The sequence below is a fragment of the Oryx dammah genome, unplaced genomic scaffold (assembly GCF_014754425.2).
Source record: "Oryx dammah isolate SB20612 unplaced genomic scaffold, SCBI_Odam_1.1 HiC_scaffold_28, whole genome shotgun sequence".
NCBI classification, from domain to species: Eukaryota; Metazoa; Chordata; class Mammalia; order Artiodactyla; family Bovidae; genus Oryx; species Oryx dammah.
The window spans coordinates 30,656,933-30,714,749 of record NW_024070212.1 but is presented as its reverse complement, the minus strand read 5'-3'; the positions used below and the strand labels follow the sequence as shown (position 1 = coordinate 30,714,749).

At 40.8% G+C, this 57,817-nt stretch overlaps 2 protein-coding genes across 3 annotated transcripts; one reads left to right on the top strand and one right to left on the bottom strand.

Annotated features, from left to right (window-relative positions):
- Positions 1-6,359: 6,359 nt before the first annotated feature.
- Positions 6,360-11,630, top strand: PIFO (primary cilia formation). Of its 2 annotated transcripts, none has more exons than XM_040232057.1 (6): positions 6,360-6,412; positions 6,671-6,813; positions 7,407-7,505; positions 8,277-8,407; positions 9,850-9,967; positions 11,376-11,630. In XM_040232057.1, exons 1-6 carry the CDS (start codon positions 6,394-6,396, stop codon positions 11,442-11,444), a joined length of 579 nt encoding a protein of 192 aa, XP_040087991.1. In that variant the 5' UTR covers positions 6,360-6,393; the 3' UTR covers positions 11,445-11,630. The 2 variants fall into 2 exon arrangements, with proteins under 2 accessions (XP_040087991.1, XP_040087992.1); XM_040232058.1 differs by having other exon boundaries at positions 6,369-6,412; positions 7,410-7,505.
- A 2,659-nt stretch (positions 11,631-14,289) lies between these two features.
- LOC120856517 (acidic mammalian chitinase-like) lies at positions 14,290-29,873 on the bottom strand. The gene is made up of 11 exons (XM_040231908.1): positions 29,849-29,873; positions 27,629-27,658; positions 26,355-26,559; positions 25,969-26,025; positions 24,092-24,257; positions 19,972-20,096; positions 19,222-19,345; positions 18,882-19,064; positions 17,803-17,919; positions 16,146-16,329; positions 14,290-14,582 (listed from the first exon to the last, which is right to left on the bottom strand). Exons 1-11 carry the CDS (start codon positions 29,871-29,873, stop codon positions 14,290-14,292), a joined length of 1,509 nt encoding a protein of 502 aa, XP_040087842.1.
- Positions 29,874-57,817: the final 27,944 nt, after the last annotated feature.

The following is a 57,817-nucleotide window of genomic DNA, read 5'->3' as shown; positions in this document are numbered from 1 at the left end:
GCAACAACATGGATGGAGAAGATGGGGTATTATTATATTAAGTGAAATAAGTCAGATAGAGAAAGACAAATACTGTATGACCTCACTTAGATGTGGAATCTAAGACATAAAATAATGAAATAACAAAAAAAGAAAGACTGAGATACAGAGAACAAACTAGTGGTTATTGGTGGGGAGAGGGAAGAGGGTGGGGTAAAATAGGGGTAGGGGATTGGGAGATACAAATTACTACGTATAAAATAAATAAGATACAAATATATGTCATACAGCATAGGGAATACAGTCAACATTTTATAATAACTATAACTGGTGTATAATCAATAAAACTTGAATCTATGTTGTATACATTAAACCAATATAATATTAGAAATCTACTATACCTCAATTAAAAAAGAAATGGAACATTGCTTTCACTCCAAGTGTTCCTCAAGTTCCCTGTTAGTTATTCCTTCCACTCTCTTTTACAAAGCTATCCTGACTTCCAACATATAGATTCGCTTTGCCTATTTTTGAACAAGTAAATTTGCTCATACAGTGTGTAAATACTCATGTCTGAATCATTTAATTCAACTCTGTGAGATTAATCTACATTATTAAATGTGCAGGATTTTATTCATTTTCATTCCTGCATAGTGTTAATTTACATGAGTATAGCACAACATATTTTTCCATTCTAATGTTAATGGACACTCAGTTGTTCTAGTTTGGGGAGTATTATTGGTAATTTGCTTTTAATGTTCTTGTAATGTCTTTGGAACACAACTGTATGCATTTCTGCTGAGAACATACTAAGGAGTAGAAATTATTAGATCACAGAGATGTCTATGTTCAGTTTCAGTAAATACTATCTATTTTTCAAAGTGAATGTATCAATTTATACTTATACTAAAAGTGTATTAAAGGTTTTTAGCTATTTCACATCCTTAGCACTCTTCTCCATCTTTATAATTTTAGCCATCAGGTGGGTATGTCATTGTGGTTTTAATTTGCATTTCCTTTTTAACTGTTGAAATTGAGCAGTTTTTAATACGTTTACTAGTCATTTGGATATTCTTTTCGTCTATAGTATGCATTCAAGCATTTTACAATTTCAAAAAAATTAGGTTGTTTTTCCTTATTGATCTGTAAGTGCTTTTATTTCTAGAGATCAGCATTATCCAGTGGAAATACAATTCAAACAATGTGTTTAAATTTTCTAACAGTTACACTTAAAAGAGCAAAAAGTAGAATATGAAGTTAACTTAAATATATGTTTATTTAACCAAATATATCTCACTATTATCATTTCAACATGTAACCAATATAACACTTAACATAGTTTGTACACTTTGTTTTCATTCTAAGCTTTTAAAATCTAGTGTGCATTTTATACTTACATACATCTCAATTTGGACTAACCACATTTCAAGTGCTCAGTAGGTACATATGGGTAGTAGATATTTTATTGTACATTGCAGATTGGCAACCCACTTTGATATTCTTGCCTGGAGAATTCCATAGACAGTAACCTGGTGGGCTAGAGTCCATGGGGTTGCAAAGAGTCAGACACAACTGAGCGGCTAACACTTTCACTTGCTTATATTTTCTCTTATATCTTGGCTTCCTTTCTCACCCATAATTATACATACATATTTTAAATTATTATTTTGAAAGTTTCAAATCTAAAGAAAAGCTTCAAAACAGTACAAAGAATTCCCTCAGCTCCATTCACCCAAATTCCTCAGTTGTTAAATTTTGCTTCTATTTCTTTCCACATATATATATATATATATTTTTTTTTTTTTTCTGCAATGATTCCCCATACCCTCTAAAAACTCTACTGTTACCCTCCCTGAGAGTCTCATAAATCATGATCAGAACAGCTCTTTCAATTTGAAAATCAGATTGATACACTATTCTTTTTTATTGTTTGTTTGTTTTTATTTTTTTTCCTCTTTATTATTATTATTTTACTTTACAACATTGTACTGATTTTGCCACACATCAACATGAAAATCCACACGCCCTATTGAAATTTGTTGTCCCAACAACATATCTTTCTATCTCATCCAGGATCCTATCCAGGATTAAATGTTGTATTACACTGTGTTCATCAGTATACCTCAATCTGAAGAAAGTGCTCAGTTTTTCTATGTCCCTCATATCCTTGGTACACATACATTAACTTTGTTTTTGTTAGTCCTCACATGGAATATGTATCCCATCATTTTACTGTTATCTCTTTAGCACTTAAAGATACTATTCCATTGCTTTCTAGTTTCTCTTGTTTCTCTTAAGTGTTCATCCTCCAGGCTTATTGTTGCTTCCTTAAAAGTAACCTACCTTTTCTATCTAGCCAATCTCAAATTTTTCTCTATTTTTCATACGTTTCACTATGATATGACCAAATGAAATTTTCTTTGTACTTATCTTGCTTTAGACTATAGCATTTGTTAAAATCTGGTTAAATGTTTTTTGTCAGTTCTGAAATATTCTCAGCCATTATCTCTTCAGCTCTAGCATCTGCCACGTTCTCTTTCTTTCCATTCCTTGTGGAACTTCAAATACATGTGTGTTAAAATTTTTCATTGTTTCTCCTCTGCCTCTGTATATTCTATCCTTGCCTCCTCAAGCTTTGGTCTGTATACTTTCTTCTGATTCATTTCTCATTTCATTAGTTTTTTTTTCAAGTTTTATAATCTTCTGTTCCCCGTGTATTTATATCTTACTTTTGGTGATGGCACTTTTTATTTCCACATTTTTTATTTGCTTTTTTCTTACTGTTTCTAAAATTCACCATCTTTTCATTTAGTTTCTTAAATATAATTATCACCTTTACCATTTGCTGAATTGATATAATACCATTAAATCCATTATGTTTTAAAATGAGACAAAATATATTTAAAACATTATATAAATGTTGAATTACTTATCCCCATTCAATTAGACCACTTCAACAGAGGAAGTAGTTTCCTAGAATTGTAATTCTTATTAATACAATGGCCTCATACATAGTCAAATGAGGAAAGCAGATAACTAACTCTTAAGTCCATAACAGTCTCCATAAGCATCAGGCATCCCTTGATGCTATCATCATAGTTAGAAATGTACATGACAGGACCTGCTGAATTCTTTAAAAAGTCTTCATCAAAAGTGGCTACATATAAAATTTTGTTTATTATTCTGTTCCAAGTAGTCACCTGCAAAGTTTCATTTACACATGATCATCATTCAAAAAATCCATCATTTAGAGATTCAGTGATTCTTGACACTCCTTAGAGCTACTTGAAATTCTGTTTAACTTCTGAATTTTACCATCACATAATTAGTAATACAGGAAATATTCATAAAATACAGTCTATCTTTGTACTATGTCTGGATTGGCTTTAATGAAAAGTTGATAAATTTGCATCAGTCTGGATGTATGTGGACACTCTTGTGTGTTATATTAGTAACATAAACATAAAGATTGATGGGGGAAATTTTCTCTTTCCCTAAGTACACTGAGGTCTTTATTGACTTTGTTTTTAGAGTATAATCTGTATTTTTCTTTTAGCCTCTTACCTGAGAAGCCAAGGATCTGCTTCATGATCACAAATTTCCTTGCTTTCTTTTGCTTCCTATGTTCACGCTGCAGTCTTCAGCCCTCTTGTAAAACCTGAAGCCAAGTACAGTTAACGTCCACCCTTGATACTCCAATCGCTGGATTCCTTTTGGGTTATGTCTACTTAGGTGTTTTGTTTTGTTTTGTTTTGTTTGTTTGGTATAAGAGGTTGCTTTATATTGGATGCTAAACATTTTGCTTAAAAATTATACAAATTATTTGGGGCTCAAATAATGCTGTTGTACAAGATGATTTACTTTTGTTTTGGGTATGCAATAAGGGTAGAAATAGATTATCATAATGGAGCTGGGGACTAGAGTTGATACAAAACTAAATTTCAGGATTTTTTTTTTTTTTTTGAGAGCTACTCTATTTATTTACTTTTATAGATGAGTTGTATCTCTTTAGACTCCTAACTAAAAGTCCAGGGTGTTTTCCAGTCTCTCCTCTGCCATGGTCAGCCTAACTTTTGCTCCCCGTTTTCAGAGACTGTTTGATCAAAGTTCTGCTCAAATTCTCTGCTTCTCAGTGAGATTTTTAATTAGCGAATGTTCAAAGGGAATGACAGCACCAACTGTTGGGCTCACCATTTTGGGCTGCCCTCTCTCCAGGGTCTTGGCCCTTCAGATTCTTTTTTCTTTGCTATATCTCTGATATCTTGAAATATGTATGTTTTATCTGGTATTTCTATCTCTTCTCAGCTGGAGAATTAGTCTGAAGCAAACCAACATACCAGTGAAGAATATGTTGTCATAATTTCAAAATACTTTGTGAGACCTGTTTTGTGTTACTAATAAGTAAACACTAATTTCCAAAAAACACTGTGGGTACTACAAATATTAATATTCCTAAAGACAGTGAAAATAGTCAAATTAATACTATGTCTCTTTACATTTTGTTTACCATCATTGTCACTGCAATTATATTTTTAGTAGAAAGGAGACTTGAAGCAAATTGTTCAATAATGTTGAGACCATATTGTTATTCTAGTTAAGTTTTGTTTCTCTTAAGAACTTCTCCTATATTACTGGGCTTTCTGCATTACTTCTTAAAAAAAAAAAAAAACAACACTGTCTTTTTTGTATATATGTCAAATATAATTTTTTTTTCCGTAGAGGCCAGGAAGACATTGGAGTGTTTATTATATAGGACTTGACACAATTCACTGTGCAATTGCACAATGAGCTGCAGGTATCCAGCCTTCCTGGTCCACTGACCAGGAGCATCGCCTCAATAATTTTTAACAAGCAAAAGGCTTCTGTGCTGTCATTTCAGTCATGTCCGACTCTTGGCAAACGCTATGGACTGTAGTCCACCAGGCTCCTCTGTCCACGGGATTCTCTAGGCAAGAATACTGGAATGAGTTGCCATGCCCTCCTCCAGGGGATCTTCTCAACCCAGGAATCGAACCCATGTCTCTTATGTCTCCTGCACTGGCAGGTGGGGTCTTTACCACTAGTATCACCTGGGTTGCCCAGAAGACTTCTCTAAGTTTCCAAAATATCCTCTAGGACTCAGGATCACTTCCCTTGGAACCTGCGTTAGAGTTATAAAATCATGCCTGTAGACAGTGCTAACCCTGGGTATGTGTGGATCCCAAGATCATTCTTAGAAGCCAAAAACAGAATGTATCAATAACACTATCACACTGTGCTTTCTGTTGCCTGCCACTCTTGCCAGCTCTGAAAGGTATCCTAAAATCAAGTGAGAACAAGTTAGGGTTAATATCTAGGACAAAGATAAAGAAGTCGTCATACACCCTGATATTTCTTCTTAGGTTAGGGTGGGAGTACTCCTAATCTGCCTAGATACTGTTGCAGTAATAAAAACCTCTCCTATTGTAAACTACCAAGCACTAGGCAATGACCCTCTTTAATCCTATTATCTTAACCCTCTCAACAACCCTATAAAAAGGAATTACTGTTCCTAATTTAGAGATGAGGAACCTGGGACTTAAACCTTAAGTGAAAGTGAAAAGTGAAAGTGAAGTCGCTCAGTCATGCCCGACTCTTTGCAACCCCACGGACAGTGGCCTGCACCAAGCTCCGCCGTCCATGGGATTTTCCAGGCAAGAGTACTGGAGTGGGTTGCCATTTCCTTCTCCAGGGAATCTTCCTGACCCAGGGATCGAACCCAGGTCTCCCGCATTGTAGACAGACGCTTTACCGTCTGAGCCACCAGGGAAGTCCTAAACATTAGGTAACTGCCTCCAAATTTAAGCACTTCTTTTATTCCATTGTGCTCTTACTGTTCTGCTTAAGGAGACCTTTTATAGACTTGAGCCCCTCTTAAGGGTATAAGGGGATAACCTGATGGGAATGCCTTGAAGAAAAGGAAAAATGGGTCTAAAATAGGCCTAATACGGAACTATCTAGGCTCCATTAGGTTCCCAACTTTCCTCTTCTGGGCATTGCTCAGGAAGCCCACTTCCATAGATCATCATTGCAGAGGCTGTGTTTTTCTACATTCCTGATCCTGGCAGCCTGGATTTCAGGGTATCCTGCACGTGGAGTCTGTCCTTCCTCAGTAGTGCATTTCCAGTGGCCCAGCTTTCAAAGCTCTTCAGCCTACAACTTGGATCTAGCAAACCCCCTACCTCCTGCCCAGCTTCAGAGTCCTCACTCCCCTGGGTTCCTGGCCTGGGAGGCGAAGTTCCTGCCCCAAAGCGGGCTCCGCAGGAATCCTCACTGCTGAGTAGGCTAGCTCAGAGCCACTCCTCTCTGGGAGCTGGGCGGCTGGGGCTGCCCGGCTCCGCCTCTGTTTCTTGGGCAACGCAGTACACAAACCCCGGGCCTGGTGGAGCTCCTGAGATGTGCTTCGCTAAAGCAGGTGAGGAGGGCTGTAGTAGGGGAGTCTACAATAGAGGCAGGAGGAAGAGTAGGAAGGCTGGGAAAAAGAAGGGCAAAGGGAGGGGAAAATGCAGTTCATCTCTTTACATAGATTTGAGCTACCCTTTACATGGATTTTTCTTAAGGGTCTGCCCTTAAGAGCTCTGTCCTGCGGCCCACACTTCACTAACCCTGAAGCTCTCACTTAGATCAAGGGGCCTTTCCTCGTGTGAAGTTTCTCTTCTTTCTCTATCTGCAGAGCCGCTGCTTAACTACTCCTTTGGAACATGTCAACATAGGAAGATCTTTCCTCACATCCATCCCCCAAGCTTGTTGGGAAACAAATTTCCCCCTATTAGAGGAGCCCCCAACAGAGGGCCTGGATGTTACATAGCAGAAGATGTGAGTATTCACCTTCCCTCAGATGGGTCTCAGTTCCCAGACCATTATCTAAGGAAACCCAAGTTTTCCCGAATAAAAGCCCTGTGGGATTTGTGACCATCAGGGTCCCAGCATGAGAAAGTGCCCTGGTCCTCTGCAATCAGAGAGTAAAGGGCCACTGTTCCCCTTTGCCATCCCCACCAAATGCAGCTCCCAGTATTGTTCCTTCACTATTCACAGTCACAAAGACCAGTGACTCAGTATCTCCTCTTAGTCCAAACCTGGACAGTGGTTGTGCTGATAGGTAGTTTATGAAATTGTATAATCATACTGATAGTTGAATTAGAGCAGATTCAGCTCTGTGGGACCCAGAAAACTGGATTCACTGGAATGTATAGAAATGGCATTCTCTCTACCTATCTAGCCACATTCCTTTGTAGGAATGCAACTGTTTGTGTTACTTCTGTAATTGTATGGTCATGATTCAGAAGAATCAAAAAAGAAAGAGCAACTTTGGCAGAAAATATTCAGGAATACTTTAAGTTCAGACTGTTTTAATAACTATAATGTTCTCTATATGTGTTTTTTCTTTGTTTTCTACATAACACCTGAAGAAGTATGGCTTGGCATACAATCTCTCTAAGATCCCGACCAGTAAAAAAGGATACACTCTTGGCGCCAGAACAGCCATGAGGTTTAAGCCAGTTAGCAAGGTTAGACATGACTGAATGTGCTTAGATTTCACTGTGATCCATGTTGCTGAATGTATTTGCACTGGGGAGCATAGCTGGAGGCTACCTAAAGAATATGCCCAAAATTCAAGACAAAAAAGTCTTTTGGGCAAAAGCCACTAAAAAACCTATCTTAAAAGCATGGATGTTAACATGGCAAATGTGTGTGTGAGTGTCCTGGGAGAGTATAAAATAATTCTAAGAAGAAATAACACCAAAGCAAGGTTTTAGCCCTGAAACACTTGCTTGTAAAATACTAGAAGCTTTGTTTATACGCATTATATAATTATATGTAATATATAATATCTTATCAGTTATAAAACCAATTCCAGCTTCTGCATTCTTTTGTGTAACTAGATTTCAAGTTTTAATTATCTTCTGTTAATCTCTTGCTGGACTTTTTCTTGACACTTGAGCTCAGGAAGTGGGATACTGGCTCCAGAAGAATCTGAGTGGGATGGTGGGATGGTGGGATGGTGGGATGGTGGGATGGTGGGGGTAGTAACTGTAATAAGTTACCATGGCTTTCTACCCTCATAGATTTGTTTTTACAGCCTAAGCATTAGGTACCTTTACGTAGCTGAACCATACACTTATCTTGGTTTCCTACCTACTGTAGGCCATTTCTATAGATTAAGGTAGTTAAACCATAGATGATACATGACAGGGAGAGGATAACTTTGTTTTTTCTAATTAAAAGGCTTTACATGTTTATATCATCCTCTAACATATTGATCTTTTTCTTGGAAACAGGATATGACACCTTACCCAGGCATGTACCAGACAGTCAATGTTCAAGAGCAAACACATAAACCAAATTTTGCTCCATTTAATGCCTTGTTGCCTCGCTTTCAGACATACTCAAAGGACTCTTATTATCCTAGGTATGTGCCCCTGTTTCTGCTGCACTTCAACAAAGAGCAATAGGAAAGGAAGTACAAAAAGGGGTTTCATCCCAACCATGCCCTCTAAATAAGAAACCATCTAGCTTTAAAGATTCAACCTCTTGCCTTCTAGATCTCTAGAAATTATAGAATGGTAGAGTGTAGTGGTTCATTCAATGAATATTTATAAAAGGCCAAGCAGTTTTGTGGATTCCCAAAATTTTGCATTAAACCCATCATGCAAGATTCCTGATTTCTTGGAGCTTACATTCTAGAGTCCAGACAGATGAGAAGCAAACAAACAAGAAAATATCAATAGTAACAAAGAGAGTGACTGTATAATTGATTAGTCAGCACACGACACTTCTGAGACTTAAAATGGGGTCTTATTAATAATTATACCAAGACAGTAGCCATTAGCTGGGGCTGTCATAGACACACTAGGAAGTAAGGCGACCTCGTGTTGTGCTGAATGAAACCAAACAAGATGATGATATGATACAGAGTGGTGGACTAAAATCTATATACTTTGGCAAAGATTGTCAAGATAGATCTTTTAGGGAAATGATACTTGGTCTGAAATCATTATGACAAGAATGAGCTGGCCCTGTGAAAATCTAGGCCCGGAGTTTCCCAGGCAGAAGGAACTTCAAGTACAAAGGCTGTTATTGGGAAGGAAATTGGTGTGCAGAAAAAAAGAAAGAAGGTTAGTGTGGCTACAGTATAGTGGGCAAAGAGGAAGTGAGAATGGGGTGGGGAAGGTGGAGGTGGGGGTGGCTATGGCACATAGGCCAGTAGACCAAGGGCAGCAGTCTGTGTGCTTTAGGAAGCCGTTGAGAATGTGTGGAATGGTAGGGCATGGGGTTAAGGTCTTTTTTTTTTTTTACTGGTGAGAATTTCAAAGATCAGAGAGTGAGTGTAACTTTTTCAAGGTTGTAGTAAGGAATAGAGAGATTGAATCTTGATTCCTATGTCCACTCTACATGTTATTTCCACAGCAAAGAGTCTATACCAAAAGAATGTTATGAACAAAGGCTATAAGTAAAGAATCCCATTGTCAAGGAATTTTACATGGTTCTACTTTACTGACCCCAGATCGTTGATACTTTAAATTAACACTTTTCTTTCCTCCTCAATTTTACCTCGTGAGCAGTACTTGTGCATCACTGTGTTAATTTTATCATCCACCAGATTTTCTGGGATCTTTTGATCTCTCAGCTAAGGAGACTGAACTTCCAGAAATATTTTAAACTGGAATTGAGTTTTTACTTTGTCAAGACTAGATACCTTGAACACTGAAACTTAGTTAGAAATACTTTAACGGGCAAAGGACTCCTATGTGAATCAGTTGACTGCCCTTTCCCAAAGGGTTAGGACTCTAGGGGTGGAAGGTTATATGTGATCGCTAACTCATTACACATGATGTTCTGTATGTTTTCTAGCCCTACCACATACAACCCAGAGATAAAGCCACCCAAGAGAGTCAGATGGCCAATGAAATTTGGATCTCCAGACTGGGCTCAGGTTCCATGTCTACAGAAAAGAACCCTGAGAGCTGAGGTAATACAATTGGACTTCTCTGGAACCCTTTACCTAATACTTCCATGTGTATCAGTGATTCTTAACCGGGAGTCTGTAAATAAGCTTCAGTTAAGTCCTTGTTCCCCTGAAATTACTTGCACAATTTCGTGTATATACATATGGGAATTTTTTTTGGAGAGTTACCCAATTTCACTAGATTTTTAAAGTGCGTATGATGGAACAGAAGTCACATTTTCTTATTTAGTCCTTAAATAATCTTCTGTGGTTAGTCCAAAATAATTATTCTCTGCAACTGAGGAGGAAACTGAGGCTCAGATGGATTAAGTGGCTTGTTGAAGTTGCTCAAATAGAGCCTAGATCTGGTGACTTCTAAGCCACTGCTCTTCCCATCACATCACTTAGTGTTAGATCATCAAGGGCTGTGGATCATTCTGCCAAGAACATGGATTTTTGGAACAGACTACCTGGGTCCAAATTCCTGTTCCATATTTGCTTGCTGTATGATTTTGTCTAATAATCTTACTTTTCTAAGCATCAGTGTGCTTAGTGTTAAAATGCATTTAATAATAGACTCTATCTGATAAAGTTGTAAAGATTGAGATATTGTAGAAAAGTATTTAGTGCCATACTGAGCATAATAAATGCTCAGTCCATGTCAGCTATCATAATTCCTGAGTGCCCTTTATTCTCCAGTGGAACTTGGGATTAATTCTGCAAGTATGTATTAAATGCCAAATGGATTAACATCATTATGCTAGGGCCTATGGGTAACATTCAAGAATTAAACATATGATTTTTCTTTTCAAGAAGTTTACCAGCTATAGTTTTAAAATAATTAATTATTTGTTTATTTTTCATTGCGCTAGGTTTTTGTTGCTGCGCATGGGCAGGCTTTCTTTGGTTGTGGCAAGCAGGGGCTACTTTTCCTTGCAGTGCTCAGGCCTCTTAATGCAATGGCTTCTCTTGTTGCAGAGCACAAGCTCTAGACACACAGGCTACTGTAGTTGCAGCACATGGGCTCAGCAGTTGTGACTTGCGGGCTCTAGGGTGTGGGCTCAGTAGTTGTGGTGCACGGGCTTAGATGCTCACGTCATGTAGAATCTTTCTGGCCTAGGGATGGAACCCATGTCCCCTGCACTGGCAGGTGGATTCTTATCCACTCTACTACCAGGGAAGTCCTACCAGCTATACTTGACAATTTCCCAAGTAGAAAATAATTCCTAGTGTGACATTTCCAGAGTAAGACGACAAAGAGTAGATGTCCAGAGCAATGCTGAGAGACTCAGTGAGGCTAGGTTACTATGGGGTTGAGGTTCAGCTAGGCCACAACAGGTATAACATGCATGCCTATTTCACAGAGCCAGGAAGACCAGAGGCAGTGGGTTCTCATTTGAATATTGACCTAGATAATATTCTTTCATTGCAGCTGCCCACAGACAAAGACTTTAGAAAGCATCGGAACCGTCTGGCCTACCTAAGCCTGTACTATGACTGAAAAGCTGTGACTCCCTTCATGGGCGCCTCCTGACCACCAATCCTCCAGGACAGTGCAATGCAGAGCCCAGAGGTGCTCTTGTCTTTCTGCATTGCTCTGACCCTCCTGTCTGCCAGCATGGGGCACAGGGAGGGGCAAGGGCCTCATAAGTACTACATGACAGTGTAAAGACTAGTTTAGAAGGCTTTCTCCTTGTGCTGGTTTGTTGTGTATTCATGTAGAAGGGCTAGAGGTGTTCCTCCTGAGTGTTCAGCGGGGTGGCTTCACGACTGAAATATTATACTTGTGGGTGCTCGCCCTCTAATTCCCAGCCACAAGTTTTATGTTTTCTACCACTAGCCCTGGGCTTCCCTGGTGGCTCATCAGTGAAGAATCTGCTTGTGAGGCAGGAGTTATGCGTTCAGTCCCTGAGTTGGGAGATCCTCTCCTCTGGAGAAGGAAATGGCAACCCACTCTAATATTCTTGCCTGGGAAATCCCATGGAAAGAGGAGCCTGGCAGGCTACAGTCCGTGCGGTTGCAAGAGTCGGACACAACTTAGCAACTAAACCACCACACCACTAGCCCTGGTGATAGGAGATAGTTTATTGTTCTGTACATATCAAGGCTTTGAGTGGCTTGCTGGGCCTTGTTTTGGGCCTTTTTGGATGCAGAGGACACTTAAAGGCAGAGTAAATGTTTTAGGAGTGCTTCAAAGTGTCCGAGTTTCCCAGCATGGAGTGGGAAGGTCCTGATTTGACTGCCTTTCTCTGTGCTGTGCTGAGTCGAGTCTGACTCTTTGTGACTCTGTGGACTGTAGCCAGCCAGGCTCCTCTGTTCATGGGATTTCCCAGGCAAGAATACTGGAGTCGGTTGTTGATTTGATTGCCTTTCTCAGGTTCGCGTAAAACTCGAAGAACCAATAACCCCCTCCCCCTTTCCTATTACATCATCTATTTAGTCTGTCAGTCATCATCATACTGAATTCCAAACATGCCTCAGGCAGAGTGGCAAGCACTGGGGATGCAGCAGGAATCAGAATAGACTCATCCACTGGCTCCATGGCCCTGGACTGCAATATGAGAAGGACTTCCCAGGGAGGCTAGTAGATTGGATCTGCCCTCGTCTTCCAGTCTGAATCATACCCGAAAGCCTCACAAGTTGCTCTAGGTGTGCCAAGGTCAGAAGTTGTGAAAGCCATGTTCAAAGTACTCATCTAGACATTGCCTGGTGTGTGTTCATTTGCTCAGTTGCACTCCCACTCTTTGCGGTCTCATGGACTGTAGCCCACTGGGATCCTCTGTCCATGGAATTTTCTGGGCAAGAATACTGGAATGGGTTGCCATTTCCTTCTCCAGGTGACCTTCCCCATCCAGGGATCGAATCTGCATCTCCTATGCTGGCAGATGGATTCTTTATCACTGAGCCACCTGGAAAGGCTAGGCATTGCCTGGAATACAAGCCTTTTACTTCCAACACAAACCTTAATAACTCAAGTATGGTTTCTTCAGAATGGGCATTAAGTGTAGTCTAGCTTCTTGTATTGGGAAGGTCCTTCTATGCCTACTTAGCCTTCTTGTTTATTTATTTATCTGGCTGTGTTGGGTCCTGGTTGTGGCACAGAGGGTCTTCATTGTGTCATGCAGGATCTTTCTTTGTGGTGCATGGATGCTCTAATTGTGGCATGTTGGCCCAGTAGTTGCCGCGTGTGGGCTCCAGAGAATGTAGGATTCAGTAGTTGTGAAGCTTGGCCTCTCTAGTTGTGGCACATGGGCTCCAGAGTATGCGGGCTCAGTGGTTGCGGCACACAGGCTTAGTTACTCACAGGATAATGTGAGTTACTCACATGGATCTTAGTTCCCCTACCAGGGATTGAACCCGTGTGCCCTGCATTGCAAGGTGAATTCTTCATCACCAGACTACCAAGGTAGTCCCCTACTTAGCCTGATGGCAAGACTTCATGTGTCTGTATAACAAAGAGTGAGATGCTGCTAGTGCCTCAAAAAACTATAGCTTGCTGTACTCTTCAAGGCCATCGCATGGTGTTAGCTGGTGAACGAGGCACTGGAAGACGAAACCTACTAAATTATGCTGAGAGGCCTAATTATTTAGGGGACAAGATCTTCTGAAGAAAATAGTGAAAGTTCACTGGAAATCAACTTAAAATATTAAGATAATCCTAGATACCTCAATCTAAAAACTTTTACTCCGTTTAATCTGATGATTTAAAGATTTTTATTATCATGTTAAAAGTATTTTTATGACTTGAAATTAGTCAAGATTAACCTTTCTCACCTCTCTCACACACATCCCTTTCTTTTCTCCTTAGGATCCATATAAATGCAGCTTTTTTCAGAGGTGGTAATTTAGCATTTGTTATTTTTCTGACACAGGGTCTTGGGCCCCTTCTTTGGAGGTGTTAACAAGAGTGAGAGAATCTTTTCACACTGTTGTTTGGTTCACACTCTCAAGGCTTTTGACAGGGAAGGAATCTCCCCTTTCTAAAACAGTAGTCTGATTTGATAAAAAGTAAAATTTTAATTTCAATAAAAATAGCTTCTATTAACTTTCAGGGTCACTTGAAATGCTGAGCTGTATATACAAGTACATAAGAAAAAATACAGACGATTATAAAAAATAAAACATGCAGTGTCATATTTATTTTACATATGGATTTGGTTCAAGGTGTTTATAATTTTTTTAGGTTATAATGGAGTAAAACCTAATCATAATGCTGCTTTAGTAAGGTAGGGCTTCCAAACTGACAGATAGACTGATATAATACATAGACAACATGGAGTATTGGAAGATGGAATTTGACATGCAGCATGAGAAAATCTGAAACAAAGTAGAGTTTTCCCAACATTTTAAATTGAAGGCCAGTTACAACATGTGCAGGTTTGGTCGAACACCAGACCTTGGTTACACTGGAAGTAGAAGATCCTGCCTCCTGCACACTGGTAGAACTTGGTGTTGTCTTCAGGATCGCTATAAATGCCATCTGCTTTACCAGTGCAGAAACCTTCATCTCCTTCACTGCCCCCATCACTGCCACCTTCTCCACCACTGCCACTGTCTCCACCAATATTGGCACGGAAACCTTCACTTCTGGGTATCACTTGTTGATGATACCAAGTCTTGGTGGCTGATGGAGTGCATTCTAAAAGAACAAGAAGATCCCTTCAGAGCATCAGCATAAGCTACCTTTGAGCCTAGAAGCAACAACTCTAGACTTCCTCCTATTTTGGCTTTGTTCTCCAAGAACTTGATCCCCATGAGAGTTCCAAGCTGTGGCTGGGAAGCATGTTACAAGGGGACAGATGCCCAAGCAAGGAGGAGGGGAGACAGGGCCGCTGGAGTTCTAGCAGTGGTCCAGGCAGTCCTTGACTGCTACTGTTTCCACTCAGGGGGAAGGAACACAGCCCTGCAGGGACTGGATCGAGGGTTTCATGTGGGAGGCTAACTGACACTTGTGTTAGCAGGGGAGACTTATCTGTCCATTTTTCTGTCATAAGTAATACATCTGCATTTTTGTCATCTCGTTAACCTTAAGTGCTGTATTTTGATTTTTGTTATCTTGTTATGTTTTGTTTCTTAGGCTTTAGTTTTTGCTTGTTTCCTTTCAACATTGCCCTTTTGCTGTGTTTTTTCTTCCTCTGGCAATTCAGACATTTTATTTTTCATTTTACTCTATTGCTAGAACACGCTCCACCACCACAATTTGCTGCCTCTTACTCCCTCACTCTATAGTTTGAGCCCATCTTTTTAAAAAATTAATTGTATATATTTGTTTCTTTAGGCTATATGAGTCTTTGTTGTGTGGGGGCTTTCTCTAGTTGTGGCGAGCGGGGCTACTCTAGCTGTGCGTTCTGTCTTCTCATTGCAGCGGGCTTCTCCTGTTGGAGGGCACAGCTTGTAGAGTGTGTGGGTTTCAGTAGTTGTGGCACATGGGCTTAGTTGCCCTGCAGCATGTGGGATCTTTCCAGACCAGGGATTTAAACCCGAGTTCCCTGGATTGGCAGGCAGATTCTTAACCACTGGACGACCAGGGAAGTCCTAAACCCATCTTTTTGTAATTATCTTTTAACAGGTTTTATAGTAAAAAAAAAAAAAAAAACACACACACACACCAAACAATGATTCTGTGAATTTCCTGAAAGCAGAGACATAGGGAACCCTATATCTTCCACTTCTTTATCTCTACCACCACCTTTAGGCCTTCTCCAGAGATGCTTAGCCAAGGAACATACAAAGTCACACACTACTGAGTCAGCAATGTGAGCCTTTATCCCTGTTCTTCTTCAAGACCTACTTCCAACCCTCACCACTAGCAGCCAAAGACAATATTTGCCTTTAAGGCAGGTGGGAAGTGGCTAAGCCAGCCTGACTATTTCTAAGTTAGGATATGGTGCACAGAACTGAGAGATGCAGTTTACTTTAGAGAAAATGTTAGCACATACATCAGACTCACTTTGAAGGTATTTGATTCTTCCTCCCAGACAAAGTTTTCCTGAGAAGAAAAGCCCATCTCTGAAGTATAAGGTATATTCAAAACCTTACCCACATAGCTACTGAACTTAGACTGGCCTCTTTGATTGAAGAATGCATTTCTAAAAAGCGTCTTCCTATAAACCTGTCCCTTTTTCACGTGTGAGGGTCTAGGTACTCTGTGGCTGCCTCACGCACTCTTGTCCTTCTGCAGTTGCCATTCTTGCAGCTTGACCTGCATCATCTTTAGAACAATGTGGTGAACTCAGTAGTGACCCACCTGAGGACAGGCCCAGGAGTGACTGCAGCTTGCATATGAGTGGATATTTGCCCTCATTGCAGAAGGAGCCTAAGAAGTCATCCAGGTCAATGGCCCAAACCATGGCCCCACCAAAATTGTTCTCCTTAAGAAAGTCAATCTGTGGATGAAGAGAGCACTTGGCAACTGAAATCAAATGGCATTTACACAACAAACTGGAGTACAGGGCGACAAGGTGATATTAGGGAGACAAATGCAAGTGGGTTGAAACCCTGTCGATATTTCTTTTATGAAAGAATGTGATATGCACTTTGTGAATTCAAGGTTTGATGGGCTATCTCAGCTCCATTCTTGTTTTCTTTCTCCAGTTAATAAATTCTTCCTGCTGCTGCTGCTAAGTCACTTCAGTCATGTCTGACTCTGTACGACCCCATAGATGGCAGCCCACCAGGCTCCCTGGTCCCTGGGATTCTCCAGGCAAGAACACTGGAGTGGGTTGCCATTTCCTTCTCCAATGCATGAAAGTGAAAAGGGAAAGTGAAGTTGCTCAGTCGTGTCTGACTCTTAGCGACCCCATGGACTGCAGCCCACCAGGCTCCGCCGTCCATGGGATTTTCCAGGCAAGAGTACTGGAGTGGGGTGTCATTGTCTTCTCCGTATAAATTATTAGGTATATATATACACATATAGTATATTAATAGTATTAATTAATATAATTGTATATTATAGTATATTAATAGTATATTAATTTAGCTAATATATACATTATATCATATATATTGTATATATATATATAGCTAATTTAATATACTGTTAAACTGATGCTAGTATTCTAGGCTAAGCTACATTTCATTTTAGTTTTCATTACTTGCTTAATCTTTACAGGAACTACTAGGTCGATCTTCTTCTTTCACAGGTTTGTGGGAACTCATCCTGTCTTTTGGGGCTTGAGGACCAGGTATATCTGACACCAAAGTCTAGATTCTTAACCATTGCCCCATATAGCTCTTTTTCTCCTCCATTTTGACCACCTTCTCCTAACCAGGATTCAATAAAGAGGCATTGACAGAGCAGTGTTACGGAAAGAGCCCAGACTCTGAGCCAGACAACATGTTCAATTACTGCTTTGCATTTTCCAGCTATGAAACCTTGGATTAGTCGCAGCATCTACAAACCTCAGTGTACACATTTGTAAACTGGAGAGGCTATTTGTTACTTCATTGGATTGTGTAGAATCAAGTTAGGTAATGGTTGTAAAGCATTTAGGTAAAAATGCAAAGGATATTTTCATTATTGTCCATGAAAATGTTGGTCTTCAGCCTGGCTTATATAATCATTTCATGGAAGTTAGTATAGATTAATTCGGAACAAAAATTGGGAAAATAAATTTTAACCACATTAGAATATTATACTACATGTTAGTGTATAGTAGTATATCCTATATACTGGATCATTAAATCTGTATTTAATCATATCATTTGCTCTGTCTTGAGGGAAAGGTAAATCACAATGAGGTTGATTTATTCCACTTTGTACATATTTATAACTTTGAAGCCACAGATCTTAGTAAAATGGGCTCATGATGAACTTAGGATTTGAAGCTAGAATTGCATTTTTTTTGCACGGCTCATACCTTACATTTGTAGCTCTTAATATTGTCATAGCCAACCCACTCAGTGTCTTTATAAGCATATGGAACTTTTTGGTCTTCAATCCAGGCATTTGTGGCTTCACTTAGGAATGTGCAGATCTATGAAGCGAAGGAAGAAGGCAGCGTTGAGCAGGTCACAGATTATGTCATGTATTGCACGAGGAAGGATGGGAAAATAGTAAGAAATGGAAGAGGGATGGGAAAAGTGGCATTGTGAAATACCTACATTAATTTCATATATTTCTTTAGAAAGTGACTTTGTATCATAAAACAAAGATACAATTTCTATGAAACCAGGTTCAAAGAAGTGAAATTCTAATTCTATAACCACAGTTTAGTTGAGAAATGGTAAGCATGACCATGAGTGCTAAGGTCATTCTTCTGAAAACACTTGAGTCTCTGGCAAAAACTGCTAACTATTCTCTCAGTCTGAATTTTTAACACAAGATTTGAGTAGTTGTTGTTTAGTCACTTAGTCATGTCTGACTCTTTGCAACCCCATGGCTTGCAGCACGCGAGCCTCCTCTGTCCTCCACTATCTCCTGGAGTCTGCTCAAATTCATATCCATTTAGTCAGTGAGGCTGTCTAACCATCACATCCTCTCCAGCCCTCTTCTCATTTTGTCTTCAATCTTACCCATCATCAGGGTCTTTTCCAATAAGTCGGCTCTTCACATCAGGTGGCCCAAGTATTAGAGCTTCAGATTTGAATAAATGCAATCAAATCAGATTTGAAAGAAGATCCAATTATTTGCCATCCCTGAGCTAAATTATTGAAATCCTTCTCCATCTATTTACATGGATGTAATAGAATTCAGTATAGTTTTGAACTATAAAAAGATGGTCCCATATACTTCTAAACCCAAAAGGAAATTCACATTGATTTTTTTTTTAAGTAAAAAGTGTTCTTCAGCCATCAACCTGCCTTTCCACAGGGTATATGCTCAGAGCTATGAGCTGCCAGGGTATAGGATCTCAAGAACATAAGGATAGCAAGATGACTTAGAGAGTGGAAGAATTTTCCCCAGGGCATTTTAGCCTGAATTAGCCATGGTGCTTACCTCATAGTAAGCCCAGAAGCCAGCCTCAAGTGTGTAAGGACCAGATGACCCTGCTCCAGAGACTGGGGCACAGACTGAGGTGTCAGAAGTGCTGAGCCAGAAGGTCCTCCCATAGGTGGGGAACCCCATGATGAGCTTCTCTGAAGGGACCCCATTGTCTCTCCAGTACTTCATGGCATATTCCTGCAGAAGCAACACAGACGTTATTCCTCACCAGTGTTTGTCCCACATGATGAAAAAAGTCTAATTGTCCCACAAAGAGAAAGCCTTCCAACAACCAACACTCCTAATCTCGTCCCTGTCTTTCTTCTGCATATGAGTGGGGGGTTTTCTTTCTTACACAGTTGAAATAACGCATGTTGCCTTGATCCTTGGATCCTACGTGCAAAGGACTGTTATGTCCTGTACATGGGTCCCAGCCACCATGGAAGTCATAGGTCATCACACTTATGAAATCAAGAAGCCTAGAACAAGAGAATTTGAGCCATCATGATACAGGAGCATTTTTTAATAGACAATTTAAGAGCAAGAAATGATAGCAGTGGAAATTCATGATGTCAAGTAGATATCCATATGATCCCATTAATGTGGCTTCCTAGGTGTCTCCTGGTTATCTTCTGTGACTCCCATGAGGCTAGACAGAAAGTCTCCTTTACTTCCTTGAAAGATTAAGGGCAAACCCAGAGCAGAAGATAAGGAAATATAGTTGTTAAAGTATGTGTCTCAGAAACACATGTCTCTAGGATTATGGGAACTGCAGGTGGAAAGCTCTCCTATTGTTTTGTCAGTAATAGCTTTCTCGATTTTACAGCTTTTCAAAAGAAACTGTCAGTGAAAACTGCTGTTACATATAAAGATTTTCCAAGATCTTAAATCTTATTTTTCTTTCCCCTAAAGCCTACTATAGTGACAATATAAAGGGGTCACCACCTTATCCCAGAACCACTAAATATTCAAACATTTTTGGCAATTGATGGTACCAACCTTCTCAACATTATGTTTACATAACTACTGGGAATGTTTTCTACTAAAATGTTTAAGGAATCTCTGCTCTGAGATATGGAGGCCCTGGGAGGCTCATCACACTCACTTTCCAGTCTCTGCAATTTCATATCCTGTATCAATGGTCTCTTTGCCAGCAGACACAGCTGCTGTGATCAGCAGTCTGGGTTTTCCTGTTTCTTCAGCCTCTTCTTCAAAAGCCTGTATCATTTCCTGGAGAGAGAAAAGAGGGTGGATTTTAGTGGTTGTCTTCATTATCTATTCCCTACAGTGAATACCTCTTGAGATGGTTTCCAGCCCGTAACAATTCCCTATTTCTGAAAATAGCTCCTGAAACTTAGGGATAGAGTCTGGTAAGGTATAACTTGGAATAAATTGATGCAAACATGGAGACCTTGAATCTAAGTCTCATTTAATGACAATTCTACAGGAAAAGCTCAGGAATTCCTGGCAGAGAGTCTAGGAGCTGTCCTCTCTATTGTGACTTCACCATCCATCTTAAAGCTCTATTCTCAGCATTTCTGTATAGCAAGGCTAATGTCTTTCCTGCCTCTAGGCCTTTGCAAATGCTGTTACCACATCCTTAGAAAATTCTTCCCATCCTTTTTATTCCTGGTTCTTTTTACTTCAAATTGCTGCTCAAATGTCACTTCCCTGGGAAGATTCCCCTGAGCATCTAATTTGCTGCTATCATTGCTCTTACCACGATTGACATTTATTTATTTATTTAGCTCCATATTCTCCACTATGCTGTAATCCCAAGAGCAGGAATCAGGTTTACCTTGCTCACTGCTCTGTATCCAGTGTGTTTCGATCACAGAAAGCACACAACACTTGTTGAATGAATGACATAGTGAAATTCCTTCTTCCTGATTCAAAACTTTATTTGAAAAGAAGATTCAAGATGGAAGTATAGGAAGACTCTGAACAGACTCCTTTCATGGACACAGCAAATCTACAACTATATAAAAAAAAAATTCCCCTGAAAAGGACCTGAAAACCAGATGAATAGTATTCTCAACAAAGGGTAAAAAGACAGCATTGAGATGGGTAGAAGAAACAGATACACGGTCATTCCAAGGAAAATCTACACTCCAGCCACAGTGATCCACAGTTGAAAGTGTAACAAAGGTACAGTTACCTGAAATTAACATGACATTGTAAATCAACTATACTCCAATAAATCTTTTTTTTTTTTAGTTTTTATTTTATTTTATTTTTTTTAATTTTATTTTTTTACTTTACAATACTGTATTGGTTTTGCCATACATTGACATGAATCCACCACAGGTGTACATGAGTTCCCAACCCTGAACCCCCCTCCCACCACCCTCCCCATATCATCTCTCTGGGTCATCCCAGTGCACCAGCCCCAAGCATCCTGTATCCTGTATCGAACCTAGACTAGCGATTCGTTTCTTACGTGATAGTGTACGTGTTTCAATGCCATTCTCCCAAATCTTTTTTAAAAAGCAAAGATACTTATTTTCCCTTAAGGAATGAAAGTTTCAAGTTCCACATCATGCAAACCATCCCAAAGCTGCTTCTCAGGAGATAAAAGCATCTCCCTTCCCCCTCCCCCCTAAAAAAGAAAAAAACAAAACAAAACCAAGTTTGAAAACCAGTATGAAATACTCTCAGGAAAACTATAGAACTACAGAGGAAAGAAAGCTAATTTTTAAAGGGCCCAGTTTCACTAGATCAAAAACCTATATAAAATAACCAGATTGAAAAGTATATGGAAGATAGATGAAAGAGCCCCACTCACTAATCCTGAAGCAGCTGCTAGAGAGTAAGGAACAGTGGGATGATCCCTAGGAACTGAGACCCTAGTAGGAGCCATTTTTGCCATCTCAGGCCACCTTACTAATAATGGCACTGGTGGCATCATATTGGAAATCTCCATCTAACCTTTGGGTGCACATGGCCAAGAGTCCTGCCTACCCCTGTGCCTCAGCAGTGCCTCACAGTTAGCCAGGAAATAACCTTGCTGGGCACTGGTGGGTAGGGGCCCCCTGCAGTTCTGAGGTGCAGCCCTTCTCCCAGCACTTGGCATCCACTGAAAACAGACCTTACAGCCATTAGAGGGGCAGCCCTGCACACAAGCCCCCAGAAGCCACCATGGATGAGTCTCACAGCCATTTTGGGGCCAGCTCACCCACTAGTTGCAGCCACCATGGCATTTCAAGACCTAGTGCTGACCACCAGCATCCAGCAGCCACTGTGGTGAGACCCCAGAGTAATTCTGCAGGGCCAGCCCTGCATACCGGTGCTGTCATTGTAGCTGTGATCCCGCCAAAACAGGAGAACATACACAGCCCACAGAGGGCACATGGCTTGTGCACATTGCTCTGGTGGCCAGGTAAGATAGTGCGCCTGAACCCCACAGGATATCTCCCACATAAAGCCACTCATCAAGACTGGGAGATGTAGCTGCTTTATCTAATGCATCAAAACAAACACAGAGAATTAGAGAAAAAATGAGGAGACATGTTCTAGTCAAGAGAAGAAGACAAAATCTCAGAAAAAGAATGAAATGAAATGGAGATAACCAATCTACCTGAGAAAGAGTTCAACAAAATGATCATAAAGATACTGGGAGGAAAAGGGAAGAACACAATGACACCATCAACAAATAGCTAGAAAACATTTTTTAAAAACACAAAAACTAAACAGAAGTTATAACTGAACTGCAAAATACCCTATATGTGTTCAACAACAGATTGGAAGAGGTAGAAAAATCAGTGAGCCAAAAGACAAAGTAATGGAACTCACTGACACAAAGCAGCAGGTTGAACAAAGAATTTTAAAAAGTGAAGATACTTTAAGGAACCTTTGGTTACAATATCAAGTAGAACAGCATTCCCATTATACAGTCCCAGAAGTAGAAGAGAAAGGGACATAAAATTATTTGAAGAAATAGCAACTGAAGACTTCCCTACTCTGGGGAAGGAAATAGACATCCAAGTCCAAGATGCTTAGAGTTCAAAATAAAATGAACCCAAAGAGACATGCTCCAAGACACTTTGTAATACAAATGGTAAAATTTAATGAAAAAAGAAAGAATCTGCTGCTTTAAGGAAAGCAGAAAAGGAAAAATAATTGTTACTTAAAAGTGAAATCCCATAGGGTTATCATTAGATTTTTCTGCAGAAACCTTACAGGCCAGTAGGAAGAGGCATAACGTATTCTTACATATTCTTAGGCTGCAAAGAAAGAAAGGGGATGAGCACTAAGTCCTGGGAGGAGGGTATTAGTTTCTCTTCCTATATATGAGATGACAGGGCTTCCCAGGTGGCGCTAGTGTTAAAAAAATAAAAATAAAAACCGCCTGCCAATGGAGAAGACACAACAGATACGAGTTCAATCCCTGGGTCAGGAAGATCCCCTGGAGAAGGAAACAGCAACCCACTCCAGTATTCTTGCCTGGAGAATCCCATGGACAGAGGAGCCTGGCAAGCAGCAGTCCATAGGGTCGCAGAGTCAGACGCAACTGAAGTGACTTAGCATACACACACACACACACACACACACACATATATATACATATATGTTTGTCCTAAAAGTTCATTTGGATCTTTCCATAAGATGTTATAAGAATTCTACTCAGCCTTAAAAATGAATGAAATCCTGCCATTTGCAACCACATGGATAGAGGTAAGGATATTTTGCTAAGTGAAATGAGTGAGAGGGAGAAAAACAAATACCATATTATATTAATCACATGTGGAATCTGAGGAGAAAAAAAAAAACCCCAGCAAACAAATAAAATAAAACAAAAGCAAATTCATAGATATAGAGAATGAATTGGTGGTTACCAGAGAAGAAAAGGGCTGGGGGTGGACAAAACAGATGAAAGACATCAGCTTCATGGCGATGGCTAATTACTGGATTTGTGGTTGTGATCACTCTGCAATGTACACAGATGTTGAACTATAATGCTCTGTTACCAGAAACATATAATAAAAAAAGAATTTCTTCATTGGATTCCTTCAGCTACCTATATTCTCCCAGTAAATTCTCTTTTGATTCTATTTTGATTTACCCGGAGAGTCTGTTTCTATTGCCTGCAACTCCCAAACACCTTCGTAAGTGTACTTCTGAGGACAGCAGCCTTTGCTATCCCTGGGGAACTCAACTCTCACAGACAGTCCATGAAGGCACTAGCCTGTCTACGAAAAGACAGAGAACAAGTGCTTCATTCCCACCTTAATCAGGACGGTAAATCGCTGTTTGTCCTCAGGTGGGCTTCCCCTGGACCCTGGATATTCGAAATCCAAGTCAATGCCGTCAAATTCATGTTGACGAAGGAAGTCAATGACAGAACAGATGAAGATTTTTCGGTTGGCAGCTGAGGAGACCATGGTGGTGAACCTAGGCAGAGAGTTTGTCTGTATTAACATCACCGATCCCTAAATCATCCTTACACCCTTGAATATCAATTTTATTATGCATTTTATAATAACTTCTATTGGATTTTTACAGCTAAGGTGAATTCAAATTGTTAATGGTAATTAGTAGAAAATTTTATAATTAAATTTTTATTTTATTCAGTATACCCAATGAATAATATTTTTCTGTTTATAGGATCAGTGGTATATGTGCATTTTACTTATTAGTGAGATCTTTCAGGGGTAGTGGTTTAGCCACCACATTTCTTTGATCCTAAGATGTTTATTTTTCTATTTACTGTTTCCAAAATTAAGATGTGATGAATACATTTAATGAAGCACTTCTGACCCCCAATGTATGAATATATTGTGAGTCTTGTATTTGAAGGTGACTTAATATCTAGAAAAATTAGTGCCTCTGCCATAGTCAGCAATCTTATATCTATTAACACATATTCAAAACCTCTTGGTTAGTTCCTGATTATAAAAAGCCTGTGGTAAGCTTTTTGTAAACTGGATCACACCCTCCTTAATTCATCTCCTTTTTGCTTTTCTTTTTGTTTTTAGTTCTGGTATTCAATGGCTATACTTTTTTAAAATCAAAATAAATTGACTAGCACAAACTGGGTAATCTAAAAAGTGAAGGGTAGAGATATTGTCTGGAGTTTGGGGGAATTGACCTGCAAAGATTTTCTTAATTAAGTGATTTGTGAGCAAGATAAGAAAAAGTTCTACTGGCAGAGTGGACTTGAGGTAAAAGAAATATTGGTCAAATGCTATATGTGAGAATTAACTTGTTACCTCATACGTAACTGCCAGAAGTTTCACTTGGCTATTAGAGTGAGAATAAAAACACTCATTACATTTTGCTCCAACATTTTAAGCATGACTGGCTACCTTGGAAAAACTGTGGAGGGAAGAAGAGAGGGGCAAGTTACTTTTCATGTCAAATAACTGTGCTGTCTAATTTTAAAATAATTATGGGAAGACATTGGGCTTCCCAGGTGGCGCTAGTTGTAAAGAACCCGCCTACCAGTGCAGGAGACGTGAGGTATACGGGGTTGATCCTGGGTCAGGAAGATCCCCTGGAAAAGGGTATGGCAACCCACTCCAGTGTTCTTGCCTGGAGAATCCCATGGACAGAAGAGCCTGGCAGGCTGCAGTTCATAAGGTCACAAAGAGTGGGACATGACTGAAGTGACTTAGCACTCACAGCACATGGGAAGACATCAACTTCATAATTTAAAAAGTTGTTTACCACTAACTTGGACAACTTTCAACATACAAGTCAAGTCTAACCTCATCATCTCTTTTTTCTAACTCAGAGTCAAAAAGCCTGTGAGGTTACCAATCCTTTCCTGCTACTTCCCCAGAGAAGAACCTATGACTCAGCCCAGGGCTCATGGTCTTATGGCACCCCAGGTGCTTCTCTGTCACCAAGCCAGTCTGTCTCACTCACCATTCTCTACTGTCTTTTGAGTGTTTTCCCATCATTTCCCCCATTCTACTGCTATTTCTCCAGGTCCGCTGCAGTCAGCCCTTCCCATCCACGGACAGTTTCTTCTTAAGAGCTGGCCTCTTTCCCCCTGGAATGTTCATTTTCACCTCCCCACTGGTATCTTATTTTCCCACTCCAGCTTGAGGGTTTCTTTCTTTTGCCTCCACTCTCATTTTCTGGCCATGGAAAGACTTACTTCTGAGTGCCAAAGTTCCAGCCACCAACTGCCAGTAAAGTGACCAGATCTTTGTTGCTGCAGAAAGAAACCAAGAGGCACATTTAAGTGAAAGCTCTGTGAGCTTTAGGATACATATATTGCAGAAAACAACTCTTCTATCCCCATTCTTGAGTCTCTGAGAAATGGGCAACCGCCAAGTACAAGCTCTAAAGTTCCCATGGCAAGTGTTCCTCCCATCTGCCCACGTAAGTCTTTACATTGTAGGTGATCACATATGCGTCAGAAATCTGCAAAGGACTGCCTTTCAGAATCTTATGATATTTGGGAATGAACTGGGGACAGAACTTGGGCTCTCCACTCTCCCTCACTGATTCCCATTCACTTTGGATTCAATTCCTACTGACTGTTCTTTCAGGGCTTGGAACTCAGGATACAGGACATCAATGTCTTTCCATTCATAGGGAGCAATCTTGTTATCATTCATGGTGGCAAAAGCGTATATCAGATGTGTGCACAGACATGGGTCCACATCCTTGGGGAAGAACTTGGCTGGTTCTGGTCGATACTGAGACCAGTTGGTAAAGTAGCACACTAGCTTATAGGCTGAACCTGCAAGAGAAAGCGGCGGTCATTGTGGTGCCGGGCTCCACTGTCTGTGTCGCTTGCTGATGAGCTCCTCAAGGGGAAGGGGTCCCTAAGAGGTCACATGGCCGACACCTGGTAGATACTGCAGTACCCTTTTCTCTCGCTTATGGAAGACCTGGCTAAGCAGTCATGACACTTTTGTCAACAGAATCCCAGCAAGGTCTAAGCTTATTTCTTGACCCAGAAAGTTTGAAATCATTTCAAGTCTGCACATAAAATAAAATAAATTTGCCATCATAGCAGCAAGTGGTAAGGTTAATGATGCTTCTTGCATAATTCATAATTTCAAAGATTACTCAAGTTCATTACCAATAAAACAAATATCTTTTGTAGATGGCATATGATGTGACTGGTATTTTATTGAGAGGCTTTATCCAAATTGGTTTGCTTAAATTTTAATTCCAATACAGCCTAATGGGGGAAACATTCTCATTTTCAGGTAAGACTCAGGACTACTCAAGGCTGAAAGTTTAAGATGAATTCCAATTCATGAATCCATTTATTCCACAAATACTGATTGTGCCTACACTACTTCCAGGCAGTCTTGCTCCAAAGCTCATGCTCTTCCCAGTCTCCTGAGTCCCCACATCTGGATTTTAGTCAAGTTCACATCCACAGCCAATGCCTAGTTATTAGAAATAATGTGAAGATATTTGAGAAGGAAAAAGACAAAACAAAGAAGAGTATAAACTACAAAGGTAATAAATACTTATCAGTCTTGGCATCAGAATATAGGGTTAAGTCCTGATTCTGAATAATCAAGGACAAATCACTTCTGCCCTTTCTGCTTTAGTTTTCCCATCTATAAAGTGGATTATTCTGGATTAGGTGAGCTATAGGCCCCCTCCCATTGCTGGCTTTCTGAGATCAACCAAAACAGGCTGGGAGCTAGCCCAAGTCCCAACATCATGAAACAGGTCCTAGCCCTGACATCATGAAAGGAGGAGGAAATTCAGAGTCAGAAGAAAGGAAGGAAAGAAGAATAACTATCAGGAAAATTGGAGTGTGGCTAGGAGGTTGTGTTACTCCTTACCTAGTTGTACCTGTAGCAGAACAGCCAAGCCTGAAACAAACAAACAAAACTCAGAAACAAGGCATCCTTTGATGGGCTTCCCAGTTAGGACCCGGTGCTACCCAGGAGACTTTCAGAATGTCTAAAAGTCATTCTGAGTTTTTGGATTTATCAGTGGTATTTTCCAGGACCCCATTTCACATTCTCAGGCCTGGATCCCAAGTTCCTCTACACAGAGGCCAAGGCATGGGGGAATAACTCATGTAGAAGCTTCACTAAAACAGAAGCCCACCCTTCTCTGCATTCCCAGGGACACCCCATGATATGTGGGAAGGAAGAAGAACAGAAAGAGTGGGAGACTCACAGGCCCAGAGCAGCATCCTCCCCATCGCGCCTACACACTGGCCATCTGGGCAGCCTCTGGGCTCAGTCTTATATAAGACTTTTATCACTGCAGGAAAAGCACAGCTGCCACCTCCTGGCACAGGTGCCCAAGGTTGTCACGTTCATACCTCCACCCATCTCAGCTTCATAGGGATGTAAGGGGGAGAGAGTCCCAGGAATATTCCCTCACCAGCCCAGGCCTGGCTATTCTGACAGAACCCCTTACAATTGGAGGACTTAGCTCAGCACTGAGGCCAAGTCTATGAAAACCCCGGGAAGGAATGAAGGGCACGGTTCTGCAGTCAGGGTCCCAAGCCAGAAAAAACCATGGGGGTTAGTTGTGATATTGAGCAGCTTTCATTTAAGGAATGTAATTCTCCTCCTACGGGACCAGCCCTTATCTTAAGGCCAATGGCCAGGATCCTGGAATGAACCTGAAGGGAAGGGGCAGGATCAGCCTCATCTTCTCCCCCTTGTCTCCTGGGGATTTTACGGCCACAGTTCTGGGGGGAGGGATGGAGGCAGACAGAGGATGCTGCAGGTGCCAGCTTTCCTCCCAGATGGGGAGGGGGAGAGGCCATCAGCTGTCAGATAAACATGAATCTTGTATCTCTGCCCCCTTGTCCTCATTTGGGGCGGGGTGGTGGCATCAGTGTGTAAGGAACATTTTTGATCTGATTGTTTTACAAATTGAGTTAGAGATCTCATCTGGACAAGCTGAAGCTATTAAAAGTTTGTAAATCTCAACTCTAGAACAACTAAAAAGCCGTGGATACAACTGGGCTCTAAACAATGTACTGAATCGACCCATTTAAATGATTGACTTTCTAATGATAATATCAACAGCATAGTAGGACAGTAAGGGATAAAAAATGGAATAATCCTGAAAAGAGTAGAACAAATGTAGCTAGCACAACTTTATCTCAGTTCCTACTGATTTTCATCTCTGAAAAAAACCAAAAACACAAGCATGTAAATAAAAATAATGCCAATTAAAAAGAGGTGGTGCAGGAAGATGAATAGAGAAAAGAGAACCCAACAAGAGATGGGAGAGTAAGACAAGCACTGGAAGAAAACTAGTCTTTCTTTTAGGACCATGCTTCTAGCATCAATGAAGATAGAAATGCTACCATAGTCAATTGAGATAAGAGAATTAGAAGCAGACATATGTGTGCATGTCAGGATTCCCTTGGAAATTTGAAATGATGAGAGAAGAATAGAAAAGCATAGAGCTCTGTGTAAAAACTACTTCATGCCTATCAGATCCAGAGAGAAAAGAAATCAGGTAAGAATAAGGCTCCATCTCCAATTATAGAGGGACATCTCTGATAGCTCAGTTGAAAAAGAATCCACCTGCAATGCAGGGGACCCCAGTTTGATTCCTGGGTTGGGAAGATCCACTGGAGAAGGAATACGCTACCCACTCCAATATTCTTGGGCTCCCCTTGTGGCTCAACTGGTAAAGAATTCACTTGCAGTGTGGGAGACCTGGGTTTGATCCCTGGTTTGGGAAGATCCCCTGGAGAAGGGAACAGCTACCCACTCCAGTATTCTGGCCTAGAGAATTCCATGAGCTGTATAGTCCATGGGGTCACAAAGAGTCCGACATGACTGAGTGACCTTCACTTCATGCTTCCCTAGTAGCTAAGATGGTAAAGCATCCACCTATAATGTAGGAGACCCAAGTTTGATCCCTGGGTAGGGAAGATTCCCTGGAGAAGGAAATGGCAACCCACTCCATTATTCTTGCCTGGATAATTCCATGGACAAGGGAGCCTGGTGGGCTACAGTCCATGGGGTTGCAAAGAGTTGGACACAACTGAGCAACTAACACACACACACCAATTACAGACTCACCTGTGAGGGGAATAAGCTTTGCCATGGTTTCTGTCAGTACTGGTCTTGCAGAGCCTGGATTTGCCTTTTATACCATCTGACTACCAGGTCGTCATAAAAGATATCTTCCAAGCGGAGAGCATCTAACCCAAATGTGTATATAGCTAATCAGTAAGTCAACAGATCTCCTCCCTTAAAAACACCACTCGTGGACCTCCAACCTGCACTCCTCCACCACCTCCTCTGCTCAATAAGGACAAAACATCTCCTAACGAGGTGGCAGAGACCATCACCATGAAAAGTACCAGCTTAATAGGGTTTTGTTTTTGTTTTTGTTTTTGGCAGTTCTCAGAGCTGATAGGCATCCATTTAAACATTATGATTAGATTCTTATGCTGTGGACATTTAGTGCCTGGCATCAAAGCATGTATTTATTGAAAAGTAAACACTAAAAGTCCTTGGGAGGTATTAGCTGTTCTTAGAACTTTCTTCTTTGTAGAATTAGTCTTATATAACTTACACAATCAGTGCCTAAGAAAAGTCCATCTTTAGGTGCTACTTTATGAACTTTCTACACCTGTTCTTTGGAATGTATGTGCTCAGTTGCTCAGTCGTGTACTACTCTTTGTGACCCCATGGACTGTCTGTGGGATTTCCCAGGCAAGAATGCTGGAGTACTGGAGTGGATTGTCATTTCCTCCTTCAGGGAGGAAACCCAAGGAGCGAACCCACATCTCCGTGTCTCCTGCACTAGCAGGCAGAGTCTTTGCCACTGAGCCACCCAATGTGAGACAACCTTAGTCATGATTATACAGTAATTTTATCTAAAAACATATGGTTCCCAAAATGTACCCTCTGAAAGTCAGTAAGAACTCTCTAATCCACAGTTCCAAATTATATCTAGAAAAGGTTTAAAAATATTTTGTGCTGCAGACAGATAGAGACAATGGTGATGCTACTGAGGTCTCTTTTAATAGAAATATTTGCAACTTGACCATTGATGGAACTTTTTGTTTAAAATTTATTCCAGTTCAGCTTCCTAAACATTATGCACTATTATCCTATTAAAAATCTCTGCCTCAGCCAAAATGGCCTGTTGATTGTCCCCAACATGTTTTGCATGCCTTTGCTCACACTGTCTCTCCATACTTTGCCTGTAATGTCTTCTCCTTCTCCTCACTGCCTACCCCAGTATTACAGTTCTTCAAGGCCCAGCTCGGATCCTCTCTTGGAAGCTGAATGATCTCTCCTTCCTCTGAAACACTTATGTCCTCTAGTACATACTGCCTCAAGTATGTCCTCAAGTATGTACTATACTTGCTTCCAAGATGCTGTCTTGTGACAGTACCTGGAAAGCAGTTGGTGGACATATGAGTGCCCATCATGGGATGTCGGCACCTTAGCAGACCTATTGTAGATATAGACTGATTTTTATTTTTATCACATTTAGAAACTAAATAATTGTATCCATTCTCCCAGTGATGATTAGGTCCTGGATGTCTGGTTCTGACTAATAGGGCCAGAGAAAGTCTGGTAGAAGTACTGCCAGGGAGGATTTCAGTTGTAAAAATAGTAATATCAGCAAACACTATAAGCACCTACTATACACCAGAGATCATTCTCGTGTTTATATAACGAAAGATTTATTTTTTACAAATGACTAAAACCAGCTCTGAGCTTCCCAGGTGGCCCAGTGATAAAGAATCCACCTGCCAGTGCAGGAGACACAGGTTTGATCCTTGGGTTGTGAAGATCCCCTGGAGAAGGAAACCCAATGTATTTGCCTTGGAATTCCCATGGACATAGAACCCTGAAGGGCTACAGTCCATGGGGTCACAAAAGAGTAAGATGTGACTTAGCTACTAAAACAAACAAACAACAAGAAAAATACAGCTCTAACAAGCACAAAAGAGTATATTGGGAGACTATGAAGAAGCTCACAGAATCAAAGATAAGAACGTAGAACCTGCCCCTGATGTGACAGAAATCACATTTCTTCGGGAAGCAATGTATGAGGAGAACTGAGGACCAATAAGCTCCAATTTTACTTTTCATTCATGCATCAGTCCACACAAGAATCCAAGTCCTGGGAGAAACAGTCTGATTATGAAGCTCTGTGTCTGAACCAGTCCCTCACTTAGGTAAAGGACAGGGCACTTGGATTTAAATTTCCATCCAGATTGGCCACAAAATGAAATTCTAAAAGAATGGAGGGTAAATACTGAATGACTGAAAAACAATCAGAGGGCTCTACTTCATTATTTTTTTAGCCTATAAAAGGGATTATTACTGTCACTTCAACTTTGTAGATGAGAAAGTTGATCAAACAAATCTTAAGCACCAGGTCCGGGATTCAGTGCCAAGGTTAGAGGTGTCCACAGCAGAAATATCCTAATATTTACACTGCATTGCTTCCTCATATTAAGTGGTCCCAGGTTGAACTGGGAAAGGCATTTCTATGCAGTGCCCAGGATAATACGGTTGGGACAAAGAGCCAGAACTGTGCCAAATCAAGGTTAAGTCAAAGATATGCAAAAACAAGTAGTAAGACCACTAGTCCCAGATTTATCCTATTAATATTTGGACCTAACTTAGTGAGATATTTTCTGTTGAATTTGGTTCTCCTGGCCCTGTATAAAGACCTGCACATAAAACATCCCTTCTTAATAACTATCTAGGATATCCACTGAGTCCCTATCAAACTTGCCTTCCATCTGAGCACTTCCATGCTAAAAAGAATTACTATCATCATAAGATTTGAGAATAATAAATATTGAGAAGTGTTGGCATTGTGTATTTTTTCATACTGTCCAACTTTTTTCAATAACCCCATACTATTTTTAGTCTATCTCAATTTTATAATACATGAGATTAAGTACACATTTCAAAGAAAAATAATAAAGTGAAACCCCTGTCCCAGCACCCAGGCTTTTTTTTTTCAGTGTTTTTTTTTTTTGTTTTGGCTGTGCTGGGTCTTTCCTGTGGAGTGTGAGTTTGTAGTTGTGGTGCAAGGGGGCTTAGTTGCCTCATGGCATGTGTAATCTTAGTTCCCTGACCAGGGATTGAACCTGCATCCCCTCCATTGGAAGGCAAATTCTTTACCACTGAACCAAGAGGGGACTCTGCCAAAACCCAGTTTGAAAGAAATAATATTATCTTTGAAAATTATCTTATAATGTCCTTCCCCAATTAGATGCTTCTCACTTCCCTGGAGTAAGCAACTATCCTGAAGTTTGTGCCAACCATTTCTTTGCTTTACTTATAATTTTATCACATATGCATATGTATCCATAAACAATATATTAAATAGTTTATAATAAATTATTAAAATGTGTTTATTATTTAGTTATAATATATTCATTCATTTGTTTTTTGTATAAGTGAAATAATACAATATATATTCTTCTTTTTCTTGCTTTTAGCTCAGTATTAAGAGATTCATTCATGTTTTTGAGAGTCATTCAAGTCGTTACAAGTAGAAACTATTTACTTTTCACAGCTGTATGCTATTTCATTATATGAATATGCTGTGATTTCTTTATCCTTTCTGTCTAGAAAACCATGTGTTTGGTTTTTTTTCCAAGGTTCCCCCCTTACATGCTGCTGTAAGTATTCCTCTACCCAACTCTGGATGCATTTTCAGATTTCTTGTGTGTCCGCCTGGGAGTGGGATTGCTGAGTGAAACAGCGTACACATCTTAAACTTTACTGCTTAGCTAAGCACTTTTGAACTGTGGTGTTGGAGAAGACTCTTGAGAGTCCCTTGGACTGCAAGGAGATCCAACCAGTCCATTCTGAAGGAGATAAGCCCTGGGATTTCTTTGGAAGAAATGATGCTAAAGCTGAAACTCCAGTACTTTGGCCACCTCATGCAAACAGTTGACTCATTGGAAAAGACTCTGATGCTGGGAGGGATTGGGGACAGGAGGAGAAGGGGACGACCGAGGATGAGATGGCTGGATGGCATCACTGACTCGATGGACGTGAGTCTGAGTGAACTCTGGGAGTTGGTGATGGACAGGGAGGCCTGGCATGCTGAGATTCATGGGGTCACAAAGAGTCGGACACAACTGAGCAACTGAACTGAACTGAACTGAAGCACTTCTTTTCCAAAGCAGTTGTATCAGTTTGCTCTATCAACAGCAATTAGGGAGGCGAGTCAGACTTCATTGTTTCTTTATTGTTCCTATAACCAGAAGGGGAAACTGAGAATAGAATTTGCTGAAGTTACACAGTAAAATACCGTAGCCAGAACTCGAGCTCGGAGCTTCTGACTCCTAGTTCTGTGTTTTTATTACTTGTTCGTTTATCACTTTGCTGAATTCAATATTTTTACTAATGCAGCCTAAGACTATTATCTCTTGCAGCAAATTTACCACAGTTTTGCTTCATATTGAGCCTGCATATGAAATGGACTCAAGTAATATCTTTCTCGTGTGTACTTGGAAAATTGATTTTTTGTAACCCTATGCAAAATTTTATTAGATAGAGCACTGTGTTTTGTGTCATTTGTTTATAGCCCATATCTCCTGCTAATAGGTAAGTTCCTTGGAGGCAGATACTATTTTATCCATCTCTATATCTCTAGCACAGTCCTTGGTCTTTCAAGGTATTAATCAACTAATGTATAATGACTTCAATTTAATGTAAGTGAAATACAGGAGCTGATGATTATCTATTTAATTTTGTCTCATCTCTTGGACCATTGTTCCATCTTATTAATATCTTCTAGATACTACTAGAAGATATTACTTCTACTAGAAGATACTACTGTCATACATCACATTAAGTTAACTCTTCTGCATTTTACCGTCCAAAGACGAGACTACAAATAAAGGTGAGGAGCGTTATGATGCCGACTCCATAGAAAGGTGACTTTTTTGAATCAGGACAAATAATGGCCACAGAGTCCTGGAAACCTAAGAATGATTGGGTGAATCTTCTGCAGGGTGCAAGTCTCATTTGCCTGAGGCCAATAGAGGAAGATGTTCATTCACAAGGAAGAACCCCTGATGGGCACATTACAGAGCAGAAATTGTCATGTATATCCAGAATCAACCCATCAATGACTATTTTCCTTACTGATGGCATAAAAGCATTATAGGGAGCTGAATAAAGCCATCATTGGGGGATGCAGTACAAAGCTCAGGAAATAACTCACTAATGACTATAACATTTGTCCCATGTCAGTTCCAATGACCAGGTAACCAGTACTATCCCAGAAGGAGAATATTTCTCCTCCATGGACTATTAGGCCTTAGGACCCAGGATCCTTAAGTGACACTCAGTTAAACTGTAAGGGTGTAGGTGGTATAACTCAGTAGAATATTTTACAAGACTAGGAGGACCCTGGTAGGCTGCAGTCCATGGGGTCGCTAAGAGTTGGGCACGACTGAGCAACTTCACTTTTACTTTTCACTTTCATGCATTGGAGAAGGAAATAGCAACCCACTCCAGTTGTTCTTGCCTGGAGAATCCCAGGGACGGGGGAACCTTGTGGGCTGCTGTCTCTGGGATCACACAGAGTCGGACACGACTGAAGCGACTTAGCAGCAGCAGCAGCAGCAGCAGTGACATTTGGAGAGACTAGAATGGCTGCTGGCTCTCCCTGATTGCATTTATTCTAGATGGTAGATGTAGTATCATAAAGATTAGCAGAGGAATCCACAACCTATGAGAGTTGCATCAAAGAACTTATGACAACCTAAGTGATAATTGTCTTGCGAGGATCCCGTGAAAGTGAAAATGCATTTCATCCAGCTGCTCTGGTTTCAGATGCTTCCTTCCAACTAGCAAGGGGTTTTCTTCTTCTATAAATATTTATGTCATTTTACCCATACCTACCAGACCACCTGACCTGCCTCTTAAGAAACTTGTGTGCAGGTCAGGAAGCAACAGTTAGAACTGGACATGGAACAACAGACTGCTTCCAAATAGGAAGAGTACATCATGAGAAACGCTGGGCTGGAGGAAGCGCAAGCTGGAATCAAGATTGCTGGGAGAAATATCAATAACCTCAGATATGCAGATGACACCACCATTATGGCAGAAACTGAAGAAGAACTAAAGACCCTCTTGATGAAAGTGAAAGAGGAGAGTGAAAGCTCAACATTCAGAAAATTAAGATCATGGCATCTGGTCCCATCACTTCATGGCAAATATATGGGGAAACAATGGAAACAGTGGCTGACTTTATTTTGGGGGGCTCCAAAATCACTGCAGATGGTGACTGCAGCCATGAAATTAAAAGACGCTTACTCCTTGGAAGGAAAGTTATGACCAACCTAGACAGCATATTCAAAACTAGAGATAGTACTTTGTCAATGAAGGTTCGTCTAGTCAAGGCTATGGTTTTTACGGTAGTCACGTATGGATGTGAGAGTTGGACTATAAAGAAAGCTGAGTGCCGAAGAACTGATGCTTTTGAACTGTGGTGTTGGAAAAGACTCTTGAAATTCCCTTGGACTGCAAGGAGATCCAACCAGTCCATCCTAAAGGAGATCAGTTCTGAGTGTTCATTGGAAGGACTGATGTTGAAGCTGAAACTCCAATACTTTGGCCACCTGATGCGAAGAGCTGACTCATTTGAAAAGACCCTGATGCTGGGAAAGATTGAGGGCAGGAGGAGAAGGGGAGACAGAGGATGAGATGGTTGGATGGCATCACTGACCCAATGGACATGGGTTTGGATAGAATCCGGCAGTTGGTGATGGACAGCGAGGCCTGGTGTGCCACAGTTCATGGAGTTGCAAAGAGTTGGACAGGACTGAGCAACTGAACTGAACTGGAGCTATCACCAAGGTGGGAATCCTGCATCAGCACTTGCCCATTCCCATGGGTCATGGCATAGTTGAAGGGTTTCATTTGTGCCAGCACCAGGTAAGAATGGCTACTCAGTACCTCACAGTGAATTTTTGGACCCAGAGCAGGGTAAAGGTAATGGACACAGCTACAGTTGGGTAGACCCTCAATGTCCAGGTAGAGATAGCAGTAACCCAGGTAGGTCTCCACCCACCCTTTAGCACTGAGTGCAGTCCTGATTGTACAGTTGCCTATAGTCAGAGTTGGGGAAATAAAAAGAGAGTGTGTGGGAAAGGAGACCTGCATTGGGTCCCCAAATTTCAATTATTCAACTCCAGAAAGCTTTCTCTCCTCAGATCCCTAGGTTTCTAACAGATGGCTGAGAACAGATGGACTGTTTCTGGGATGGCTCTATTCAGGGCATTTATAGCACTGGGCAAGAAATTCAGCTACCCCACCACTTGTAAGTAAACAGCAGGCTTAAGCTCTTTGTCTTCAGGCTGACTTTTTCACCTTCCTTGATCCCATCTTCTCTGGGTAATAAGACATGAAATAGCCATCAGATTATGTTTGGACATTGTCTTAGTCTGATTGGGCTGCCATAAAAAAATACCAAAATACCAAAATACCATAGACTGGGAAGCTTAAAACAGCAGAAATTTATTTTCTCACAATTCCTGAAGCTGGAAAATTCAAGTTTCTGAGAAGGCTCAGGTTCTGATTTGGAGAAGGCAATGGCAACCCACTCCAGTAAGGGGTCGTGAAGAGTCGGACATGACTGAGCGACTTCACTTTCCCTTTTCACTTTCATGCACTGACTCTTCATGTCCCCATGGACTGCAGCTTACCAGGCTCCTCTGTCCATGGGGATTCTCCAGGTAAAAATACTGGAGTGGGTTGCCATGCCCTCTTCCAGGGGATCTTCCCAACCCAGGGACTGAACCCAGGTCTCCTACATTGCAGGCAGATTCTTTTCCATCTGAGCCACCAGGGAAGCCCTGTTCTTTTCTGACAAAGCTTAAATTATTGCCTCTTACAATGACCACTTGCAGATGCTCACTGACCAAAGAGCGTGTGCTTGGATGGAAGTGGCTAAGGACAGCTATTTCCTCTGGTTTGCCCAGCTAGAGTGGAGAAGGCAATGGAACCCACTCCAGTACTCTTGCCTGGAAAATCCCATGGACAGAGGAGCCTGGTAAGCTGCAGTCCATGTGGACACGAAGAGTCAGACACGACTGAGTAACTTCACTTTCACTTTTCACTCTCATGCATTGGAGAAGGAAATGGCAACCCACTCCAGTGTTCTTGCCTGGGGAATCCCAGGGATGGTGGAGCCTGGTGGGCTGCCATCTATGGGGTCACACAGAGTCGGACACGACTGAAGCAACTTAGCAGCAGCAGCAGGTTCTGGTTAGAGGTCTCTTCTTGGCTTGCAGATAGCCACCTCTGGTTGCTTCTTTCAGTGGTGAAGAGAATGAGAGCTCTCTGGTGTCTCTTTTTCTTCCAGTTCTATTGAATCAGGGTTCCACCCTTGTGACCTCATTTAACCTTAATTATCTTCTTAAAGGCCCTAGCTCCTATACAAACACAGAGGCTTAGAATTTCAACATATAAACTTTGGGGGGCACAATTGTGCTTATAGTAGAGATTGCAATAATAGAATTACCCCTTTAATGTTGATACATGTGGATACTAATTCTACTCAGAAAGCAAAATGCCTCCAACTCATCAAGTCAGGAGGTGCCAGGGAATTGTTGACTATGAGAGCTCTCCCATGCTATCTCATTGGATCAAACATTTTACAGCCACGCTTATAGAAATGTGGCATTATTTTGAATACTTCACCATTCTGTCCAGTAACCCACCTTGTCCACAGGGGATATGATCCAAGACCCCCAGTGGATGTCTGAAACTTCAGATAGTACCAAATCCTAAGTATTGTTGTTGTTCAGTAGCTAAGTCATGTCTGACTCTTTATGACCCCATGGACCGTAGCACACCAGTCTCCTCTGTCCTCCACTATCTCCCAGAATTTGATCAAAGTCATGTCCATTGAGTCAGTGATAATCTCTAACAGTGTCATCCTATCCCACCCATTCTGCTTTTGTCTTCAAACTTTCTCAATATCTGGGTCTTTTCCAGTCAGTTAGCTCTTTGCATTAGGTGGCCAAAATACTGAAGTTTTGAGTTCAGCAACAGTCCTTCCTAAGAATATTCAGGGTTGATTTCCTTTAGGATGGCCTGGTTTGATCTCCATGCAGTCCAAATGACTCTCAAGAGTCTTCTCCAGCACCACAATTAGAAAGCATCAATTCTCCAGTGCTCAGCCTTCTTTATGGTCCAACTCTTATATTCATACATAACTACTGCAAAAAACATGGCTTTGACTATACGGACCTTGGTGCAGCAAAGGGATGTCTCTGCTTTGTAATACACTGTCTAGGTTTGTCATAGTTTTCCTTCTAAGGAGTGTCTTTTAATTTCATGGCTACAGTCACAATCCACAGTGATTTTGAAGCCCAAGAAAGTAAATCTGTTACTGCTTCCACTTTTTTCCCTCTATTTGCCATGAAGTGATGGGACTGGATGCCTTGATCTTAGTTTTTTTAATACTGAGTTTCAAGCCAGCCTTTTCACTCTCCCCTTTCACCCTCATCAAGCTCCTCTTTAGATTCTCTTTACTTTTTGCCAAGTGTGGTATCATCTGCATATCAGAGGGTTTTGTTGTTTCTCCGGGCAATCTTGATTGCAACTTACGATTCATCCAGACTGGCGTTTCGCATGATGTACTCTACATATAAGTTAAATAAACAGGGTAACAATATATAGCATTGATGTACTCTTTTCCCAGCTTTAAATCTGTCCATTGTTCCATGTCCAGTTTTAACTGTGGCTTCTTGTTCTGCATACAATTTTCTCAGGAGACAGGTAAGGTAGTTTGATACTCTTATCTCTTTAAGAATTTTCAACAGTTTTGTGATCCACATGGTCAAAGGCTTTAGCATAGTCAAAGAAGCAGAAATAGATGTTTTTCTGGAACCCCGTTTCTTTCTCCAATGTCAAACAATATTTGGTCTCTGGCTCCTTTGCCTCTTTAAAACCCAACTTGTACATCTGGAAGTTCTCAGTTTGTGTACTGCTGCAGCCTAGATTGAAGGATTTTGAGCATACCCTTGCTAGCATGTGAAATGAGTATAATCCTATACATAATATGTTTTTTCCTATGCTTACATACCTGTGATAAAGTTTAATTTATATTAGGCACAATAAGAGATTTACAACACTAACAATAAGAAAATAGATAAAATTATAGCAATATACTGTAATAAAAGTTATGTAACTTTAATAATAATAAAAACATCCACTAAAGTAACACATCACAAGTAATCTTATCTTCCTATACACAAAATAGGGCATAGAACCATACATAAGATTTACAATTATGCAAAAAGAAAAATATAACTGAGTACTTCATTAGTCACTAGCATTAGAAAGTCAAGTATAATGTCATATAAGAAATGAATCGCCAGTCCAGGTTTGATGAAGGATACCAGGATGCCTGGGGTTGGTGCACTGGGATGACCCAGAGGGATGGTAGGGGGAGGAAGGTGGGAGGGGGATTCAGGATTGGAAACACGTGTACACCCATGGCAGATTCATGTTGATGTACGACAAAACCAATACAATATTGTAAAGTAAAAAATAAAAATAAAAAATAAAGTTATGCAAATAGTGTCTCTTTCTAAAAACATCATATTATATTCATGCTTCTTGTGATGGTGTGAAATGACAAAATGTCTACATGATGAGCTAATTTGTGGTGAATGAAATAACATTAGACTACTCTTGACCTTCCGATGATAGGTCAGAGGGAGGATCATGCACTCGGGGTGATCCTGAGTTCAAAGCTGTGACAATGTCCATGTTTGGATGTCAGCAGAAGACAGTGTCAATACTGGGGATCCTGAGTAGGACAAAGAGGTATGATACGAGAGTTCATTCCTCAAAGAGGAATGGTGCATAATTTACAACTTATGAATTGTTTATTTCTGGAATTTCCCACTTAATAACTTTAGACCAAACTTGACCATCATGGAAATGGAAAGAGAAACACAGACAAGCAGGGACTACTGTATTCTGGATTTGCTGTCCCTTATTTTTCTCTCCACCTAACTCCCTAAGGGGCTTTCTTGGTGGTTTAGATGGTAAAGAATCTGCCTGCAATGCAGGAGACCCAGGTTCAATCCTTGGGTTGGGAAGATCCCTTAGATAAGGGAATGGTTACCCATTCCAGTATTCTTGCCTGGAGAATTCCACAGTCAGAGGAGTCTGCCAGCTACAATCCATGGCGTTGCAAAGAGCTGGACACGACTGAGTAACTTTCACTTTACTCACTAAGTGATTAGTCCAGTTGCACTCATCCCTTTGGCAACATGTTGCTACTTTTTCCCATAAACAAAGATAAGTACCATTATCAATTTCGTCATGTTTGAGCCCTGAATTTAACAGCCATAGTCACATAGACTTCTGAGATGTGACATCAGCAGGAATCTACCCAGAAGTTCTGTTGTTTCAGTCAGTCTACTTGTGATTATCTTCTTAAATTGCTGTGAGAAACTAATCACATGTCACACACTGCAGTTCTGTCCCCTCCTTTGCCCCAACTTAACTGGGGTGTGTAGCACCCTGGTATGCTAGTTATCCATGCCATTTTGAATTGACCTTACTAGTCACAGAAAAAGAGTCAGAGGAGTCGGCTATATGTTTGCACCTACCTTATATGGCATATGGCCATATAAGAAATCACTTCATATTTAACCAATCAGAGTTTTCAAGTTGTGGTTTCATCAGAGATGCTACTTTAAGTTTCCCTCAGTTCTCTTTTGAGCAACTTCCTCCAAGATCACTAATAACAGCCATCAAATATTAGGCTGGGTGATCTTAACCACCCAGTCTCTTTTCATTTCTCTGGATTCTCAGGAATTTGGGACACTAGACTTCATTCATGACTGCCACAACTTTGACTGTGATGGGCCACAATACTCCAGGCGAATGTTTTCAGTCCCAAGTCCCTTGGTTCACTTCTAGAAGGCCATGCTGGATGCCACAAGGCAGAAACCCAGATCTCTGCACCAGCTGTCAAGCAATTAAGGGTGATTGATCAAGCAGCATGTAAACTAGGCTTTCCAGAACTGATTTTTATTGGCAGAAAACCCAGATATTAAAGCAATAGCAGGTGACTGATCCTCCTGTGACCATCTTGTTCTCAGGCAGCACACAACAATCTAGTAGAGAGCAAATCTAGGTCTAAGAGGGAGACCCCGGATCTTGGATGCTGGGGTTTTTAAACTTCTTAGTTTTTAAAAACCAAAGTCTTCCTAGAGAGATTAGGGTATAGGACCTAATAGCACACTGGTGTTGCAAAACCTGGGCTTTCAGCTCTACCCACTATCTCAGCATTGATTGATTGCGAGAATGCTTGGACTTCCCTTGGTGTGATATAACTGTTAGGATTACAGCATTGTTACTTGGTGGAAACTTGGCTGAATTCCTGCTCTACCATGTCACTTCTTTTCCAGGATAGATTGTGTCAAACCCAAGGCTACATCTGGTTTTCAGAGGCAGGAGGCCAAATTTCTTTCCAGGAAGCCAGCCTGCAGGGTATTGGTTAAATTAACCCTTTCCTTTCAACTGTCTTCTAGGAGGAATTGACAACCATCATAATCAGAGTGTATTCTAGTTAAGTTATGGAACTTCAAGGAATAATAATTAACTCCTCAGGCACCAGAAGGAAAAGGGTATTAAATAATTTAAAAGATATGGATTAATAAAGGCATAGTGAGTACCCATTGGCCTCAAACATCCTCACAACTATGTTCAGTGCCAGAACACAATGGAGCCATATGTACTATCTAAAACTAAGTTTACCTGGAAGCAGCTCATATGGGAATAAATTATTTTGAAGTGGCATTTAATGAGCAGGAGGAAAAAATGGAGGAATGTTACAGGAAGAAAGAGAGTCAGTACAAAAATATATGTTCAAGATGGCCACTAATAGGGACAGCTGGATGTTCAATCCCTTGGGACTCTCTTAAAAGTCCTATGGAATGTGTTTTTAGACTATCCAGGGAAGAAAGGTGGAGACAACATGATCCCCTGATCCCCAGGGATGACACTAACTCCTTTGAAGTCTAGGTTGTCCGTGTTTCAGTATAAGTCTGTATCTGAGAAGCCCCAGGATGGGAAGAAAGAAGTGCAACACACAGGTCTACAACTTCATGAAGGTAACTGAGCTTATGAAGAACTGGTTGTTGCCCCAGTTGCTGAAGTTAAAGGGTAAAGCAGAGAGAATAATTCTGAGGAAAAGAAAGTATTATTCTGTCTATTGGATGCCAGAAAGTTTTTAAATATAAAGGGAACAAACAGAAGTTCTCAAATATGAAAGAATTCAAGGACTGTAGTAGCCACAGCACTACTTTAAAAAAACTATTCAACTGCAAAACCAGCCAACAATAACAAAAAGTAAATGAAAAAAACCATAGGCAAAGAAATTGTTCAATATGTAATACCAGAGGGGGGAAAAAAAGAAGAAATACAAAATTTGTGGGAAAAAAACTGGAATAAAAGTGAGCCATGACTTTTATGTTCAGCAAGCTAATGACAAAGTGTCAGGCTAATGACCAAAAGTCAGGCTTTTTCATACATGCAAAAAAAGACCATAACAACATAAGCCCTTCTTGTCTAACAAAACAAAGAAGGAATTCAGTATCAGAGACGCTGTAGTATAAGTACTGGTGATGAAGATCACATTAATTCAAATATGACTTTAGCTCTACTATAAAAATGTAATATAAAAATTTTGACTGAATGAAAATAATAACATAAAAATCAGGAGGTGAGAGATATTGAAAGAATGTTATGTTTTTGTACTTCATATGTCTAAAATTGAGGTAAATCATAAGTCCAGCTTCTAGTCTGCATAATCTTTTACTCCTAACTTCTTCTCTTTAAGGCACAGTTAGAGAGACTTGTGTTTTCTGTTTTCTAATATTTTCCTTTCATTCTCTCTTAAACCTAGTCAGGCTTTTGCCACAAAGCCATATAATAAACTGACTCTTGTTGACGAGTTACATATTGTCAAATCTAATGGTCAGTTATCAGACCTCATCTTACTTGACTTATCAGTAGTATTTAACACAGTTGATCACCTTCTCCTCCAGAAACTTTGCTTCCTTGGTTTTCCAGACACCTGACTCCCTTAGGGCTCTACTGCACACGTCTCTCCTTCTTTGGTCCCTAAACTTACACAATGTTACATGTTGATGATATCTCAATTTAAAAAAAGAAAAATGAATAAAAGGCATTCAAATTAGAAAGAAGGAATTAAAAGTATTTGCTTGCAGATGACAGTTTTTACAAGGGAACCCAATATATTACACACACACACACACACACACACACAAAGAGCACTAATAAACCAATTCAGCAATGTAGCAGGATATAAAATCAATATACAAAAAATGTTACATTTCTATACATGAACTATAAACATGAAAAGTAAATTAAGAAACATATCTCAATTACAATAGCACCAAAAAGAATAAAAATTTTTAGAATAAACTTAATCAAGAAGACTAAAGACTCATACTTGGCAAATTACAAAACATGGCTGAAAGAAATTAAAGAAGACATAAACAGACATCTGTGTCCATGAACTGAAAGAATTAGTAGTATTAAAATGTCTACACTACCTAAAGCAGCCTATATATTCAATGCAATTACTATCGAAATCTCAATGGCATTTTTTCTTTTTGCAGAAATAGGAAAAAATAGTAAAGTTATTTTGGATTTTGATTTTTTCTCACATTTGGGTTACTTTTTTTTTCCTCTTTGAGGAAAAGCTCTCAATCAAAGAATACCCTGGCAGTCACTTAGAAATATCTATAAATTGATATATTCTTACTAATGATATCTTCCCCCCCCCCTGCTTTCTCTGTGTTTGGAACCCAGCCTAAAAGAGCAGAGGTCCAACTAAACTAGCCAATATGAGTGCTTATCTAGCCTCCCTTCAAAATAACCATAAGTATCCATTAGTAGCTTCAACCACTAGTTAAATGAACCAAGAAGTGTTGAATGTTGTTTATATTGTTAAATCTGTGGACTAAGGAAAAGCCATCTACCCCTTTCTCTCTAGAGTCTCCAGGAGCATACTTCATTGTAGTCTCAGAATCCAGACTACCTGGTGTAGGTCCCAGGAGAGCCAGGGCCAGAAGGAGCATGAATTTCAAGGTTGCAAGTGTTCCTCAGGATGATGGGCTGGGAATCCAACTATGAGCTTCTTAGCTGTGGCCTCATTGTCCTTCTAGAGGTTCTTGGCATAATCCTACAAAGGCAGGCAGTTTAGCTAGAGGCTCCACTCAGTTGATGGCCCAGTAATTAGATATTAAGTAAACTTTATCATATGGTTGTTCCTGTAGTACAAAGTAATTGCAATGTATTTTACAGCATCACTGATACACCCTCATTTGAAATAGTATGTCTCTATCTCAACAAGCTTATTTTAATAGCATACCAATATATAGGCTTTAGATATACCCTTCCCATCAAAAATATATTCAGTTCAGTTCAGTTCACTTCAGTCCCTCAGTCGTGTCTGACTCTTTGCGACCCCATGAATAGCAGCACACCAGGCCTCCCTGTCCATCACCATCTCCCAGAGTTCATTCAGACTCACATCCATCAAGTCAGTGATGCCATCCAGCCATCTCATCCTTGGTCGTCCCCTTCTCCTCCTGCCCCCAATCCCTCCCAGCATCAGTCTTTTCCAATGAGTCAACTCTTCGCATGAGGTGGCCAAAGTACTGGAGCTTCAGCTTTAGCATCATTCCTTCCAAAGAAATCCCAGGATTGATCTCCTTCAGAATGGACTGGTTGGATCTCCTTGCAGTCCAAGGGACTCTCAAGACTCTTCTCCAACATAAGGACTAAGGCTTTTTTTCATGATTTTTCATGTATGATTCACTGGTGAATGGCTGAAATTTTGTATGGCATACATGTATAAGAATTAAAATAGTAGAAAATAGGCAATGAAGAAAGGGAACAGAAAGGGGAAAGGTGGGAGAAACATTTTATAATTTATGATTAAATGAGTAATGGTACTTCATTTTCTTCTATTTAAAAACAGCACTGGTTGTTAATCTTGTCTCCTATCTGATAAAATTGTTAGTACAATATTAATTACTTGGTGAATTTTTAGTAAATAGGAACTAGTTAATTAATTATAATAACTTAATTTTCCTTTAAGAAAATTATTAAATTTATGATCTCTTTTGTCCCTGAATCTCCATGTAATTTACAACATCTCTGGTCTATAGTTTGGTCTATGCAGGGACTCACCCACTGAGGTTGGCATTGCTGTTGGTATTGCTGTTGGTATTTGAAGAGAGCTGATCTCTCTAATGTAGCCCTTCCAAAATCCTAGAGGTCATAAGTCATGACATGGATACAGTGCTGAAGGTACCTGAAGAGGGGTAAAGGATTTAAAACATTTCTGATTGTCATTTCCCACTCCTGTTGTTGTTCAATCATTAAGTCATGTTCTACTCTTTGCAACCCCATGGACTGCAGCACACCAGCCTTCCCTGTCCTTCACTATCTCCCCAAGTTTGCTTAAACACATGGCCATCGAGTTGGTGATGCCATCCAACCATTTCATCCTCTGTTGCCCCCTTCTCCTCCCACCCTCAATCATTTCCAGTACCAGGGTATTTTCCAATGAGTCAGCTCTTTGTATCAGGATGAATATCTCTTATACAAGTGGTGCACAGAGGAATTACAGCACATGTCATCACTCACTGGAACAGGTCAGGGAATCTCATAGCCAGACTGGATGTTGGGGATGTCAGCAACTACCATCACCTAGGGCTTGTTGATCTGCTTGGCCTTCTGTTCAAAAGTTTCACACATTCCCTATACATGAGTAGAAGAAATTCTACAAATGTCAACTCTAAGCTTACTTGCATTACTATCCTTCATTCTTCATCCCCACTGGGATGGAGTCTCCAGATCCTTCATCTCCAATTGAGATTGCAGGGATTTAGGCTTTCTATATAGTCTCAGAGATCTTTCACAGGTAACTGATTGTGTGCTTTCCAGTTAAAATAATATGGAATATAGTTCGCCTGCATCAGGATAGTGAAGAGATGATTATTCTAAGGAGTACTCCCACAAGAGCCAGGTGCTTCCAAAGTCCAGCCCATCAGACCCATACTGGCACAGGAATCTGGTGACCAAGGCAATAGAAAAGTCAGGTGATTCTCAGGAGTGGAAACCATGGCAACAAAATTAAGAGAGACCCAAAGAAGGCATGGTAAGACTCTAGTGATCTCAATACCTGTAGTAAAACCAATGTAGAAAGTCATCTTGAAAAGATGACATTAACCTTGAAAAATTAATGGAGCAGCTCCAAAATCCCAGTTGCCAAGAGCCAGGAGAGTTTCCATTTGTCTATTTCTGATGGAAAGGAAGCAAAGAGTTGCATCAGAACAAATGGAAAGAAAGACTGACTGATCATTTCAACATCACCTGTTGGAGGGACTGGGAAACCAGGAGTCTCACAGAGTCTCTCATGCTGATTTTCTTTATTCTCATCCTTATTCCCTAAATTATGAGAGTGGTTGGAGTAGGTGACCTCAACTTGCTGTGTTTCAATGTCTCTACTGTTCAAATCACTCCACTTGGAGTGAAGTCCTTGAGTAAAGACACTGAGTGCTTCATCAATGCCAGCTTTGGATGGATTCTGAGTGGCAGATTGTTTCCTTCTGAGTCCACAGGAACGTGGACTTTTCCGAATTTCCCTTGGTTATGGAGCTGTGTTTCAATTGGCAACCTCTTCCTGTGAGGAAGCAATTTCCCTTATGTTAGAGTCATCACAGTACTGGAATTATTAAAAATCTATGTGCTTCTTTCTTATTGGCCTGTTTGGAATTTCTGCTTGCAGGCTGCTGTGGAAGGTTTTGTTCAACCTGTTCTTGAAGGTAAAAAGATTTTGATTCACAGTCCTTTCATCATTTACGTGTCTTTCAGGCCAATGAGAGCTTGGTAGAGAGTCTCATCTTTTCTTTTGATGGTGTGATCTCACTTCCCACGTTCCAGCAAAGGCATAGATCAGATGAGTATGAAGGCAGAGGTGAGGCCAGGCTTGAAGTGCCCCAGACCTGTTTGGTACTGGCCTAGTTCGTGAAGTAGTAGGTCAGCTGGTGGGCAGAACCTATTACCCAGAGGAAGAGTGTGAGAAACTCTCAAAGAGAAAGCTCCCTGGGGAGTTTCATATTGCTTAAGAAACCACAGATTTCCAAATAACTTTTCTGTTTAAATCTGAAGAGGGAAGGGGAGGATCTGCATGAGATCCTTATTTATTACAGCAAACCTGTAATTTACAGGCAATTCAGGGCTGATGGTATCTCTTAGAGGTACCTCTGTTCTTCCAAGAGATAATTAAAAACCTTATAAATTAGTTCAGTTCAGTTCAGTCTCTTAGTTGTGTCCGAATCTTTGTGACCCAGTGAACCACAGCACACCAGGCTTCCCTGTCTATCACCAACTGCAGAGTCTACCCAAACCCATATCCATTAAGTCAGTGATGCCATCCAGCCATCTCATCCTCTGTCGTCCCCTTCTCCTCCTGCCCTCAATCTTTCCCAGCATCAGGGTCTTTTCAAATGAGTCAGGTGGCCAAAGTATTGGAGTTTCAGCTTCAACATCAGTCCTTCCAATGAACATCCAGGACTGATTTCCTTTATAATGGACTGGTTGGATCTCCTTGCAGTCCAAGGGACTCTCAAGAGTCTTCTCCAACACCACAGTTCAAATGCATCAATTCTTCGGTGCTTAACTTTCTTCACAGTCCAACTCTCACATCCATACATGACTACTGGAAAAACCATAGCCTTAACTAGATGGACCTTTGTTGACAAAGTAATGTCTCTGCTTTTTAATATGCTGCCTAGTTTGGTCATAGCTTTCCTTCCAAGGAGTAAGCATCTTTTAATTTCACCATCTGCAGTGATTTTGGAGCCCCGCAAAATTAAGTCAGCCATTGTTTCCACTGTTTCCCCATCTATTTGCCATGAAGTGATGGGACTGGATACCATGATCTTAGTTTAGTGAATGTTGAGCTTTAAGCCAACTTTTTCACTCTCCTCTTTCACTTTCATCTAGAGGCTCTTTAGTTCTTCTTCACTTTCTGCCATAAGGGTGGTGTCATCTGCATATCTGAGGTTATTGATATTTCTCCCAGCAATCTTGATTCCAGCTTGTGCTTCCTCCAGCTCAGCATTTCTCATGATGTACTCTACATATAAGTTAAATAAGCAGGGTGACAATATACAGGCTTGACATACTCCTTTTCCTATTTGGAAGCAGTCGGTGTTCCATTTCTGTGCTTTTTGCTAAAATAAAAACTTAAAGCTGGAAAACTCTGATTTAAATGAACACTTCCCTGTTGCCTAGGCTGTAGAATCTTGGCTAGAGTCTGCCTGCAATGTAGGAGACATGAGATGTGGGTTCGATTCCTAGGTAGGGAAGGTCACCCGGAGAAGGGAATGGCAACCCAACCAATATTCTTACCTGGAGAATTCCATGAACAGAGTAGCCTGATGGACTATAAGTTCATAGGGTCACAAAGAGCCAGACACCACTGAAGAGACTTAGCAGGCATGCACACAATGCTTACTCAGCACTTGTCATGTTCCAAGCTCTGCTCTGAGTAATTCTTAAATAGTTAAGTTCACTCATTATCTCTCACTATAACCCTATGTATTCAGTACTATCATTACTACCATTTTACTCACTTGGAGACTGAAACAGAAAAGATAGTAGTATATGTCTATTTAACATACTATTATATGACTATTAAAGAGTGTTAAACACTTGGAGCTGTTTCCCTGATTAGTAATTTCACCCAAGGAGAAATGAACCATCCAGGAGGAGTCAAGAATCTTGGCTTCAGGTTTAGATTTTGCCATGATCTTCATGAAGTTCCTGTATTTCCAGAGTCAAGTTACCAGACACATCTCTGCCTTAGTTAAGTGATCTGTGAGATGGTGTGGTAATACCTTTCCTGTTCACCTCTCAGAGAAAAGTTGTTTTAAAGACTCAGTAAGATGACAGATTTTAAAATCCTTAACAAGGCAGAAGACACCATGTAAGAGCCCTGCCATCTTACTTTTTATTGTTAACAATTTTTATATTTTTTGCAATTTTATTTTTATATTTAATCACTTTTAATTGAAGTATAATTGGTTTACACAGTTGAATTAGTTTCATATGGACAGCAAACTGATTCCGTTTTATATATATAAACTTTCATATTTACACATGTTCTTTTTCAGATTCTTTTCCATTACATGTATTACAAGATACTGAACATAGTTCCCTATAGTTCCCTATGCTATACAGTAGATCCTTGTTATTTATCTATTATATATATAGTAATATGTACATAGTAACATTTATTTTTAAGACCACTAACTAGTCAGTTTCAGCTTTAGGAGTTTTATATCAGTAATCTCAATTTTTTAAACTTAGCTCAGTTCAGTCGCTCAATTGTATCCAACTCTTTGCAACCCCATGGACTGCAGCATGCCAGGCTTCCCTGTCCATCACCAACACCTGAAGCTTCCTCAAACTCATGTCCATAGAGTGGGTGATGCCATACAACCATCTCATTCTCTGTCCCCTTTTCCTCTTGCCTTCAATCTTTCCCAGCATCAGGGTCTTTTCCAATGAGTCAGTTCTTCGCATCAGGTGGTCAAAGTATTGGAGTTTCAGCTTCAACATCAGTCCTTCCAATGAATATACAGGACTGATTTCCTTTAGGATTGACTGGTTGGATCTCCTTGCAGTCCAAGGGACTCTCAAGAGTCTTCTCCAACACCACAGTTGAAAAGCATCAATTCTTTGGTGCTCAGCTTTCTTTATAGTCCAACTCTCACATCCATACATGACTACTGGAAAAGTCATAGCTTTGACTAGACGGACCTCTGTTGACAAAGTAATGTCTCTGCTTTTTAATATGCTATCTAGGTTGGTCATAGATTTTCTTCCTAGGAGCAACCATCTTTTAATTTCCTGGCTGCAGTCACCATCTGCCGTGATTTTGGAGCCCCCCAAAATAAAGTCTCTCACTGTTTCCATTGCTTCCTCATCTATTGCCATGAAGTAATGGGACTGGATGCCATGATCTTAGTTTTTGAATGTTGAATTTTAAGCTGGCCTTTTCACTCTCCTTTTTCATTTTCATTAAGAGGCTCTTCAGTTCTTCTTCGCTTTCTGTCATAAGGGTGGTATTATTTGCATATCAGAGGTTATTGATATTTCTCACAGCAATCTTGATTCCAGCTTGTGCTTCATCAGCCTGGCATTTCACATGATGTATTCTGCATATAAGTTAAATAATCAGGGTGACAATATACAGCCTGAGGTACTCATTTCCCAATTTGAAACAAGTCATGTCCAGTTCTTATTGTTGCTTCTTGATTTGCATACAGATTTCTCTGGAGGCAATTCAGGTGGTCTAGTATTCCCATCACTTTCAGAATTTTTCACAATTTGTTGTAATCTACACATTCAAAGGCTTTGGCATAGTCAATAAAGCAAAAATAGATGTTTTTCTGGAACTCTCTTGCCTTTTTGATGATCTAGCAGATGTTGGCAATTTGATCTCTGGTTCTTCTGCCTTTTCTAAATCCAGCTTGACCATCTGGATTTCTCAGTTCGCGTACTGTTGAAGACTTGCTTGGAGAATTTTGAGTCTTACTTTGCTAGTGGGTGAGATGAGTGAAATTGTATGGTAGTTTGAACATTCTTTGGCATTGCCTTTCTTTGGTATTGGAATGAAAACTGACCTTTTCCAGTCCCGTGGCCACTGTTGAGTTTTCCAAATTTGCTGGCATATTGAGTGCAGCACTTTCACAGCCTCATCTTTTAGGATTTGAAATAGCTCAACTGGAATTCCATCACCTCCACTAAGCTTTGTTCGCAGTGATGCTTCCTAAGGCCCACTTGACTTTGCTTTCCAGGATGTATGGCTCTAGGTGAGTGATCACACCATTGTGGTTATCTGGGTCATGAAGATCTTTTTTGTACAGTTCTGTGTATTCTTGCCACCTCATCTTAATATCTTCTGCTTCTGTTAGGTCCATACCATTTCTGTCCTTTATTGTGCCCATCTTTGCATGAAATGTTCCCTTGGTATCTCTAATTTTCTTGAAGAGATCTCTAGTCTTTCCCATTCTATTGTTTTCCTCTATTTCTTTGCATTGACCACTTAGAAAGGCTTTCTTATCTTTCCCTGTTATTCTTTGGAAGTCTGCATTCAAATGGGTATATCTTTCCTTTTCTCCTTTGCCTTTAGCTTCTCTTCTTTTCTCAGTTATTTGTAAGGCCTCCTCAGAAAACCATTTTGCTTTTTTCATTTCTTTTTCTTTGGAACGGTCTTGATCATTGCCTCCTGAAGAATGTCATGAACCTCTGTCCATAGTTCTTCAGGCACTCTATCAGATCTAATCCCTTGAATCTATTTGTCAGTTCCACCATATAATTGTAGGGAATTTGATTTAGATCATACCTGAATGGTCTAATGGTTTTCCCTGCTTTCTTCTATTTAAGTCTGAATTTGATAATAAGGAGTTCATGATCTGAATCACTGTCAGCTCCCAGTCTTGTTTTTGCTCATTGTATAGAGCTTAGCACCAGTGGCTGCGACTGGCAAACTTAGCACGTCAGAGAGGAGCTACCCCACATCTGAGGTCAGGGGCAGAAGCCGGGAGGACCCCATGCTTAAGGGGGAGCGGCCAAGAGGAGTTACCCCACGTCCAAGGCCAGGGGCAGCAGCTGAGAGTGCCAGACTGTGACAGTACAGGAACAGCCAAGAGGAGCTACCCCAGTCTGAAGTCAGGGGCAATGGCCGAGAGGAGCTACCCCATATTGGAGGTCAAGGGCGGCGGCTGAGAATGCCAGGCTAGGACAGAACAGGAACAGCTGAGAGGAGCTGCCCTATGTCCTAGGCCAGGGGTGGCAGCTGGGAGGAGCAACCCCACGTCCAAGGAGCGGTAGCTGCACAGGCCCAGGACGGCCTAGAGGAGCTATTCCATGTTCAAGGTCAGGAGGGGCAGCGGTGAGGAGATACCCCTCGTCCAAGGTAAGGAGCAGTGGCTGCACTTTGTTGGAGCAGCTGTGAAGAGATATCCCACATCCAAGGTAAGAGAAACCCAAGTAAGATGGTAGGTGTTGCAAGAGGGCATCAGAGGGCAGACACTGAAACCATACTCACAGAAAACTAGTCAATCTAACCATACTAGGACCACAGCCTTGTCTAACTCAATGAAACTAAGCCTTGCCCATGGGGCCACTCAAGACGGGAGGGTCATGGTGCAGAGGTCTGACAGTATGTGGTCCACTGGAGAAGAAATGGCAAACCACTTCAGTATTCTTGCCTTGAGACCCCCATGAACAGTATGAAAAGGCAAAATGATAGGATATTGAAAGAGGAACTCCCCATGTCAGTAGGTGCCCAATACACTACTGGAAATCAGAGAGAGAAATAACTCCAGAAAGAATGAAGGGATGGAGCCAAAGCAAAAACAATACCCAGCTGTGGATGTGACTGGTGATAGAAGCAAGGTCCAATGCTGTAAAGAGCAATATTGCATAGGAACCTGGAATGTCAGGTCCATGAATCAAGGCAAATTGGAAGTGGTCAAACAAGAGATGACAAGAGTGAACGTCGACATTCTAGGAATCAGCGAACTAAAATGGACTGGAATGGGTGAATTTAACTCAGATGACCATTATATCTACTACTGCTGGCAGGAATCCCTCAGAAGAAATGGAATAGTCATCATGGTCAACAAAAGAGTCCAAAATTCAGTACTTGGATGCAATCTCAAAAACGACAGGATGATCTCTGTTCATTTCCAAGGGAAACCATTCAATATCACAGTAATCCAAGTCTAGGCCCCAACCAGTAACGCTGAAGAAACTGAAGTTGAATGGTTCTATGAAGACCTACAAGACCTTTTAGAACTAACACCCCAAAAAGATGTCCTTTTCATTATAGGGGACTGGAATGCAAAAGTAGGAAGTCAAGAAACACCTGGAGTAACAGGCAAATTTGGCCTTGGAATACAGAATGAAGCAGGGCAAAGACTAATAGAGCTTTGCCAAGAGAACGCACTGGTCATAGCAGACACCCTCTTCCAACAACAGAAGAGAAGACTCTACACATGGACATCACCAGATGGTCAACATTGAAATCAGATTGATTATATTCTTTGCAGCCAAAGATGGAGAAGCTCTATACAGTCAACAAAAACAAGACCAAGAGCTGACTGTGGCTCAGATCATGAATTCCTTATTGCCAAATTCAGACTTAAATTAAAGAAAGTAGGGGAAACCACTAGACCATTCAAGTATGACCTAAATCAAATCCCTTATGATTATACAGTGGAAGTGAGAAATAGATTTAAGGGACTAGATCTGATAGATAGAGTGCCTGATGAACTATGGAATGAGGTTCATGACATTGTACAGGAGACAGGGATCAACACCATTCCCATGGAAAAGAAATACAAAAAAGCAAAATGGCTGTCTGGGGAAGCCTTACAAATAGCTGTGAAAAGAAGAGAGGCAAAAAGCAAAGGAGAAAAGGAAAGATATAAGCATCTGAATGCAGAGTTCCAAAAAATAGCAAGAAGAGATAAGAAAGTCTTTTTCCGTGATCAATGCAAAGAAACAGAGGAAAACAACAGAATGGGAAAGACTAGAGATCTCTTCAAGAAAATTAGAGATACCAAGGGAACATTTCATGCAAAGATGGGCTCGATAAAGGACAGAAATGGTATGGACCTAACAGAAGCAGAAGATATTAAGATGAGGTGGCAAGAATATACAGAAGAACTGTACAAAAAAGATCTTCATGACCCAGATAATCATGATGGTGTGATTACTCACACTCACCTAAAGCCAGACATCCTAGAATGTGAAGTCAAGTGGGCCTCAGAAAGCATCACTACAAACAAAGCTAGTGGAGGTGATGGAATTCCAGTTGAGCTCTTTCAAATCCTGAAAGATGATGCTGTGAAAGTGCTTCACTCCATATGCCAGCAAATTTGGGAAACTCAACAGTGGCCACAGGACTGGAAAAGGTCAGTTTTCATTCCAATCCCAAAGAAAGGCAATGCCAAAGAATGCTCAAACTACCGCACAATTGCACTCATCTCACATGCTAGTAAAGTAATGCTCAAAATTCTCCAAGCCAGGCTTCAGCAATACTCAAACCATGAACTTCCAGATGTTCAAGCCGGTTTTAGAAAAGGCAGAGGAACCAGAGATCAAATTGCCAACATCTGCTGGATCATCGAAAAAGCAAGAGAGTTCCAGAAAAAAACATCTATTTCTGCTTTATTGACTATGTCAAAGCCTTTGACTGTGTGGATCACAATAAACTGTGGAAAGTTCTGAAAGAGATGGGAATACCAGACCACCTGACCTGCCTCTTGAGAAAACTATATGCAGGTCAGGAAGCAGCAGTTAGAACTGGACATGGAACAACAGACTGCTTCCAAATAGGAAAAGCAGTACATCAAGGCTGTATATTGTCACCCTGCTTATTTAACTTCTATGCAGAGTACATCATGAGAAACGCTGGGCTGGAAGAAGCACAAGCTGGAATCAAGATTGCCAGGATAAATATCAATAATCTCAGATATGCAGATGACACCACCCTTATGGCAGAAAGTGAAGAGGAACTAAAAAGCTTCTTGATGAAAGTGAAAATGGAGAGTGAGAAAGTTGGCTTAAAGCTCAACATTCAGAAAACGAAGATCATGGCATCTGGTCCCATCACTTCATGGCAAATAGATGGGGAAACAGTGTCAGACTTTATTTTTTGGGGCTCCAAAATCACTGCAGATGGTGATTGCAGCCATGAAATTAAAAGATGCTTACTCCTTGGAAGAAAAGTTATGACCAACCTAAATAGCATATTGAAAAGCAGAGACATTACTTTGCCAACAAAAGTGCGTCTAGTCAAGGCTATGGTTTTTCCTGTGGTCATGTATGGGTGTGAGAGTTGGACTGTGAAGAAAGTTAAGCACCGAAGAATTGATGCTTTTGAACTGTGGTGTTGGAGAAGACTCTTGAGAGTCCCTTGGACTGCAAGAAGATCCAACCAGTCCATTCTGAAGGAGATCAGCCCTGGGATTTCTTTGGAAGCAACGATGCTAAAGCTGAAACTCCAGTACTTTGGGCACCTCATGAGAAGACTTGACTCAGGAGGAGAAGGGGACGACAGAGGATGAGATGGCTGGATGGCATCACTGACTCGATGGACGTGAGTTTGTGTGAATTCTGGGTGTTGGTGATGGACAGGGAGTCCTGGCGTGCTGCGATTCATGGGGTCGCAAAGAGTCAGACACGACTGAGTGACTGAACTGAACTGGACTGATAGAGCTTCTCCATCTTGGCTTCAAAGAATATAATCAATCTGATTTTGATATTGACCACCTGGTGACGTCCATGTGTAGAGTTTTCTCTTTTGTTGTTGGAAGCATGTGTTTGCTATGACCAGTGTATTCTCTTGGCAAAGCTGTGTTAGCCTTTGCCCTGCTTCATTTTGCACTCCAAGACCAAATTTGCTTGTTACTCCAGGTATCTCTTGACTTCCTACTTTTGCATTCCAGTCCCCTATGATGAAAAGGACTTCTGTATTTGATGTTCATTCTAGAGGGTCTTGTAGGTCTTCATATAACCCTTCAACTTGAGCTTCTCAAGCATTACTGGTCGGGGCATAGACTTGGATGACTGGTAGTGAATGGCTTGCCTTGGAAACTAACAGAGATCATTTTGTTGTTTTTGAGATTTTTCCCATTACTGCACTTCAGACTCTTCTGTTGACTATGAAGGCTACTCCATTTCTTACAAAGAATTCTTAACCACAGTAGTAGATGTAATGGTCATCTGAGTTAAATTCACCTGTTCCGGTTCATTTTAGCTCACTGATTCCTAAAATGTCGATGTTCACTCTTGCCATCTCCTCTTCGACCACTTCTAATTTACCTTGATTCATGGACCTAACATGCCAGGTTCCCATGCAATATTGTTCTTTACAGCATTGGACTTTCCTTCCACACCAGTCACATCCACAACTGGGTGTTGTTTTCGCTTTGGCTCCATCTCTTCTTTCTTTCTGAAGTTGTTTCTCCACTGATCTCCAGTAGCATATTGGACACCTACTGACCTGGGGAGTTCATCTGTCAGTGTCCTATCTTTTTGCCTTTTCATACTGTTCATAAGGTTCTCAAGGCAAGAATACTGAAGTGGTTTGTCATTGCCTTCTCCAGTGGACCACCACTTTTTGTCAGAACTCTTCACCATAACTCATCTGTCTTTGGTGGCCCTACATGGCATGGCTCATAGTTTCACTGAGTTAGACAAGGCTGTGGTCCATGAGATCAATTTGGTCAGTTTACTGTGATTGTGGTTTTTATTATGTCTTCCCTCTGAGGCATAATGATAAGAGGCTTATGGAAGCTTCCTGATAGGAGAGACCATGGGGAAAACTGGGACTAGTTCTGATGGGAGGGATCATGCTCAGTAAATCTTTAATCCAATTTTCTGTTGATGGTCAGGGCTGTGTTCCCTCTCTGTTGTTTGACCTGAGACCAAACTATGGTAGAGATAATGAAGATAACGGTGACCTCCTTCAAAAAGTCACATGCATACACTACCACACTCAGTGCCCCCGATCCTGTAGCAGGCCACCACCAACCCACACCTCCACTGGAGATTCCTGGACACTCACAGGTAAGTCTGGGTCAGTCTCTTGTGGGGTCACTGCTCCTTTCTCCTGGGTCCTGATGCTCACAAGGGTTTTTTGTGCCCTCCAAGAGTCTGTTTCCCTAGTCCTGTGTAAGTTCTGTAATCAAATCCCACTGGCCTCCAAAGTCAAATTCCCTGGAGGTTCTCAGCCCCTTTGCCAGATCCCCAGGTTGGGAAATCTGCTGTAGGTCCTAGAACTTTCTTAACAGTGTGAGAATTTATTTGGTATAATTGTTCTGCAGTTTGTGGGTCGTCTGCTCAGCAGCTCTATGGTGGGGTTAGTGGTGACCTCCTCCAAGAGGGCTTATG

What these genes read in the sequence shown, in the direction of transcription:
- PIFO (XM_040232057.1), top strand. An exon ending in GATGTTACATAGCAGAAGAT is followed by an intron (nt 6,814 to 7,406) that starts GTGAGTATTCAC and finishes TAACACCTGAAG; the next exon opens with AAGTATGGCTTGGCATACAA. An exon ending in GGTTTAAGCCAGTTAGCAAG is followed by an intron (nt 7,506 to 8,276) that starts GTTAGACATGAC and finishes TCTTGGAAACAG; the next exon opens with GATATGACACCTTACCCAGG.
- LOC120856517 (XM_040231908.1), bottom strand. Translation starts at nt 29,873, where the DNA reads ATGGCAAAGCTTATTCCCCTCACAG. An exon ending in GAAATTGCAGAGACTGGAAA is followed by an intron (nt 19,346 to 19,971) that starts GTGAGTGTGATG and finishes CTCTTGTTCTAG; the next exon opens with GCTTCTTGATTTCATAAGTG. An exon ending in ACATGCGTTATTTCAACTGT is followed by an intron (nt 19,065 to 19,221) that starts GTAAGAAAGAAA and finishes TTGCTTCTGCAG; the next exon opens with GAATATGCCATGAAGTACTG.